This window comes from Pleurodeles waltl, chromosome 7 (genome assembly GCF_031143425.1).
Source record: "Pleurodeles waltl isolate 20211129_DDA chromosome 7, aPleWal1.hap1.20221129, whole genome shotgun sequence".
Classification (NCBI taxonomy): Eukaryota; Metazoa; Chordata; class Amphibia; order Caudata; family Salamandridae; genus Pleurodeles; species Pleurodeles waltl.
In genome coordinates this window covers 315550047-315622135 of record NC_090446.1, presented here as the reverse complement: position 1 = coordinate 315622135, position 72089 = coordinate 315550047, and positions in this window count along the sequence as shown.

Sequence of the window (72089 nt, the reverse complement as noted above, 5' to 3'; positions counted from 1 at the left end):
AGGTTTACTTCGTGCCCCTTTAAGACTAGCAAGAATTTCTTTGTGCATGCAAACCTTTGTGTGTGTGTGATATAATTTATACGCCAGGGAAGAACAATGTTGGTGCTGATATTTTGTCAAGAATGCCTGTTATGCTAGAAGAATGTGCAGATGAGAAGTGGAATAAATTTCAAGTGGCAATGATACATGATCAGGGCTATTCTGCAATCAACAAGGATGAATGGCACAATCAATATATGAAAGACCAGACTTTCCAAGAAGTTCTTTTATATGTTGTGAGTGGTTGACCAAGGAAAAAATCCTTAAATCCATTGGCTAAACCATATTGGGAGATAAGGTCCGAGTTGATAGTTAATGAAGGAACCTTGTCAAGAAGAGAAAGGCTTATCCCCCTGAAAGTCTACGCGAAAGTGCCATGGAGTTATGCCATGAGGGGGATTCTGGTATTGTTAGAACCAAGTAGATACTCATCTGTTCTGGTGGCCTAGGATGGATATACATATTGAGAGGAAATTAAGAGAGTGTTGTGCATGTTCTACAGCTGATAAATCATTACATAAGCTACGCCCACCTATTTTTCCCTAAGGAACCATGAGAGGCTGTTACTGTAGACATTATGAGACCAGTGGGTGAAGAGCAAAAATATTTGTCAGCATTAATGTTTTTATTTTCTATATGGCCAGTGGTTAGAGTAGTTGAAAAGGCAGAAACCGATTCAGTGTTGGAATTTCTGGATAACACATTCACATACAAAGGAATTCCAGCTTCTACAGTAAGTGATAATGGAGTTTAATTTTTTTCTAGGAAACCAAAAGCATATTTTGACAAACTAGGAATAAAGCATAGAACCACCTCTTTATGTAATCCCAGTGGGAATGGTATAGTGAAAAGATGTAACCGTGTGTTAAGTGGTACCATTCAGTTGGCTATGAGAATATTTAAGCATTTAATATTTATTGCATTTGGCAATATATTTAAGGATTTAGGACCTGATTATGAATTTGGTGGTCTGACCGCCAGACTGCCAATATGGCGGTGGGGAGGACACCCCCAAGTCAGCAGCCTCCCCACCAGCATAGTAGGATGTTCCAGTGTGGCCAGACAGTGGAGACAGTGCAGTGGCATTGGCTTCGGCTCTAAGGGAGAGCTGAGGCCAATACGGTTGCACTGTCTGCACACCAGGCCGGGTCCGAATGGGCACTGTTATCATTGCAGACATCACGCATTGATACTTTGCTGACAGGGGGATTCTGCACTGCCCATGACACGGGCAGTGCAAGGAGCCCCCTTGTGGCCTCGTCCCTGCCATTCAGCCAGACTTTTCATGGTGATCAGCCTGGCAGTGCCGACACTGGTACTGCCGTGCTTGACCATGATCCTGATGGTGGTGGAAGTCTTGTGGTGGTCCGACAGCCAGCATCCTAATCTGGTGGTAGAACCGCAAGGACCGCAAGGATGCGGCGCTCAGACAGCCGCCACTGGTGCTGCAGTTCTAGAACTGCCGTTCTCATAATTGGGCACTTATTTTTTATTTAATTTAATTGTATTAATTTATTTGTAGGTTGTTTCGTTTGAATGGGATAGGGTGGGAGGTATTTTTAATATTCATTATATCTTTTTTTCTATAAATTCAATTTGTAAAGCTCAGTTGTTCAGCAAGGAAGAAATAAACCTTGGTAAAAAAAAATCTAACTTTATAAATAGTAAATATTAATAGTCTATGCACACCAACAAATAAAATATAAGAATTAATGGTTGATATTATATAAATATTATTACATAAAACAATATTAAACACTTAAAAAAAAAATTCAGGCAATATTATATACCCTAATATTCTTGTCATCTCAATATTTTTTAGACAATATTTACGCTCATCAATATTTTTGAAACAATATTAAGGCTGTTGAGCTGGCCAGCAGCAGCTCTTTTCTGCAAACTGCAACAGGGGAAGCACAGTCTCAGCTTGGATACTTTTCTCTTAGGCACCAGCCCAAATGTGATTTTTCACATGAATTGGAAGTCCTATTATTTAGTCTAACCAATGGGATAGTGAAACAATTTCGTCCAATTGGACTATGAACACAGCTGTGCATATTACAGAATGAGTTTTGGCAGCTGAGGTGGACAAAGAAAACGGTAAATTAGAGGCTAAGGAGTAGGCAGATTCTGCCAATAAGAGTCAGCAAACTCCACAGTCTGTTGAAGGAGATAGGATGACACATCTCCATGTGTTATCAAAGGGGATCCAGAATTTCATACGGCAGCACTTTTTTAGTGTTTTGCCTGAAGACTAGAGAAATTTTGATCAGTAGAGATTTATGCAATCTGCAACTCCTTTAAAGCAGATAGGGTTCAAAGACAGCACATAAGAAGAGCCACTCAGTACTTCTAAGTAAGAGGGAAGGGTTGGTGGAAGATGTGCAGAAAACTAACAATGGTGATTCAGTTCTTAAGCAGCTGGGCTACTGTGATTGCTCGGGGACAACACATGAATGGTATTTCTTCTGTGCACCCTATTTTAGCACATACGGTACATCTCTTAGGAAAATTAAATGTTTTGCAAAGCTCTGATATGGACTTACAGGGGTGAAATTACCATTGAGGACTCTGGCAAATTCTATGTGCTGCTTTGAAGATACTTGTCAGGTCACTTGACGGTTTAGAGCTGCTCCCCAGCTGATTTGGGCCTGCTTCACTACTAGTATTAACAATCCTTATCAGTATTGATAAAAAATGTAATTGTTTATAAAGGTGCATTGCTCAGGACTCATTTTATGTTTCAATTCCTGCCACCCGCTTAGAAATGTTGTTGGTCTCCCAGAGTATATGCACTCACTTTATTCCCAGATTTCAGGGTTGGAAGAGGGATGTTCCATCGGCTGGTTGAGGCATCATGTCGGGCAAATCTGGGCCCTAAAGTCTGTCTGTTTCCTCTCTGGTCTAGAGATCTTGTTGCATGGTTGCACCTTTCACAGCATCCCTCTTACCAGAACATGTTTCCTCGTCAAAACTTAGGGCTTTTTTGGGGTGGAAGAGGGACATCCCCAAAAAGTGTCTAGGTTTCAGATACATTGTAATAACCGATATTTAATTAGGAAATTAATCTCAACCCAATTTAATTTCGAATCAATGATTATGTGAATGTTTTTAACGATAAACTTGCTACTCACACTCTTCAATATTGCTGTTCCATCTTAATGTCTCCTAAACCTCAGAAGGCTTCATATTTTAGGAATTAGGGAGAAGAAATATTCACATGCAAGTTCTTTATTTATTCTGAAAGTGTATTATACATACATTTGTGCCACCAAGGATGCATGGGAAATGTTGAGCAGTGCACCATTAGCCAACTCATTAAAAGCTTTCTGGTATGGATCCCACAAACTCTTCATTTTTTAAGTAGATGTAGTGATAAATGACAGCTCTCTCTCTGGATGATCTTGATAGTAGTTTTTTGTAACAGAGACAACCCACGGTCATGAAAGACACAGCTAGCAACTGAACTGCATAATTCAAATCATTCAGCCCCAAAGTGTAATATGGAATGTACATATGTCAAAGAACAATGTACAGCTTTAACCACACTGAAGCTGATTAAGTAAATTATAACACATCTCCCTTTGCTGTGGATAAACACTTCGTTTTTAGGTTAAGAAATGGTAAAAGTGACAACACCATTACACCACAACTGAACAACCAATGAGACATAGGGTGCTTAAATACAGAATACAATGTTCGTCCATGAAAACAGATGAAAATTTCTTAACTGCAAACATAGGTGGTCATTATGATTTTGGCAGTGTGGGCCGCCATGCCGGCGGTGGTGGGAAAACCCGCCAGCCGGCATGGCGGCCCACACCGCCACATAATGAACCCTTGGAGGGCGGCCATAGGCGGCCCTCACTTACCGCCAGGCTGCCTCTGTCAGGCAGCCTGGCGGCGGTCGGCATCATCCTCCAACAGGGAAGCGGTGCTGCCCCTCGGATAATGATCCTGCAGTCCCCAGCCTTTCCCTGGCGGGTTTCCCCGCCAGGAAAAGGCTGGCAGAAGGGGTGCACCGGGGCACCCCTAGGGGCCCCTGAACTGCCCATGCACTTGGCATCTGCAATGCAGGGGTCCCTGTGGAGTGCCCCCTTGCGCAGGTCACTGCCTCATTTACGGGCAGTGATCTGCGCGATTGGTGCAGCTGCACCAGCCGCACAGAGGCATTGGTGGCGGCTCCATGTGGAGCCGGGTCAATGTCCCCGCCAGACATTCCTCTGGGCTGGCGAGCGAAAACAATGCCGGCCCAGAGAAATGTTCTTAATACGGCTGGCGGGGTTCTGGGGGCGCTGGCTGTCACTTGTAAGACCGTGTTCATTATGAGGGCCATAGTCTCCCAAATTTCCTGGGAGTCTCTTAGACGTCACCTCCCAACTTGTTGTTTTCTTGCTGAACCATCGCCTCTCTCCATGTTACCCATATTACCTTGCAACATGTTTGCGGCCTGATGATCAGTAAATTCATTGTGCTTAATTAATGACCACGGAGAGCATAAACCCTCAAAATTTCTCAATTTTCCTTACACACTCCCTTGCCTTTGGTACAATGCAGCCCTCCTGAGATGACATGTTTGCCCATTACCCAGCTTGGCCCATTTGACAACAACGACTTTAACCGTGTAAGGTCCCTGAAATTTGGTCAAACTTCTCCCAATTCCACCCGGCTTGACCTTCACCCAATCTTCTACAAACAATGTATCATTTCTGTACACTTCTCTTTGTAGTTCTCCTTTGTTCAGAGATATGCCCTCACACATCCATGATGGCACCAGTTTTCTTCCTGGCTCTCTACCATGAATAATCTCAAATGGTGTCTTCCCCATACTGGCATTGAGAGTAGTGTGGTAAACCCACAGCATATCCTTGACCATATTCTCCTCAGACAGCCTAGCACTACATGCCAGTTGCATGGTATCCTTCACCATTTTGTTGACACTCTCCACTAGTCCATTCTCCTAGGGATTTTACAAAGATGCACATGTGTGCTTTACTCTAAAACTGTTCAAAAGACAGTTAATCTCTAGAGAAGTGAGTTGAGTGCCCATATCCGTGAGTAAAATTGAGGGTATACCTTCCCTTCCAAACACTTTACCCAACAAATCAGTGGTTGAACAGGTAGGTATACATTTCAGAAACATCACCTCTATCCATTTTGATTTAGCATCAACCAAAACTTGCACATACAACTCTTGATCTGATAAACATATAAATGAAATCTAAGCATACTGTTTCCATCACCTCCCAAGCTTCCAAAACATGTTGTTGTTCTTGAACATTTCCTAAACCCACTCTCAAACACTTCTCTGAATCTTTACACGTTTCACATCTCTCAACCCACTCCTTCACTTGATTGTCCAGGAGTATCCACCAACATTATTCCTTAACTCTTTTGATGGTCAATGTCTGACCCAGGTGTCTGTCATGTGCCAAACTCATTAGTCTCGATCTGATTGCACTAGGTGGCACAAACCTTTCAGCTCCCATCACCAGCCATTCATGATGAATTGACAACTCATGCACTATCTCGAGAAAGGGTTTTATCCTGTCAACACAGTACTGTTTCTCCACTTCACTTCTCTCACCAACTTTACTACACACTTTAAGATGCCATCCTTCTCCTTTGCTTTGATCCAGTTCTCTTTTGAAACTGAATTGCCTAACCCTTCTGTGGCATCCTCAAGATGAGCTACAACTTCCTCAATTGGGAACTCAAACATTTCAGGAGCTTTCACAGGCATCCTAGATAAACAGTCCACAACCCCTTTTTTCAAATGTGGTACATACTCCACTCTGCACTCATAATCTTGCAATTTGACTGCCAATCTTGTCAATCCTTCTACACAATTCTTTGTTCCTCCAGGAGCCCAAAACTTTGAAGAAAGGTTTATGATCCATCCTCAATTGAAACACATTTCCCCATAGAATAACTCCGAAATAGCTAGTTGCCCACACGGGAGCCAACACTTCATGTTCGTTGAATTAATAGTTTTGTTCAACATCCGTCAATCAATGTGAAGCAAAAGCTAAGTTTTTTTTCTCCATTTTACCCAGTAATTGCGCTACTGCACTGACATCCACTGTGAGAACAGTTTTAAACTAGATTGATAGGGGACCAACACACTTGATTATGCCATATTATCTTTGACCATGGTAAAAGCTGCTTAAACCTCTTACCCCCTTATCCTCACCCCATAACAACACTCTCAGTGGCTCTGTTTTATGAACAAAATCTTGCACAAGCTTAGAGTAAAACTCCACTAGACGCATAAAAGACCTAACTGTATCCCTATCTTCTGATGTCTTGCAATAGGGGGGTTAGGGAACAGCCGACCAACAGGGAGGTCTTTACCCTGGGGGCATTTGGGTATATAGGGCACAGTATAGATGACTGTGTTACTTTGGGCTACATCTGGTAAATTATGTAGCCCAGTACATATATACGCCCATTATGGGGCTGACACGCGCAATTTTGTGCTGAGTTAACCCGGTAAAAGCCCCCAAAAAACAGCTTAGGTTATTTTTCCCTTCCCTCCCATCTTCAAAAACTAGTTTTTTTTTAAATTTTAGGATTGTTAAAAGGTGGATACTTTGGGGTCCACTAAGGTCTGTGGTTGCAACAGGTGTGCAGGGTTTTGGAAGTTGTAAGAATTGTTTGTTGCTGGAAACAAGAGTCTCTTAGTAGAGGGGTTCAAAAGTTTGTAGAGCTTTACAGGCGGATTTAAGGTTTGACATTGGAGAAACAGGCTGGAAGACAGGGGTTGAACAATAGCACACCAGAAACAGAGCAGAGCAGGAAGTGACCTCACAGGAGGTTTACAAGTAGACATGTTTACAGGTGAGAGAGCGTAGCTTATATACTTAGAAATTAACTTGAAATGTTTATGAACTAATGTATAATAATGCAGCATAGAAAATGTATTAATATGTTTTTGCTAAACACATGTTTGAAATGTGCCCACGGGAAGTGGCCGCCAATATATACGGGGACTAATGAAACTGACTAATAATGATGAAATGTTATGTTAAGGTAGTTTTACATTAATACTAAAGGTTGTATGCTAAAGTTCTGCTAATGAATCATTAGGCCTTAGTTAGCATGAGTCGAGGCCTAAGCTGCCCGGTTTCATATTGAATGTGTTTTTCTAACGTGCAGTGTGCTGACTTGCTGAAGGACATGAACTCATGTTTTTTCCAAAGCTAGAAGATGAATGTAACTGTAGTAGATCCATTCTCATGAAATTCAACTTGCTTAGTGAAACATTCTTGCTGAATGCAACAGTGTAGACTACTCGCAGGTACAAGGTCACCTGAACCGGTACAGACAATGGAACCACTGACTAAAGATGCAAAGAGGACCAGGAGAGTATGAAATCATACCGGACATTCTACCCACTGGAGACGTCAAACATAAGGACCAATAAACTACGTGAGAACTGTTGTGGGGTGACAATTTTAATGAAGTAATTGAAACCCTATTGGAAGGAAATAGAGGGGTGCAAACCCCAGACCAATGGAACATTAGGAGACTGTACAACGGAAAAGGGATAAAAATCCTTGACACAAGGAACTAAACGAGAACGGAGAGCCATTTGATGAGAGGAGGGGGAGATGCCGTTGCAAACTTTTGCTATGACCCAGACACTTTGTCACTCTGCATAGAGACTTTGCTGTTTGGTTCTTAAAACCAATCCTTGCCTTATATTGCCCGTTTACACTTTACCTCCTTATGAGGGAAGTGACCCTTTACCCGACTTGTAGAATTCCTGGCTGATGGGGAATCAACTGATGTCCTGAGGTGGAAGACTAAACCTGTATGCTGACTCAATACGGAGGGTACTTATTTGACAATGAAATTGTGATTGTCTGTTTGCTTTTCCTTTCTAGGTACCAACTGCTTCTTTTGACAGAGACCATAGCTAGATGCTTTCTAAATTGATGTTACTAAATTGTGTTGCATGAAGCCCAACATGCCAATGATAATTCGAGGTTAGTTAAGGGTTTCACTAAACAAACGCAAATAGACAAATGACTGAATATATGCTTTGTTGAATAATGCGCTAATGATACTCTGCTAAGGATAACCTATGTTGATGTCGTGCTATGTTCTAATATTCGTGATTCTTGCTTTTATGAAATCTTATCAGAGTTGCCATATAGTGACTATGCTAATGTGTTTCTTGGTTTTGAGATTAATAAATTTACTAGTAGAATTGTAATCAATAGGGAATAAATATCACAAACTCGTACTAAACTGGTGTGGTTATTCATGACTGCAAGGTCATGGTGGTTTCTGAGTCTTATTAATGTCTTTGACTAATTTGAATTGTCTTATTTTAGTAAATATTGATGACGTTATTGATCTATTGATTGACATGTTGATCAGCTATCTTGTCCTAAGTTGTCTTCAATCAGGGTCAAAAGATTAATTGGCCTTAAACGAGTCCCAGAGTGAATAAATTAGTCATAAAGGAACGAGTTATCAGTTCTGGTAGCAGAGCGACAGTTTAGGCCCTTTGGGGCCCTAGGACGAGGACCATTGTTTAAAAGCGTTTTTCGAGATAATGCAAATTGGAGGTATGATGTGTTTCTAAATTCCCCGTGACTTTCCCGGAATCTCGGAGCCTGCCTAAGTGAGTTGGGGATGTTCTCGGCGTTTTAGTATGTGTGGTGTAGAATTTGCGCTTGCTCAGCTTATGTATATTGCAGGTGATTTGTGAAGTTTGTGTGTGTTTAGGCCAGGTAATGTTGTTTTAGTAGGAGTGGGCGTACTCCACAGTATAAGAGTAGGGAAGTCGGTGAACTTCATGTGAGCATGGCACTTTGTGCTTAAAGATTTTCCACGTGGTTGGTGATGTACGGACCCGTCGTGGTCTAAGACTCCGGAGTATATTGTCAAGTGTAGGAGACACTTGGGTTTATTTTGTAATTTGTGCGGTTTAATAGGTCAATCGAGTGTGGTTGACAAGTCGAGTTTAAGTCAATTGTGTGAATTAAACCTTCGCAGGAGATTTGGCAAGTTCTAAAGTGCACTAGGACGAACCATTGACAAGTCGAGAGTAGGATTTGCGGATCGAATTCTGCTTGCGAGTGCGGGAGCTGAGGAGAGAGTAGCGGCCGAGGCTTCAAGTGAAATCTCTGTAAAGTTCTGAAGCGATTGTGTACCGTTCCTGTAGTTAACCGGCAAATTTGGGTTTTGTTGTTAAAGGTGCTCGCAATATATTGCATTAATTTTGGTGTGAAGAGGACAAGCCGCAAGACTTTGTCTGCTGCAGTATGTGTGAGTGTGACGTCAGTTGAGCCGCACTGGGATAGGTCAGTTGCCGAGAGGGGTCGCGTACGGATTGGCAGCCGTCCGTGAGAGGCAATTTGTTGAGAAAGGTGGGTGAAGAGTGTTCTGGGAATTAAAGTCACTTCCGATTAGATTCTAAACAAAATAAAAGAAGTAAAAAATGAATTTTCAAGGCCCTAAAGAGTGCTTTGAGGGGAGATACATACATTACAGCGAGTGTGGGGGAGCCTACTCCGCCTGAGGGTACTCGAGCCTATATCGTAATGGAGGAAAAGGGATAAAGCAGTGGTGCAAACTGACAGAGAAGGAGGGAAGTTTAGCATTCCGGAATACGGAACATTTAATGTGAGAATTTTGGAGAATTTGCAAATGATGTTAAGTGTGCAAAAACCGCCTCCGAGACCAGCTCAGTATGAGGCATTATCAATCTGGGAATCAGAGACAGCAAAAATTTGAAAGGAGAATGAAAAGAGCAGAAAAGACTTTAGCTGAGGCTAGATGGGATAATGAGACCAGGATGTGGAGAAGGGGAATAGTTGACAGACTTAAAATCTTTCCGGCAATAACACAAGAAGATGAGACACAGGGAAAGAAAGCTACTTGTAAGACAGACAAGGGCTCTAGTAAGCCAAAGGAGACTCAGAGGTCTTGGGCAGATGCAGATGATTCAGACGATGAAGAGTTTCTTAATCAGTTGTTACATGACCGCCTGCCACCATATGCTATAAATGATAACGTACAAAGCACTAGTGTGAGTTCCGAAGACCCGACACAGAGTAAGGGAATCTCAAAAACAGTGCGGACAAGTGACACAGTTTTGATACAGAATGGTGTCAGTGTACCCACTGCGCCAGACACACAGATACAGTTGCAGCCACCACAGATTCAGAGGCTTTATCCTGATGTTCCAGTATTAGAGACGACTACGAGTCTGATTGTCCCGCCTGATCTGGTATACACGAGATCAAAGCTAGTGCAGATTGAGTCAACTCCACAATTGCTGCCCGAGCCGCAGCAACAGGTGGTCCTGAGTTATACTTCAGTTGCAGGACCGCAGTCAGTAGCTACAGCACCCATGATGAATCAAGCTATGGGAGTTAATACTCCACAGTGTTTGGGGCTTGGACAGTCACCGGCTGCTATATCATTGGCAATTACTGTTGGTCCACTAGTACCGCTGTATGCGCAACGTAAGCCTGGCGTGTGTGATCAAGGAGTGATGACCCAAGAGGCAATAAGAGGAGGGTTCACCGGAACTACCCAAAGAATGACACCAAGAGAACAGACAGCAGAAGGATCTAGATCCTTGGTAGATTTTAGTCCGATTGGGGTTCCTTTGGAAACGATGAGACAAGCAGGGTTGGGAACGCTAACCCCACAGGTAATGAGTAAAAATACGACACAGACACCATTGGTGCAGTCTGGAAATATCTCATTGCAAGGCTTAACAGCGCAACATTTGAACGAGTGGTTAGACAAGCTTAATGCTCCACAGGCTACTACAGTAGCCACAGAGAGGTCAGAAAGAGAGGCATATCTGAATTTCGTGAGACTGGATGTAGAAGCAGCCGTATTAGTCGAAGGGACAATGGGGGTGAACATATTAGAATCATACACAGAAGCAGAATTGAGGTATCTGTGCCCCAAAATAACCAAAGAAGTGAGCAAGGTGCATAAGAGGTTAGCAAACCTGGCGGATAAATACGACATAGACATTGAAAATGCTAAGCATCTGAAAAGAAGTTATAGGTTTGACTTTGAGCCTAAAGACTTTGAACACATGAGATCTACTGGAATGAAGGCACATCTCAAAGAGATACTGCAGAGTGCTCAAATTTGGGGAGCACTAGAGAAGTGGGAAGGCAGATGGGAAAAGAAGAGAGATAAAGAGAAAGGTGATGGTCCGGAACCAAAGCAGGCTAAAGCCTCACTGGACACGGGGACAATACATTTTTTACCAATGAGAGAAATGGCCAGAGGGGTTCTAGTCCATGTACCATGGTCTAGGGGTGACATCCTGTCATTCACAAATGATTATCCCAGGATGAGGGAGAAGCCAATAAAATAGTACCAACAGATGGACAGGTTTGTGAAGCTTGTGAAATGTCTCTGGGAGGAATTGAATGCCCTGTTTGAGATTATAGTTCCACCTGACTTATGGCTTGAGTGCAAGAGAGGTGTAGATTGGCCGACAGAGGAGCCGGCAAGGGATAAGGTTACTGGAGCACCGTCTGCAGAAGTGATGAGGTATTATCACAAAGTGATTGAGTTTTTGAAGCAAAAAGTGTTGCCGAAAGTGACAGATTGGCAGAAAATTGATCGAACATCACAGGAAGCCAAAGAGTCGATACATGCTTACTATGAGAGGTTGTTAAAAGCATTCAAACACTACAGTGGCACGGAGGTCATTGAGCCGAAAGACATGAATCATCTTGTATTCAGGTTTGTTGAAGGGCTGAGACCAGAGATTAGCCAGATGATTAAGAATCATTTGATCTGTTGGCAAGCGAAGCCGATTGATGGGGTGTTGCAGTATAGTGACGAGATTGAATTGAAACAGAGAAAGTTGAAAGAGAAGGTGATGGTGATGCAGATTAAGGCAGCGCAAGCAGGGATGCAGGGAAATGGTATACAACAGATGGTACAGCAGCAACCACAGGGAAATGGCATGTTTCAGGCGCAACCGAGAGGTCGAGGACGAGGAGGTTTTGTGAACCAGACTTGAATACTGTTGTGGTTCAAAATGATGTGCAGGGGATGAAAAAGATGCCACGTGCATGGGGGGTGGGGCATTGGAAGCGGGACTGCCCAATGGTGGTGCAGGATGGTGTTGTTCAACAAAGCACTGATGTCGGTATATTTCAAAATGTGAAGGGTCCAAAGATGAGAGGTCAAAATCCGAATTTCCAGAATAACATGGTAGAGATGCAGGGTCTCCAACCCGTGCAGCAAATGCAAATGCCGCGTGTCCAACCAACACAGATGCACCAGGTGCAGCAGCAGATTCCCATGGTACCTAGACAGCAAATGAAGATACCATTAGCCCCATTGGGACAGCAACAGGTGATGCTTCCTCAACACTGGCCAAACGATGAGTTAAAATAACACAGTACAACAGTTCCCATTGCGTGGTGAGGATGGAATAAACGATGAATGGTCGGATGATTGTTCAGACAGTGAGGAGTGCAGACTTGCAGCGTCCCTAGAAGTAGATCAGAGGGGACCCTATGTAGAGAGAAAGGTGATGGGTCACAAAGTTTCATTCCTAGTTGATACAGGAGCTACATGCTCTACAGTCAAAAGTGCAGAGGTTCCGAAATTGCCACTTTCGGGGGGAACCATAAGGGTGGTAGGAGTAGCAAATCAGTTTCTGCAAATCCGATTACAGGTCCGGTCCAAGTTGAGATTGGTAACTTCCAGGGGTTACATAAATTTGTAGTCTGTGACTCGAGTCCCGTATCCCTACTGGGAAGAGACTTACTGTGTAAAATAAGGTGTTCAATTACCTGTTCCAATGAAGGAATTGAGGTACAGACAAACAGTGATGATGAAGGGGACGATTGTCAGTTCTCAGAATTAGAGACGGAGACCGCAAATGAGGAATATCCTTTGATAACCTTATTCCCGATGCTTACAGTGACTGACTTACCACCTGAATTACAGGGAACAATGACAGAGAAAGTGTGGGACCTGACAGGAAAAGAAGTGGGACTAATAAAAGGAGTAGAACCGGGCAAAGTAGAGTTAAAGCCAAATGCGGTGTTTCCCCAGGTACACGCAGTACCACATGGCACAAGATGTCCTCATACAGGTAGCGCAGATAATTGCGGACTTTGTGAAGCAAGGGGTTCTGAAAGTAGTGCTAAGTAGCCCGTTTAATTCACCAATAATGGGTTTGAAAAAGCCTAGTGGGAAGGTTCGAATTGTGCAAGATTTGAGGAAAATAAACGAGATTGTGGTAAAATGTTGCCCCATAGTGCCAAATCCAGCAGCGATTATGTTCCAGGTTCCGTGTGATGCAGAGTGGTTCACAGTTGTGGACCTGTCTCAAGCATTCTTTTCGGTGCCTCTTCATCAGGACAGCCAATTTCTTTTCCGTTTCGAATTCCTGGACAAGGTTTACAGTTGGTGCAGAATTCCTCCAGGGTTTTCTGAGTCACCTTCTATCTTCAATCAGATATTGAAGAAAGACTAGGAGTCATTAGAGTTGCCTTTCAGTTCGACTCTAGTACAGTACATTGATGATTTGTTAATTGCGTCCATAACAAAAGATGACTGCAGGTATGACACAATTGCCTTGCTGAACCATTTGTGAAAGAATGGACATAAAGTGTCCCCAAAGAAGCTGCAATACTGTCAGAAAGAGGTGAAGCACTTAGGTGAGAAAGGTTGAAAAAGGGTCGAGAAAAATATCCAAAGAAAGGGTGACAGCCATGCTGCAAATGAATCCCCCGACCTTATTCCCGATGCTTACAGTGAGTGTTAGGATGTTTTTGGAATGGTGGGCTACTGTCGCCAGTGGATTCCCAACTTTTTGATTATCTCTAAACCTTTGGTAAGATTGACGGTTAAAGAGGTCCAGGATGGCTTGGGTGCCATAACCATGTCTCAGAAAGAGATGAAGGCATTCATGGAACTGAGGGAGAGCATGTGCAGGGAACCAGGTTTAGGTATGCCTGATTACACAAAGCCTTTTGTACTTTTTTGTCATGAACGTGATGTTTGTTCTTTGTCTGTCCTGACACAGGTCCATGGAGGTGCAAACCGCCCAGTAGCATATTTTTCAGCTACTTTGGACCCAGTCAAAACAGCCTTGCCGGGTTGTTTGGGTGCAGTTGCAGCAGTTCGTCCAAGCCTCACTCAGTGTGAAGGTATAGTGATGGGACATCCCTTAACAGTAATGGTCCCACATTCAGTTGAAATCCTGTTAACCCGAACTAGGACACAGCACATGACAAATGCGAGGTTGACAAAATACGAAACAATTATACTGGGGTCACCTAATGTATCCCTTAAAAGATGTACTGTATTGAACCCGGCAACTTTACTTCCCATTGAAAATGCAGACATTGATGATGCTGAGGAAGTAGAACATGATTGTCTTGAGGTAACAGATCTGTGCACCAAACCGAGACCTGGCATTAAAGATACCCAGTTAGAAGAAAATGATTACATTATGTTTGTTGATGGTTCATGCCTGAGAAATGCAGTAGGATTACTAAGAGCTGGATATGCCGTGTGTACAATCACTGGTATTTTGGAAGCTTCCTGGCTCGAAAGAGTGTATTCTGCTCAAGGGGCTGAATTAATTGCTCTTACTAGGGCATGCCACCCAGCTGAAAACCTGAAAGTCACTATCTATACTGACAGCAGATACGGATTTGGAATTGCACATGATTTTGGCCAACTATGGTCACAGAGGGGTTTCATGACCTCTTCTGGTTCACCAGTGAAAAATGGCAAGAAAATTAAGGATTTGTTGCACGCGATTCAGTTACCTCTTGAAATTGCCGTGGTGAAATGCAATGCTCATGTTAAATCGCAGGGCTTTGTGTCAATGGGAAATGGATATGCAGATCAAGTCGCAAGGTTTTGTGCATTGAACTGTATATCGTTTCGAGATTAGTGGGAATTGTTACCTGAAACTGAGAATTAAACATGCACAGGGTATGCATTAAGGGTGGTTGACACATTAGATGAGTTAAAATCCTTGCAGGGACGTGCCAGCAAAGAGGAGAAACGCTCCTAGCAGAGAATGCAATGCGTACCGAGATCTGATGACTTGTGGGTCTCAGAGGAGGGGAAAATGGTTTTGCCAAACAGTCTTTTGTCACAGTTTGCCAGGTTTTACCATGGTCAAGCACATGTTGGGAGAGACACGATGATCAGGTTGTTCAAAATCGATTGGTTCAATCCGAAATTCAGACAAGCTGCAGAGGTTATTTGTCACAGGTGCATCAGCTGTCAGCAGATGAATGCAGGAAAAGGGACTGTGGTGAATTTGAGCCACATTGGGAGAGCAGGCGGTCCATTTAGCAGGATGCAGATGGATTTTATTGAGATGCCCGTGTGTGGAGGACTGAGGTATCTGTTAGTGATTGTGTGTGTTTTCAGTCACTGGATTGAAGCTTACCCTACACGTAGGAATGACAGTCTCACAGTAGCAAAGCTGTTTCTTAGGGAACTGATACCACGTTTCGGGTTTCCAATCTCTTTAGAATCAGATAGGGGCAGGCACTTCGACAATAAGGTGATTAAGCTCTTGTGTGCTGCATTAAACATCGAGCAAAAGTTGCATTGTAGTTATCGCCCTGAAGCATCAGGACTAGTGGAGCAGATGAATGGTACCTTGAAGTCAAGAATGGCAAAGATGTGTGCAGCTACCAATCTGAAGTGGCCAGATGCATTGCCCTTAGTGCTGATGTCAATGAGAAACACACCTGACAAGAAAACAGGACTGTCTCCTCATGAAATTCTAATGGGCCGAGCTATGAGATAGCACGCAGTGCCTGCAAATGCTCTTGTGAATATCATGGATGATATGGTGTTTGACTACTGCAAGGGTCTGGCGGACGTGGTCCGCTCTTTCTCTCACCAGGTGGAGGCTACTACATTGCCACCGATAAGTGATCCAGGTCACAACTTGAAAGCCGGTGACTGGGTTGTTGTCAAGAAACACGTGAGGAAGTTGTGTTTGGAGCCACATTGGAAAGGGCCATATCAAGTAATACTGACGACTACTACTGCTGTGAAATGTGCAGGTCTTCCAAACTGGATACATGCCAGTCACACCAAGAAGGTGACGTGTCCAACTGATGAGGAACTTGAAGTGTCCAAAACAACAGCTGCAGGGAAGGAAGTGTCAGGGTCGGAGAGTATTCAAAGGGGAACTGAGACTGAAGGAGAGCCTTCTGAGGACCGCTTAGTCACTCAAACAGCAAACGAGTTCCAGAGAAGTGACAGTGAGCCTATTTCAGCTGAGGTAACAGGGGAACCGACACAAAGAGAGGTTCTCCCAGAAGCAGAGAGATACGGGTTTGAAACTGAGCCCATAACAGACCCTGAAGGCGAAGAAGGTGAGGTGGCAGAGGGTCAAAGTGTTTTGACTCCTCCTAAACCGCTTGCAGAGTCATCAAGAGAAAACACCATAGCACAAGAGGAGGGCGCTGTTCAACGTCCTGAGAGGCCAAGCAGAGAGAAAACACTTAAAGGAGATAACTGGCCGGAGCCACAAGCTGCAGGGGAGAAAGTGATCCCTAATGACACAATAGAGGAAGAAGTTGATACAACCAGGAAAGAAGATCTCAGTGAAGGAGAGTTGCAGGGTGATCGCAAATTGAAAAGAAAGAGAGTTGCAAACAGAAGGTACGCAGGTCCTGAATGGGCCAATGCAACATCAGCTGAATGGCAACAACAATTCTTGGCGTTCTGTTTTGATCGAGGGGTTGCAGGTCAATACTACGGCACTTGAATTCAACTTTAGAAAGAGACTGTGTTAAATTGAAATTGAAATTGAAAGCTGAAAAGCTAAGAAAAGAGACTGATAAATTACTGGATGTGACACTGATAACCTGAATTGACTCTGACAAACCAATTATGACAAGCTGCTAACCTGATTTGACAAAGGGGTCCTGGAGTGAGTGAAACGCTGTAAATACTCGCAGAGAGAAAGAGACTTTGCATAGAGAAAAAAAAAGAAGCGCTTTTTTCATCCTCAAGTTGATTGTTTGCTTTGTATTAATCTGCTCTCTGATTCTTTACAGATCATGAGTTACACTAGAAATAATAATAGAGGTAGGATGTGTGGTTGGTTGAGTGCTATTTTGGGTATTGTGTGTGCAATAATAATTATAGGTGTGATTGTGGGAATGCCATTAGGGGATAAGAAATTGACTAACAATGCTTCAAATCCTGAGACTGCTACACTAACACCATGGTAGAAATTTGAGCAGGATACAAAATACTTGCATGAGGGAACTAATTCAAAAGGGGAACTATCTACTAATGACTTCTATCGCTTGCTGAATGAGTATGTTGACACAATGGATGCAAAGAACTGCTATGTGTGCACAAAGATTCCTTCATCAGTACAAGACGGGGTTACTTATCATAGTCTGCCACTTACCTACGGGATAAGCTGTAGTTTGCTGTTAACAAGTTTCTATAATCAAGGACATGTTCAATATTTCTATTCTAACTTAGATGTAGTGTTTTCCTTTGGGCCTGTGATTGAGTTTCTAAATAAATTAGCTAAAGAACACAGCATAAAATTAGTTAGGGGTTTCTTTGAGCCGACACTGACATTTGGAACAGCTTATGTGCACTGCAATAATCTAACCTGCTTAATAACACCTGTAGAAAAGAGCTTCTTAAATCACACTGATGATAGACGAAAAGCATTAAAAGAAAGGCTAGAAAAGGGATTAAAAAAACGCACGTTTGCAAATGATTATGCTTACACTGCAATGAAGATACAGGGCAAATTATCTATAGATGCATTACACGTGGGAAGGCTTTGTATATATAGGCCAAAATCTGAGCATGACACTTTATTTGTGGGAACGAGTGAGTGCAGGCATGTGTTTTTGTTTCAGAGTAAGTGGACGTTCATGTTAAATGGACAGGATCCAGCGATCCCTGGGATCTATTATATATGTGGACTTGATGCTTATTACCACCTTCCTAAGGGATGGTATGGGACACGTTATTTGGGAATAGTTTTCCCAAACATTTATCAAATTGGTGACTTAAAGCAAATTCCTAAAATGTCTGAATTACATCATGCTAGACAAAAGAGAGAGACAGCGGCTGCTGTCGTAGGTGACATATTTGGAGCCATAATTCTTTCAGTCGGGGTTATCTTAAACTCCATGAAGATTCGAAAGTTGTCTACTATTGTGGATAACATGCTGACAAACTTCACAGGGGTTATACTCCTGATGGATACTGAACTTGTTGCGGAGAGGGCTATGACTCTTCAAAAACGGCTTGCTTTAGACATTCTTTTAGCAAAGAGTGGCAGAGTCTATAAGATGCTTAATGAGCGCCATTGTTATGCATTCATTCCTGATAATAGTAAAAAGATTAGAGGTATGCTTACTAACCTAACAAGAGATAGTGCAGATTTGAAAGAGCTAAAGGAACCTGGAGTGTGGGAAAAGTTTGGGAAAGGAATTACTAAAGTAGGGAATTGGTTTAGTAGTATTTGGAATGGGGTTCTTGCAAAAATAATAGGGGGTATATTAATTGTTCTGACTTGTTTATTCGGACTATGGTTATCATGCAAAATTAATAAAAGAATTAAAAGAAATTTGGCAAAACGAAATGAAAGAAAAGAAGAAAAAGAAAAAGAGAAAATGTTCAAAGAAATTTGGGAAAGATCACATAGGGAGGAAGAAATTGAAATGTATAGCCTGAAGAAAATGAAAGGTTGTGAAAGGAAAGGTTTTGTGTGATGACAAGTGTCATCAGAGGAGGGCCTGAGAGAGCGTAGCTTATATACTTAGAAATTAACATGAAATGTTTATGAACTAATGTATAATAATGCCACAAAGAATATTTATTAATATGTTTTTGCTAAACGCGTGTTTGAAATGTACCCACGGGGAGTGTCCGTCAATATATATGGGTACTAATGAAACTGACTAATAATGATGAAATGTTATGTGAAGGTATAGATTTGCACTAATATTAAAGGTTGTATGCTAAAGTTCTGCTCATGAATCATTAGGCCTTAGTTAGCATGAGTCGAGGCCTAAGCTGCCCGGTTTCATATTAAATGTGTTTTTCTAACGTGCAGTGTGCTGACTTGCTGAAGGACATGAACTCGTGTTTTTTACAAAGCTAGAAGATGAATGTAACTGTAGTAGATCCGTTCTCATGAAATTCGACTTGCTTAGTGAAACATTCTTGCTGAATGCAACAGTGTAGACTACTCGCAGGTACAAGGTCACCTGAACCGGTACAGACAATGGAACCACTGACTAAAGATGCAAAGAGGACCACGAGAGTATGAAATCATACCGGACATTCTACCCACTGGAGACGTCAATCATAAGGACCAAAAAACGACGTGAGAACTGTTATGGGGTGACAATTTTAATGAAGTCATTGAAACCCTATTGGAAGGAGATAGTGGGGTGCAAACCTCAGACCAATGGAAAATTAGGGGACTGTACAACGGAAAAGGGATAAAAACCCTTGACACAAGGAACTAAATGAGAACGGAGAGCCATTTGATGAGAGGTGGGGGAGATGCCGTTGCAAACTTTTGCTATGACCCAGACACTTTGTCACTCTGCATAGAGACTTTGCTGTTTGGTTCTCAAAACCAATCCTTGCCTCATATTGCCTGTTTACACTTTACCTCCTTATGAGGAAAGTGCCCCTTTACCCGACTTGTCGAATTCATCAACTGATGTCCTGAGGACGAAGACTAAACTTGTATGCTGATTCAATACGGAGGGTAACTATATGACAATTAAATTGTGATTGTCTGTTTGCTTTTCCTTTCTAGGTATCAACTGCTTCTTTTGACAGAGACCATAGCTAGATGCTTTCTAAATTGATGTTACTAAATTGTTTTGCATGAAGCCCAACATGCCAATGCTAATTCGAGGTTAGTTAAGGGGTTCACTAAACAAACGCAAATAGACAAATGACTGAATCTATGCTTTGTTGAATAATGCGCTAATGATACTCTGCTAAGGATAACCTATGTTGACGTTGTGCTATGTTCTAATATTCGTGATTCTTGCTTTGATGAAATCTTATCAGAGTTGCCATATAGTGACTATGCTAATGTGTTTCTTGGTTTTGAGATTAATAAACTTACTAGTAGAATTGTAATCAATAGGGAATAAATATCACAAACTCGTACTAAACTGGTGTGGTTATTCATGACTGCAAGGTCATGGTGGTTTCTGAGTCTTATTAATGTCTTTGACTAATTTGAATTGTCTTATTTTGGTAAATATTGATGAAGTTATTGATCTATTGATTGACATGTTGATCAGCCATCTCGTCCTAAGGTGTTTTCAATCAGGGTCAAAAGATTCATTGGCCTCAAATGAGTCCCAGAGTGAATAAATTAGTCATAAAGGGACGCGTTATCACAGGTTTAGGGTTAAAGGGGGGGACGGTCACGTTTTCCATGTTTGGAGGTCAGGGGTCAGGATATATGCAATGGGTGGAAAGTTTAATGGGAGGGTGGGTTATTTAGAAGTGGAGGGGGTAGGTATTAGGAGATTTATTAATAATTAGAGACGTTTATTAGTTTTGCCAGGCCTCATGGCTATGTGGCTGTTGGACCAGGCCCTTTTTGCAGGGTCATCCCCAAACTTTTTGCCTCCTTCCTCCTATTTTTCCTGACCTCTTTTTGTTGGCTTTTGAACTCTGAGCACTTTACCACAGCTAACCAGTGCTAAAGTGCATTTGCTCTCTGTGTAAATTGTACTGTTAATTGGTTTATCCATGAATGGCATATTTGATGTACTAGTAAATCCCTAATAAAATGCACTAGATGTGCCCAGAGCCTCAGAAACCAAATGCTACTAGTGGGCCTGCAGCACTGATTGTGCCACCCACATAAGTAGCCCTGTAATCATGTCTCAGACCTGCCACTGCGGTGTCTGTGTGTTCAGTTTTAAACTGTAAATTCGACTTGGCAAGTGTTCTCACTTGCCAGGCCTAACCCTTCCCTTTTCCATCATATAAGACACCTCTAAGGTAGGCCCTAGGTAGCCCGTGGGCAGGGTGCTGTATATGGGTAAGGTAGGACATATACTAATGTGTTTTATATGTCCTGACAGTGAAATACTGCCAAATTCAGTTCTCACTGTTGCAAGATCTATCTCTCTCAAAGGTTAACCTGGCGGCTGCCTTTAAACATGACTAAATTGTAGCTTCCCTTTGGGAGCAGATAGTCATGTGGAGTTTGGGACCGCTGAACTCACAATTTAAAAATACATCTTTTAGTAAAGTTGATTTGAAGATTGTGTGTTTGAAAATTACACTTTTAGAAAGTGGCCATTTTCTTGCTTGAACCATTTTTGTGACTCTGCCTGTTTGTGGATTCCCTGTCTGGGTTAGTTTGACAGTTGGGCTGTTTGCACCTCTCTCCAGACAGTGACACAAAGGGAGCTGGGGTGTAGCCTGCATATTCTGATGAGCCATCTGTGCTAGGAGGGAGGGGGGAGTGGTCACTCCCAGCTGAATGGGCTGTGCCTGCCCTCACACAATGTAGACTCCAACCCCCTGCTGTGTGGCTGAGGCCATGCCTGGGCAAGGCAGGCTTTCACAAACAAGTGAGATTTCCTTTGAAGTAAGCCTACTTCAAAGGCCAAAATGGGTATAAGAAGAGGACCCAAAACCACAGACTTTAGACACTTCTTCGGGTAGACACTCTACCTTACAGACACTTCCTGGAGAAGAAACTTGTAACCAGAACCTGCATCCTGCCAAGAAGAACTGCCTGGCTGCCCAAAGGACTCACCTGACTGCTTTCTGTGAGGGACTGCTGCCTTGCTGTTGCCCTGCTGCCTTGCTTCTCTCTGGCTGTGCTGAGAAGTGCTCTCCAAGGGCTTGGATAGAGCTTGCATCCTGTTCCCTGAAGTCTCAGGACCAAAAAGACTTCACTCCTCCAACTGGACTCCTTGTGCGGTAAAAATTGGATGCACAGCCTGCTAAAAACGATGCACAGCCTGCCCCTCGGTGAGAAGTTCACCGCACGCCAAACCGGGATGACGCTGCCTGACTTCGTAAGGAGAAGATTGACACGGCCCCCGCATTGTGACCGGAACTTCGACCCACAGCCAAACCGAATCGATGAACAGCTGACCCAGGACGACGCAGCCCGACTTCCAGAGAGGAATCAACACAGTGCCTGCCATGCGGGAGAAATTTCCACGCAACGCCCAATGGATCAACGCAGTGTTTGTGACTTCGCCCCGCAAGACCAGGATTCCACACACAGTCCCCGGGGCGCCAGAAACCCCCACAACCCGAAGAGGAACCAAGTCTGCGCACCGGAAATCGATGCAAAGCCTTCCCGTGCGTGGAAAATAACGATGCAAGTCAGTGTGCGAAGGGGCGAAACCGACGCACACCTCCCTGTTTTCTACGCATCGCCTCCTCTGCGGGCCCTTGCAGAGATTTTGAACGCGAACCAGGTAATTTGTGCTTGCGAGAGACCTTTATTGTTTTTAGAGAGACATTTATGACTTAAGACACTTTATACCACTTTTACAGTGATAGCTCAACATCTACTTATTGCATTTTAATCGTTTTGACCTGCATCTTATCAGATAAATATTATATATTTTTCTAAACACTGTGTGGTGCATTTTTGTGGTGCTATATGGTGTTGTTGTATGATTTATTGCACAAATACTTTGCACATTGCCTTCTAAGTTAAGCCTGACTGCTCAGTGGCAAGCTACCAGAGGGTGGGCAGAGGATAATTTGGATTGTGTGTGACTTACCCTGACTGGAGTGAGGGTTCTTGCTTGGAAAGGGGGTAACCTGACTGCCAACCAAGGACCCCATTTCTAATAGTGGCTGTTTGCGATGCACATATATTTCAATAAAGCAGCCTTTTTCACACACAATTGGGATTCAGTGGTCAATCTGTGCCATAAACCATGCCCAAAAATGTGTGTCTGGATGTCTTAAAAGGAGTCCATGTGTTTTCTTCCTTTTCTTGCTAACCCAACTCCATTACCACTATTTTTTTGAAATTCTACAAACTTTAATACAGTAGTGCCTAGTTTGAGCATGGAGCACAGCTATATCTCCTTCACAAATTAATAATTATTAATTGGAAGGTATGTGAGTGCGTGTTTACATGCATCGTGTCTCGTGGAAATACCCATTAATTACCAACAATAGTATGTGTGGGTGCATGTCTTTAATTGAAATACCGATTAATTACCAACAATAGTATGTGTGGGTGCATGTCTTTAATTGCAGAGAGCTGTTTAAACAGAGCCTGTGCAGTGCACATGCTCAGGATCGAATGGCAGTATGCACAAATGCAGTGCAGCACCCACTTGTGTGGGTCAGTGGGGTGGGAGGTCGGCAGCAAAGACAGGGAGAAAGGAAAGTGTTCTGAGGCAAGATGTAACACGGCCTTAAGAAATGTTCAGTGTCATAAAAAAATAGAAGTTCTGGCTCTTAAATGGGTGGCGGGTGTGGCGAGGTTATGGGCTGCGGTGGGATGGTGGTGGTATAATAAGTGGAGAGGGGGTTTAGCTGAGTTTATGTTAAAGGCACAAAAAAGTAACCCACGGTAATGCATGGAACCTGGAGATTAAAAAATGTGTGATCAGTCACGGCGTGTCAGAGGTTAATTTATCTCCTGGAACTCCAGTTGACCTATTATACGTGGATTATACTGGGTTCAATGTAGGATTTTGGACACTGGAAAGAGAAACACACTAACTTAAATCATAGGCCCCGTTAGACAGCAAAAAAAGATTTATTGAAGCAACTGTAAATAACATAGTTCAATTCATAACTGGTGTCAACAAAAAAAGTATTCCACATCAGGTCATTAAATGACCAAAAACTAATGTGTACGCAACTTAATCCAGTACTAGTGGGTTCGCACCAGGCTGTACGGTGGATTTTAAGCAGGCTCTCCAGTAGATTTGCACTAGGCTGCCAGTGAATTTGTAGCAGGTTCTCCTGTGGGTTTGCAGCACAGGCATTTCCAGTGGGTGGAGCCAGGCTACTCAGTCAGTCTGCACCCGAGTGTCCCAAGGATTTGTAACAGGTTGCCCAGTGGGTTTGCACCAAGCTGCCCTGTGGATTTGCATCAGGCTGCCTAGTGGAATTGCACCAGGGTTCCCTGTGGATTTGTAACAGGCTGTTTTGTGGGTTTGCACCAGACTACTTAGTGGGCTTAAACCAGGCTGCCTAATGGACTTGCACCAGACTTTACTGGATTAGCAACAGGCTACCCCATGGGTTTGCGCCAGGCTGCTCTGTGAATTCGCGCCAGGCTGTCCTGTGGACTTACAGCACCAGACTGCCCTGTGGGTTTACAGCACCATGATGCCCTGTTGGTTTGCACTAGGCTATCCCATTGATTTGCAGCACCAGGCTGCCCTGTGGGTTTGTAGCAAGCTGTCCTGTGGATTTGCACTAGACTGTTTGGTGGGTTTGCACCAGGCTGCCCCATGGATTAGCACCCGGCTGTCCTCGATTAGTGCCAGGCTACCCCGTGGGTTAGTGCCAGGCTGTCCTAATGTCTCATGCAGGCTGCCTAGTGGGTTTGCACCAGGCTGGCCTGTGGATTTGTAGCAGGCTGTCCTGTGGATTTGCACTAGACTGCTTGGTGGTTTGCACCGGGCTGTCTCATGGATTAGCACCAGGCTGTCCTGGATTACTGCCAGGCTGCCCATGGGTTTGTGCCAGGCTGCTATGTGTATTTTCACCAGCCTGACCCATACAGCTACTCACGCACCCATTCACTGAGTCACTCACAGACCCCCCCGCACATCCATACAGCCACTCACACACCCACTCACAGACCCACACAGCCACTCACACACCCACTCACAGACCCATACAGCAACTGACACAACTTCTCACACACCCATACAGCCAATTACTCACCCACTGGCAGAGCCACATAACCACTCACACACCCATTCACAGACCAATACTATCACTCACACACCAACATAATCACCTGCACACCCACTTACAGACCCACACAGGCACACACACACCCACTCACAGACTCAGAGAACCAGTCAAACACCCACACAGCCACCCACACACCCACTCATACACCCACCTATCACATCATTCAAAGTTGAACCAATGTTATATTTCAATGTGTTTTATTAATAATGTACAAATTCAGACAAAAGAAAAATGTTACGGACATAAACAAGCATTAGGAAATATGATGAAAAAACATACAAATTCTCTAAAGTAACAAATGTTACATGGGTGTAAAAGTTACAAATACCACTACAAAACCTTAGAAATTCACTGAAAAAACCCAAAGAATACAGGAACTTTACAGTTTGGAGTTTCTTTTTTTTTTTTTTATGTAACAATTCACTGAAAAAACAAAGGCTACAGGAACATTATACTTACAATCTCACTGAAAAAGCCAAATGTTAAAGGGACATTTTAGTTAAGATATAAAATTAAAAAACCCTGGAAATTCCCAGAAAAAAAGGTTACAGGGATGTTATAGTTGGGCTCAGATTTTACACACACAAAACCATAGATATTCAGCAGTTATAGTTACCTGACCTAACTATAACTCATGCCCCCACAATCATTGATGACATCACTGATAACAACTCAAAAGACATCACTGATGACATTACTCATGGCATCATCCAGTGAGTGTGATTCATAAACGTTTCTTACACTTAAAGATATATAGCAAGCTACTAGAAAAGTTAAATTAGTAATCTTTCTGTACTACTAATTAATGATGCTATTTCTAACATATGTCAGAATGTTCAGAATCCCGATTTGAAAGCGGGTGTAATAGTTATCAGTAAACTAGTCTCTATATTGACCACTGATAATGTATGTGTAGGGTAGTGCTTTGCAACAGTCTAAGCTGTTCATTAAGAAAAAACAGAATGGGAGCTCCCTGTCTCACACTCAGGCATGCAGTCAGCCCCAATGCATGTTTTCTTGTTTAAGAATTAGGGCTGACTGCAAACCGGAGTGTGAGGCAGGGTGCTCCCTTTCTGTTTTTCCTTTTTAAGCTGTTCATTAAGACTTCACTCCACAGTGATGTCTGAGTATAGTTCTCTTTTACAACATACTGACCAGTTTTCTTAGACCTCTCTCCTTTGAGATCAATGACTGTAGTAGAATATTGCAATACAATAATCTGTTCACTAAAACCTTTCTCTAGGGTGATGGCTCAGTGTAGTAGACATTTACAACAGACTCACCTAAATGTCCACACCTTTGTCCAGGAAGAAGAAAAATTTGACTAGTAGGTTGTGGCACAGTGGCCTGTCTGCTAAGACTTCTCTACTGGTTGTATGTTGTAGTGGTGTGTGTAAATCTGACATTTGCAGAAACATTTCTTTCCAAGTTCATGAATTGTGTTGTTGTGGTTTGCAATAAATTAGCCCATACAGTTAGACATGTTTCTTTGGTCATTGTTGTTTAGAGTAGAGGTTCAGAAGAGACAAGACTATCCACTGAGAATTGTCTCTTAGGTGATAAGTGAATGTAGTTGTTGTTAAGGTTGCACAGAGCTCTGTGCTCTACAGCTCTCACCTGAGTCTTCTTACTTTAAAAAAATGGATATAGTTTTTTGTGAAGTATATATAAAAACATACTGTACTGGCAGTTGCCAGTAGGTAGGTATAGTTAGGACCATGTTTCCATAGGAAAAGCAATTTTTGAATTGCCTATTTCTTTGCCGTCGTTTGACAAATCTTCACTAAATTTTCCCAAAAAAGTGTACATGGGATTCTTGTTGCGTATGGAAAGTTTCGGGGTGATCTGTCAAGTGGGAGTCCAGAAAAAGGGGAGTCAAAAAAAGTGTGTTTCCAATGTTAATTCCCATAGGAGGTTTGAACATGACTACACTCTGAACTGCTTGATGGAATTACACCAAATGTGGCAGAAAGCTAGCTTTTGGTCCGCAGATTGTGATTTTTCTTATTTGGTGTAAATCCATTCAGTAGTTTTTGAGCTATTAAAGGAAAACCTAATTTGTATATCTGGGCGGAGCCTATGCACAATCCTCATGGTGAGATCTGATTGGCAGTTAGCCCTTCAACCAGAAAGTGAAGGCAGCTATCTTGGGACCAATATACATGATAGCACCCCTTTTAAATACATTTTAGTGAATGGCAGGTTTTTAGGGTTATAAAAAGGTGAACGTATAAAGGGCGATAACACATTTTAATTACGATATAAATCATTTGTTGTTGGTACCATTCTAATATTAGGAATTGTGGTGCGTTCTAAGGTGGTTTGACCCTGCTGGGATTTCATGAATCCTGTATGAGAGAAAACTGTTTTCTCATGCTTTTCCTGTAGAGTTGATGGATGGTGCTCCAGAAGCTAAAATGAGAGCATATTTTCTGCTAATAGTCTTACTTATGACAAAGGTGTGGCACACCTGAAACCATCTTGATTGAGTCAAACAGATTAAACTTACAACAGTTAATTTAGAAAGGAACAAAATTAAGGTGTTCATTTTGTCATTAAAATTATGCTTATTGTTATATGGAAAACTGTCTAAAACAAAGGCTGAACCCCTCATGCGGTTACCACATATGCTTAACCATATATGTGTTGGAGCAACAATTTTAGTAATGCTTACTGGCACAGAAGTCAGCACTAGGCAACGTTTATGTTCACGCTTAAAAGCCTAACAGAGCAAGGCTGCACTGACACGTATTTTAAAAGTGTACACGTTTAAATGGTGGTGACATTGTGCCTACCATGGCAGATGTTTTGTTTACCAGAACTGACAATGTGCTAGCATGATTTAAACAATGTTGAACTACACTTTAATCATTAGAGTGAATTATTAATAGTAGAAATGAAAATTATTTTATAATGATTTATGAATTATTAGTTTAAGTTCCATTTGCGCAGAAAAATGAATGCACGTCTTCGTCATATTTGATGTATTGTTTTAACAAAGTCTGCAATTATTCATGCAATGCTTTGAAATATTTTGATAAGCTATTGTTAATGTTGAATTTATAAGTTTGTATATAATGTGTGTTTTACTAATTCACTTTTGCAGCAGCATAAAATTCTGTTATGTCTTTCTTTCTAACAAGAATCCTTCCATTAGGTTGTCTCACATGATTAGTAAAGAGTCCTATTATATTATTAAGTATCAATCTCAGTGACCTTGGATGTTCCAACATTAGAACATGAAGACTGAAAAGTAAAGCAACACTATTGTTGACTTCATTCTCATGAGAACTATTGGAACTTTCATGAACCATGGGAAGATGTTGGAATGTATCAAGTAGTGTACAGAGCTGTTAGTCATTGCTGGTGTCACAAGGAAGGAGAGATAACATCACACCAAACCTAGGAACTTTCGTCAATGTTGCAATTTGATTTTTGTCTTAAATTTGATAGGATATTGGCACTTTTGCATATTGTGAACTAACTGAATTGACCAATCACGCTGCTTTGATTATTGTAAAATAGGGATGGAGATTTGAAGTTTTAACAGGTCCTCACTTGATTCTTGAGTTGCTAAGAGTACCTACTTAATTTTCGAACTGCTAAGAGTCCCCACTTCATCTTTGTTCTGTCAAGAAGTCCTCTCATGATTCATGACCAGTGTCATTCCCCACTTAACTCTTGAACTGTTAACTTGTCCCTTCAAACTTTCTTGATTTCAATGTGCAGCCTGTGTTTTGCATCAAATGATTTGAAATCTATTTCTGTTGCACAACTTTGTTAGTATGTGTAATTCTTTTGATGTGCATAATGTTATTGCTGTTTTGTAGATTAAACTTGTTTCATAGATTTGGTCAGGCTTTGTAGCTCATTTATAATTTGATGTTGCACACAATTTATGTTACTTTGGCTCTGTGGTTATAATAAAGCTTTGAAACTTTATTCAGATTGGAGGTTTTCTTCCGTGGCCACATTGGTCATAGTGTCTAAATTGTTGATTCACATATTGATATACATTTTTGTTTATGGTTCACCACACTCTTTAATGGATCAAAAGGTTCATCGACCTCAGTGAGGCATTCTAGTCCTGCAAAGGATGAAAACACGCTCACACATGCAACATTACCACACATTCCATTATCACACATGCCTTTACAACAAATATGCCTTTACCACGCATGCCATTCCAACAAATTTCCTTGTAAAAGGAAGGGATGGTAAAGGCATATTCGTTGCTAATGTTTTATAGGTAAGTATACATATATATATATATATATATATGTTTTGGGTGGCAAGGGTAATTTTAGGGTACAGGGTACGTATGGATTTTTGGGAAGCAAGGGAATTTTTAGGGTTTGGGGTGGGTATGGGATTTTGGGTGGCAAGCGTCATTTTAGGGTTTAGGGTGGCTATGGGGTATTGGGTGGCCAGGGGATTTTTAGGGTTTAGGATGGGTTTGGATTTTTGGGAAGCAAAGGCCATTTGGGGGTTTAGGGTGTGTATGTGTTTTTGAGTGGCAAGTGAATTTTTAGCGTTTAGGGTGGGTATTGGTTTTTGGGTTTCAAGGTGTTCTTAGGGTTTAGGGTGGGTATGGGTTTTTGGGTGGTAATGTGTTTTTATGGTTTATGCTGGGTATGAGATGTGGTTGGATTAGTGTACAGTAATTACATTTACTTAACCTTAAAAAAAATAGAAATCCACTGAAAAAAACAAAAGGTTACAGGGGCATTATAGTTAGGAAATAGAATTAAAAAAAATAGAAATTTACTTAAAAAAACAAAGGTTACAGGGACGTTATAGGTAGGCTCACATTCTAAAAGTACAAAACCATAGAAATTTACCTTTTATAGTTAGAGTTATTTCAAGTAACTATAACTCATGCCCTAAGGTAACTATAACTTGCGCCCTCGCCATGCACTGCTGATTACCCTATGTATCACAGCACCCACAACATCTATTAGAACACCAGTGATAATGTTACATTTGCAGCAAAATTACTGAGGAGGTAATTGTGCATGGCAGGGGCGCAAGTTATAGTTACCTTAGGGTACGAGCTGCAGTTATTTGGAATACCTATAACTATAATAGCTGAATTTCTATGGTTTTGTATGTTTAAAGTGTGAGCCTAACTATAACTTCGCTGTGACCTCCTTTAGTTTTTTAAGTGAATATATATAAATTGCTGCCATTGTTATGCGATTTAAGATGAAGGGAAGGGGAAAGGCATGGGTAAATCTTGTCATCTATGAGGATCAGTTTTTCCAACAACAATCATTTGTGCGGTGCTGAGGGATATTCATCAAATGAAGGAGACCCTTCAAGCCATCATATATCACCAGGAAGAGGTACTTGGGTTAAGGGAGAGATGGAGATATGTCTTGGAAGAGATTAAAACATATTTCCAGGAATGGTAAAAAAGCACCAACATCTTTATTTGTTATGGGGCGAGGACGCAAAGCAATGTGCCTTGGCCATGCAAACAAAATTGGCTATTTCACACATGTGCCTGTGTCAGTCTTCAGGGCCACCTGCACCACCAACAAACCCAGCAGCCCCTAATCATATCTGTATTGCATACCTGGACAAATGAACGCTCACCTAGTCCCTGGACATGGACAACAACTGCTAGCAGCAAGGGCTATTAATCTACTGCTCAATCACCCATTCTCACAAAACACAGCCAAATTGTTAAAATAATCCATTCCATATTTTTTGTTGTATATGGATACACTTTTATTTTTCCAATCTTTCAATACATATCACTGATACTTACTTTTACCTGTGTGTCTTACCTTTTGTACCTTTCCATGATTATGGGTGCATTTGAATGATGTGATGCAATGTGCTACAGACTGTGGAACATTTCTCAATAACTCCTACAACAACACAATCACATCCATGTTTATGCTTCTCAACACTCACATGAGAAAGTAAGAAACAAGTACTTTACGTTTGAAAGATATTTTTATCTCTTATGAAAAAAAACATATGTTAATAAGTTTGAACAGAAATCAATCCAATCATTTGTTTAATTCTCAAGTGAACTGTCCTTGGGTAGGAAATAAACATAAAAAGTAAAGCATTAGTCCAACAAGGTAGGTCAAATCCCAAGTAGGTAGCAACTTAAAAACATGCCAGAAATTGCAAGGGACCTTGATTTGATGTCATTGCACTTCAAACATTCTTTACAGCAAACATTTCTGCATGTTCCAAAATATAAGGTCCCACAGTTCAAATGTCCTAAATGTATGTTCAATTTCAAACAAAAAGTCCAAAACAAATGTAAAATTAACCCTCAAACGTGATGGAGCGTCAGAAAAGCTTACCTTTTTGTGAGGGACAACATTCCTGGTCAAATGTCTCTTCTTCAGAGACTAAGATCACCTGGACCTCCTGCATAGGTGAAGCCACTTGTGCTTGCAGGATGCACTGGGTACTGCCTGAGGATCTTCACACAATTAGTTAGGTTCATGGACTGAGGGGAAGAAAAACTTAGGGACACAACAAAACTGACAGGTGAGGACTGGGCCACAGAATGCATGGATATGGCTGCAGTCCGGTTACACAGGAAGCAGCAGAGCTCTCTTTGCTGGTCAACATGCAGTTCTTGGTATGCCTTCATCTGCATCTCGTAAAGAGCCTGTTGGCCACCAATCACCGGCTTCATGACCACCTAGAAAGTATTTATGTTCACATACTCAAGTAGAAGAGATGGAACACCATGTGAGGTGTCTGATACAAATCTCATCATCACTAGCTGATATTCTGGGTTGTCATATGCGCTTTGAGAAGGGGTAGCTGGGTGTACAGCTGGAAGCCGATAGTTGTGGGGGGGTCTCTTCAGGGTGCAGGGCAATGGTCAGGGCAAATGACTGAAAGGCTGCTGCCTGGAAGACCATAGATATTAAATACCCCCCTTTGCTAATCCAGATTCTAAAATCAAGCCTTCACCTTCAATTTCCCTAGTCTTATATGGCCCTTCTTTCTACATCACTGAGGCATAATGCCCTTTTCCTTGAGCACGGCCTAAATGGTTCGCACTTCCTCCCCTTTTTGGTGTAAAGCTTTTGTTTTCAGCACTTAGCGGTGGCTTCCTGGTGTCTTTCAGTAACTTTCTTTTGTAAGCTCACGAATCTGTGGGTCAGGCATTACAATACTTTTTAATAATTTTTAAATTTGGATGCATTTTTGGTGTACTAGTCTGTTCCATGAGTACCAAAAGATTTACTGGTTCTCTTGTTTGTTTCTACAGGAGCACACATTTTGCATGTAACCATGGAACTTACTGTATATATCCCTGCTGAAATCCACATTGATTATTCAATGTTGTAATTCTTATACATTTCGCCTACTTCGCAACCTTGACAAAACATGTGGTGGCCGTTTTCTGTGAATATTTCTACACTGTATTACATACAAAAGATGTGATTTCATATATCAATAAGTCTTTAACCCTGCAATTTTCCATAGATATGCTGTGGATGTCAAGTCATAACAGACTTTACTTTGTGTGCTGTGGCATCTGTTTATGCATATGTAATTGTTGCCGTAATATTATGTCAGTTGGTAGTCAGGCATTTATGACCATTCTGTATCATCTCTCCAACACCAATTTTGTGAACTTGTTCTTGGCTGTTACTTTTCAACACTTAGGAGGATGTGCGCTCTCGGATACCACTACTACCTTTTCTATGTGATATTGTAAATATAGAAACACATAGGGGCATATTTATACTCCGTTTGCGCCAAATTTGCGTTGTTTTTTTCGACGCAAATTCGGCGTAAAACTAACGCCGTATTTATACTTTGGCGTTAGACGCGTCTAGCGCCAAACTATGAGTAAAGAGCGTCATTTTTTGGCGTGAACGCCTTCCTTGCGTTAATGAGATGCAAGGTAGGCGTTCCCGTCCAAAAAACTGACTGCGACGCAAATGTGTCGTATTTATACTCCCGGGCAAAAATCACGCCCGGGAGTGGGCGGGCCAAAAAACCCCGCATTTGCGCCTCTTTTTAACGCCTGGGTCAGGGCAGGCGTTAAGGGACCTGTGGGCTCAAAATGAGCCCACAGCTGCCCTCCCATGCCCCCAGGGACCCCCCCTGCCACCCTTGCCCACCCCAGGAGGACACCCAAGGATGGAGGGACCCATCCCAGGGACATTCAGGTAAGTATATATATATTTTTTTTTATATTTTTTTTTTGGCATAGGGGGGCCTGATTTGTGCCCCCCTACATGCCTCAATGCCCAATGACCATGCCCAGGGGACCTAAGTCCCCTGGGCATGGCCATTGGGCAAGGGGGCATGACTCCTGTCTTTACTAAGACAGGAGTCATGTAAATGGCGTCTGGGCGTCGTTAAAAATGGCGCAAATCGGTGGAGGCGATTTTTTTGCGTCAACCTGACTTGCACCATTTTTAAGACGCCCTAACGCCATTTTTCCCTACGCCGGCGCTGCCTGGTGTACGTGGTTTTTTTCCACGCACACCAGGCAGCGCCGGTCTGCTTGCGCCGGCTAACGCCATTCAATAAATACGGCGCCCGCATGGCGCTTCAGAATGGCGTTAGCCGGCGCAAAGATTTTTGACGCTAAACTGCGTTAGCGCAGTTTAGCGTCAAAAAGTATAAATACGGACCATAGGGCTTCATTACATCATACAGACCGCCGTATTATGAGTCACACAGCCAGGACCACCAAAAGGCAGCCACAAAAAACAACCCTGCCAGGACTCGTGAGGGTGGGAAATAGGTGGTCCGACCACCAGCACCACCAGCCCATCAACCAACCACCAAACCTATTACAAGTCAAAAGTTGCAATGGCAGTTCAGCCATGGTGGTCTTCCAATGAACCCTGGGGGTTAGTGGTCACCACAGTAATACACAATACCACATTGAATGGATTTGAAAAGAACACATATGACAGACATTCCCTCACCCCGCACACCTATAAAACACACCCTTTCACACACCACAATCCTTTGCATTTTCACAGCAAGTCTCTGCAAGATAGCGTGAAATTCCCAAAATGTATAATCCACTGGAATAGGCACCCTTCCAATTTACACCAACCACACATCCCACAGCCTCAACACACCCCCATCACATCCATCGGCACCTTCCTACTCCATTTTCTCCTCATCACCAGTACATTTTCCCAGCACCCACCCATCTATTGTTCACACCACCATGTCACAAAAGGAAAGTCCCCGTTTCACTGCAGATGAGTTAAGACTCATGGTGGATGAAATCATTAGAGTACAGCCACATTTATTTAGAGCCCAATTCCAGCAAACTACTATCGCACGGAAAATGAAAATGTGGCAAAGGATTGTCGACAGAGTGAATCATGTAGGCCCCACCCCGCGCACAAGGGACGACATCAGGAAGAGTTGGAACAACCTCACGGGCAGGTCCATTCCATGGCACCCAGGCACCAGCTGCAGCTCCATAAGACTGGTGGTGGGGCCCCACCTCTTCCCTTACAACTCACATCATGGGAGGAGAATGTCTTGGCCAACCTGCATCCTGAGGGCTTGACAGGAATACCTAGGGGAGTGGAGTCGAGTAAGTCACAGCACTAAAATATTGCACTGTGAAAGGGACTACATATACCAGACTGTTTTGTGGCCCCAGGAGGCGGCCGTCTTACCAGCACCAGCATCCACTTTACCAGACCAATGAGCGCTTATAACGCGTGGGGGCACTTCGCCTGTTGTAGCCCAAAGGAGGCTGGGCTGGGCCACCCCCTAACATTTATTCTAAGCAGGCACCGTTGACTCTTGCCACTATTGTATCTTCTTGTAGGTGTATCATTGAAATAACTCTCTATAGAACAATTGTCCACCAATTATAGCTTAAATGGGTAAACGGAAAACAATAGAGGGTGGGGCAGGGGCGGTATCAAAAACTAAGCGGAAAAGACAGAAGCATACAGCTAATAACTGTGTCATGGACAGAATTGACAACCTTCTTGATGAATGCGAAGGAATTTTAACTTCATCCCCAGACAGTGGCCCCAACGGAACTCAGAGCGAGTGCTCCCCAGTCAGGAAGGGGGCTGGTCACAAGAAAATTGCTGACATATCTGTAAAACGTGCCCAACAGGTTATAGCCTCCACAGGGCAGTGGGAGGGTAGGAATGTCATCACCCATGCTCCCCCATTATCATCAGATAAGCCTCCAACTGATCTCAGCGATCCTAGTCAGTGTATCAACCGCTTTACCCCTTTAATAAATATCTCAGACCCACATGACGACCCTGTCCCAGGCATCAGGGTGGGTGGGCCAGAGGATGTAAAGGAGCACTCAGCCCAGTCAAATGCACAGCACATGTTATGAATACAAGATTTAAGGAGGGAGGTGTCAGAACTCAAGTTTATGATTAATTCCTTAATTGCAATAGTCAAGCAGCTAATTTGTCCAGATATCATGACCTCCATAAATCATAACCGCAGCCCAACGTCAAATAAATCAGGTACCATGATGAACTTGCCCACAGCACTAGCAAACAGTTGCGCTGACCAACCTCTAGCTGATGCTAAGATTAAGAAATCCGCCCCCCCCCCACACAATAGCTTATTCGATGCCTGCTATCAATTCACAAAATCCACAAGCAACACTGTTCCTAAATGCACTGCACATCCCGTCATTGACCGACTTCAATCTAAAAGCACTGTGCTAATGGTCAATGTTCCTAAGCTACACCCACTGGTACAAAGAGAAGGGGGTGATTCTATTAGAAATAAGGCAATTCATTGGATTCACCACGTAAGAGGCTGTTACTCTGTAATACGTGAGGATATAATTGATGCAGTCAGAAGGCCCAACCTAGGCACACATTTTGACATTCTACAGTTGACATTTACGGATAGGAGCATGGTGAACAACCTGGTGGCCCTAGACGCAAGGACAAGCGCTCCAGCGCAATCCTGTATCCAGTTCAAATACCCTAGTCCACCCGTATACTATAGGGCCCGCCCCATCAGCTGCCCAACAGGTAATCCATCTGCTCTTAGCGAGAATGATTGACTTGAGGTACCATCTGAAATACATGTTGAACTTCCCCCTGAGTCACATGAAACCACTGTCCCTGGTCTGGCTGTAGTCTCCCATATTGCCATCATAAGCACTCACGTTTCTTCTCCTTATAGATTCCACCAGACCGCTCATGACCCATTGCATAGCTGTGATAACATTGTACATTCTCTCCCCCGCGAACCTTACTCATTTATCCAGGAACAAATAGCAAAGCACGAGAATACCTCACCTAGGACCAGGTTAGGTCCCCCAGATGGTTATCGTCACTTGATACAGGATTCGTTGGACAATAGTTATAACGACCCCTCTCAAGCAACCCCACCTGTTAAACCAACCTCTGGTAACTGAACTCTCAAATATGCCAGTGGACAGGGAGGTCCATCCAACCACCGGGGTATGACTAGTCTCATCGAATGTGGCAGGTCTGAGATCTATCCTCCCCCTCCCGTTTTTTACCTCCTTCATTAAGGAACACAACATATGTCTTCTTCCAGAGACATGGTCGACTGACCCACTCTTTTCTAACTGGCTATTCTAACTTTGATATCCCTGCTCTGCCCAGTACCAGGGGCAGGCCCTCCCGGGGTCTAACCATTTGGACTAGAACATCACTAAACTGCCGTATATCACAGCTATCCATTGATTCCCCCGACCTGCTAGGTCTCCGCCTATCATTTGGGGCTGATGCAGTTGTGATTATTTTGAACATCTATACCAGAGGGGTTGGGGGGTGTCGGGTTTCCAAAACCCTCTGCATTCTGGAGGCATTTTTGCAAAACTGTCCCCGGCATCACAAAATCATTGTGGCAGGCGACTTCAACGTCACATTTGAACTTCTTGACTGGGATGATCTTGGGTCCACCCACGAGGAGGATCGGTTATGGTCTATCCCCACCCTGGATATCCCGCCCATAATAGGTGGTCACAGGTTGCTGTCTAAGTAAAATAATTGACTATGGAATTCAGACTTAGGGCACTTAATGGCAGGACCAACTCAGACGCAAAGGGTTGTCACACGTATAACACAGTCAAACATACCAGTAGAATTGATTATTGTCTAGTCGACATAGGATTATGGCCTTTAGTCATTGACATGATGGTTATTGAGAGATCTGAAAGTGACCATAATCCTCTCTCAGTCCATATGTCAGCTTTGTGTAACCACCTGTCCATGATCAACACCTCAGTTAAAGCACCAAAGGGAATCAGTCTGGTTAATGACAAACGCCACCTAAAGTAGAACAAGGTTCTGGCTCGACCTACACTCATTGACGCTGCTAACAACACCTTGAGGACCACATTGATGGGCTTAGAGGTTGGCTCCGCTACCCCCAACAAGGAAATAAGCTTAACTCACACCTCATGTTTTAAGAGTATTGTGGCACTCTTCTCGGCTGACATAGTCTCTGATAATAAGAGGCTCAACTGTAGGCATCACTGGTTTAACAAAGAGCAATGCTCCTCAAGCAAGCATTTAATCCAAGCTATCAAATCTAAGGATGTAAATGCAATTAGCTCAGCCAGAAAGTCTGACAGATCAGCTATTGACAAAGCTAAGCTTCAACAATATGACAAGTGGTGGGCAGCACTTAGTGACGCTGCACAAGAGAGGAATTGCAGCACATTTTGGTCCCTGGCAGAGCGTGGCCCAGCAAACAGGGAATTGAACATTACAACTAATATTGCACCAAAGGACTGGGTAGACCACTTTAGTGGGTTGTACTATTACGACAATGATAGTTCAACCTCTCGACATAAGGACATTTGCTCAAATATTACCCTAACACCTACCCCTCCAGTGCTGCAACTATTTTCCCAAGCGGACATAGCATATTCTTTAGGTACTCTAAAGCGCGACAGGGCACCTGGTTCGGATGGTGTCCCAGCAGACCTATTTCTAACCGATATAGCAATCTGGTCAAGATATATCACCATCATAGCAAATGCAATAGCATCCGGGGTGCCAATCCCTGAGTCCTGGAAGGGAGCAATTGTTGTCCCAATTTTCAAAAAGGGCGACAGAAGCCTCCCCAGTAACTATAGGCCAATTAGCTTAATAGATTTTGTTCAGAAAGTGTTCTGTCACTGCCTTCTGGGCAAGATTCAGGACTGGATGATGGAATGCGACATCCTTAGTACCCTCCAGGCAGGTTTTCACAAAAAAATATCTACCATTGAGCAAACCCTCGGGTTTCTGCTTTTATACTGGAAAACCGTTTCTATTGGCAAAGGGAACCTGTATGTTGCTTTTGTGGACTTGAAATCCGCATTCGACCTAGTACACCTTAACAAGCTGTGGGAAGTTCTTTCCCTAATGGGAATCCCCAAGCACATTCTTGTATTACTAACTTGGCTCCATGAGGGTAACTATGCACGTGTCAGGTGGGACAATAGTGGGCAGCTAACTGACAGAATTCAGGTGTCAAGGGGTGTGCGGCAAGGGTGTGTTCTTGCCCCCACCCTGTTCTCCCTGTACATTAATGATATTGTCCCCTCTTTGCTCAGACTGGAGGCTGATGCACCATTGCTAGGCACACAGAAATTTCCGGTCCTGCTCTTTGCAGATGACACACTCCTGATATTCAAGACCCCAAGTGGATTACGTAAACTCCTCGTGTGTTTTGAGGAATTTTGCTCCACACGGGGACTTGAAATCAATGCTTCTAAAATTAAACTGATGACGCTTAATCCACACAGATCGTTCAGAGGAAAGTTTACTCTTGATGGAACCCCACTTGAAAAGGTTGGCACTTTTAGTTACCTGGGCATAACGTTAACTGAAAAAATGTCTTGGAAATCACATATGTCAAAGCAAGCGCTAAAGTTAAAGCAAATTATGGGGGTCTTAATAAAGGACTTTAACCTCTCACACACTAAACGAATACACCCTGCAATCCGGATATATTAAACCAAGGCAGTGAGCTCAGCCCTCTACGGGGCTGAACTTTGGGCCTATGCCAGAGCCCAAAAAAGAAAGATTTCTGAAAATAACTTCTTAAGAAATCTAGTGCCCCTCCTGCCAAGTACTCCACTGTTCCTCCTTTTTAAAGACCTTGGCATGAAACGCATTGACAGCAAAGCCTGCCTATGTCCCCTCTTGTATTGGCGGCGTCTCTGGCCCACCCCGGAGCTTGCCTCCTTTAATATAGCCCTGCAGGTCATCTTAGAAACTGACCACTCTGATAGTATTCCCCTGGTTCAGACACATCAAGGGGCTACTTTACTAGCTTGGGCTTAGAGAACTCTGGGATTCTCCAACCACTACTTCCTTCCCTTCAAAAAATTGTACTGGCATATGGTAGACACTGAAGACATGAGGTTTGCTCTACACTCTACACTATCATGTGACTTCGCCAACCTAAAAGAGACGTGCAAATGTGAGGCTTTCTGGGACATAATCACGGTGCCAAAAGAAAGGAAATTGTACTTCCAGTTCCGTATTGGCACCTTGCCATTAAAACTATTTGCTAGTTGCTGGTCACTTGACGGAACAACCATCTGCCCAGCTTCTAAATCACCCATTGAAAACCTCCCTCAGGTCCTATTTGTCTCCCTGCATACACTGTCTCACGCAGGAAATGGCTGCCCCGGCTTCTAGACTGCTGGGAGTTCGCATGTCTGAATTCTCAGATCAGACACTCGCCCGATGCTAGTGATTGCTGTTGCCAAATTCCTTGGGGCAAGTTGGATTGTCAGAGGGAAACTTTTATCTGTATAATGGTTTTAGAATGTATTAAGACTTACTCTGGGAGTGTATTTAATTTAATTTAATTTTATTATTTTATCTAACCACATGTACTGTACATATTTTATTTAATCCTGTGTAATTATTTCTTGTGGCCTTGTAGCCGAAATAAAGTTATTTTTGACTGACTGACTGACTAAAATATTGCACCTATATGTCTTGGCATGCATGCTCACTGCTCACCTTTTCTCACCTTCACTGGATTTTTCCAATTACCAGCCCAGTCATCACCTATCCAAAGAAGACTGTCCCCCATCTCACATGTGAAATAGACTTTCCTGTGGAAACCTTATCTGTGTATACTGGGTGTAGGAAATGGGATGACAGCACTACAATTCCCAGCAGGCACTGTCATACAATTTGCAAACAAAATTACTGTGGATTGCAAAGCCTTAAACTAGTGTACTCACCGTGAAAGGAGCTCAACTGTACAGTGTGTCTGTGTGTGTAGCACAGACACTGACAGGAATGCAAAGGGCAGAATGCACTAGTAGTGTTACCCCACTCAGCCAACACAGTGCTCTCTATCAAATGAGCCTTCCACCTCTACAGCCACAGCCTGATGTGTGCCGTTTTTGAACGCCTGGGTCAGGGCAGGCATTAAGGGACCTGTGGGCTCACTTCCATGGTCTATGAGTCCAGAGGTGCCCTTCCCTGCCCCCAGGGAAACCCCCTGCCACCCTCGCCCACCCCTGGAGGACACCCGTGGATGGGAGGACCCATCCCAGGTAAGTACAGGTAAGTAGAGGTAAGTATTTAAAAAAAAAAAAAAAAGTGGCAATAGGGGGCCCTAATTTGCCCCCCCCCCCTACATGCCACTGTGCCCAATGACCATGCCCATCTTTGCTAAGACAGGAGTCATTTCAATGGGGGTTGTGCGTCAAAAAATTGCGCTAGTCCGGTTTGAGGCATGATTTTAGGCTCAAACCTGACTTGCACCATTTTTTGACGCACAACCCCCATTTTCCCCTATGCTAGCGCTGGCTGGTTTCAGTCATTTTTTTTTACTCTGACCAGTCCCCAGCGCCGGCTACCGTCATACCTTAAATAAAGCACCCGCATGGCGCGTAGGAATGTCGTTAGCCGGCGCTAAAAAAAATTACGCAAACCAGCGCTGCCGCTGGTTTGCGTCAAAAAGTATAAATATGGGCCATAGTGTGCACAGAGTCCAGGAGTTCCCCAGAGGCTTAATAAAGGCTATAGTCGATAATTCTAATGCTCTCTTTTGTGGTTGTCGAGCAGTTAGGCTTATGAGAGGGTAGAGCAAAGCATTTGTTGTACACACACAGACAACAGAAGAAGCACAGATTCAATGACTTAACTCCAGACCAATGGTTTTTATATAGCAAAAATATCTTTCCTAATTTATTTTTAGAACCACACGATTCAACTTGTAGGTAAGTACTTCAATAGATTCATATTTCACATATGAATCAACAGTACTTTATTTGAAATCATTACATTATACAGTTTTTGAAATATTGGCAATACTCTGTTTTAAAAATGCAATTTTCGGAAACAGTTCCTGGGGGGAAGAAAAGTTAGATTATTTTACAGGTAAGTACAACACTTACAGTTCTCCAGGGGTTAGGAAGTCCATTGGTTGGAGTTTAAGTTAACCACTAGCAACACGGGGCCAGCCGTCAAAGTGTAGGAAAAATTAACATGGGCTCCTCTAGAGACTGGGGGCACTTGGTTTCAGATCTGCAGGCAGGTAAGTACCTGCGTCTTTGGAGGACAGATCAGGGGGGATTAGAGGAGCACTAGAGGGGCCAAACGTAGGCACCAAAACACACTCCTCGACAGCACAGATGCGGCTAGGTGCAGGGTGCAAACAAGACTTTGAGTTTCTAGTGCTACTCTATGAGGGAACCCCGGGGGTCACTCAGAGGCTGCAGGCGACGTCATTGGGGGCGTCTCGGGCACACCAATGATTGGACAGGGAGGAGGGCTGCCTGCTGAAAGTGGGTGCACTGAGTGTCGGGTTATTCAAGGCCTGGGGGCTGCGGGTGCAGTGGGTCCTTTGGCGTTGGATATCTTCGTCTGGAGCTTTCGTGGTCAGGGGGTCCTGGGGATTCCCTCTGCAGGCGTCGTCGTGGAGTGGTCAACCCAGGGTGGGCACTTGCTCTGAATCGCCTGGTGATCCTCTCTAGCTGGTTGCACCACCTGGACACGGGTCGTGGGCATCGATGCAGAGTGGTTAGGACGCATTTAGAATGAGATGGGAGTCCTTAGTTGTTGGTTTCTTCTTGGACAGGCCCGCTGTCCACAGAAGTTCTTAGTACTTTTGGGTGCAGGGCAGTCCTCTGGAGCTTGGCAGAGGTCACTGGTCTTGGAAGCAGGAAACAGGCCAGTAGGGGTCGGGCCAAATCAGTTGCCGCCTTCTTCTTCTTGTTAGGTCACCATGAATCTGGTGAGCTGGGTTCAGGGAGGCCCCTAAATCCTAGATGTAGGGGTGTTTTAGGGGTCAGAGGGCAGTAGCCAATGGCTGCTGTCCCTGAGGGTGGCTACCAGGGGTGGCTCCTCCATAGGGGCAGAGGAGAGTCGACCCCCCTGCCAACAGCAGCAGCAGCAAACCTTTTCCCAAAAAACAATCATAAACTGTGCTTATGATTGTTTTTTGTGAAAAGGGGCGGGCCACATGGGTGACGTGCACTGAGGGGGAGTACTCAGCACTCCCCTCAGAGCACATGTGTGTTTGGCCAGCCCTCTAAGGACGGCCAAACACACATGCGCACAGGGCTTTCTCCAGCCCGGCAACACAGTTGCTGGGCTGGAGTGAGCCTGCACAGGCTCCCTGACTGTCTGGGAGCGCCCTGGCTGGGCACTCCCAACCAATCCTGATGCTGCTCTAAGCAGCGTCAGGACTGGTGCAGGGCAGGCTGGGAGCTTGTGCCTGCAGCAGAAGACAGAGGAGGCAGAGGAGGGTGCGGCGCAGGAGCACATGTAAGTGTTATTTTTTATTTAATTCTCCCCCTGCGCGCTGCCCTGCCCATTTAAATTGGCCGAGCCGTGGCTGGTGGCTACACCCTTCTTGTACCCACTCCTTTTGGGGAGGGGGGCACAAACCTAATCCTATTGGTCCCTGTCCTCCAAACCAAGATGGAGGATTTTGCAGGGAGGGGGGTCACCTCAGCTCTGGACACCTTAGGGTTGGTCATGGCTGGGGTGGTCACTCCTCCCTGTTTTGCCTAATTTTCCCGCCAGACTTGCCACCAAAAGTGAGGCTTTGTCTGAGAGGCGGGCAGCTCCACTAGATGGAGTGTCCTGGGGCACTGTAATCCGAGAATTTGAGGCTCACCACCAGGAGTTACAGTTCCTGTAAAGATGAGGTGCGAGGCACCTCCACCCAGGACAGGCTTTGTTTCTGACCACAGAGTGCACAAAGGCTCTCACCTCATGTGGTCAGAAACTTGTCTGAAGGTGGCAGACTGGCACAGACCAGTCAGTCCTAAACTAGCAGTTTGGCTAACATGGAGGGGGCATCTCTAAGATGCCCTCTTAGTGCATTTTTCAATAAATCCCACACTGGCATCAGTGTGGGTTTATTGTGCTGATAGGTTTGATGCCAAACTTACCAGTATTTAGTGAAGCCATTATGGAGCTGTGGAGTTCGTAATGACAAACTCCCAGACCATATACTCAATATGGCTACACTGCACTTCCAATGTCTACGAATGGAGTTAGACACTGTAAGGGCAAATTTCTCATGGAGCTATGTCCTCACCTGTGGTAGATTTCACCCTGCCCTAGGGCTGTAAGGCCTGCTAGAGGGTGCCTTACCTATGCCACAGGCAATGGTTTGTGGGCTTGTCACCCTGATAGTGGTGTCATGTCGACAGTACACACAGGCTGCATAGGCAGTGTACATGTGCTTGGTGAGGGGTCCCCTTGGGTCGTATAATACAGGCTGCAGCCCTTGGGGACTTTTCTTGGCCACAGGGACATTGATACCATGAGTACCTTGTAAAAGGGACTTAACTGTGTGTCAGGGTTTTGCCAATTGTGGAAACAAAGGTACAGTTTTTGGGAAAGAGCTCTGGTGGTGGGGCCTGGTTAGCAGGATCACAGCATACTTTCAGTCATAGCTGGCATCAACACTAGGCAAAACGTGGAGGGGAAACCATGCCAACTGTGGCACTTTCGTACACAACCCCCTCCCCCAAATGAAACAGGATGAGACTAACCTTTCCCAAGAGAGTTTTCATTATCTAAGTGGAAAAACCTGGAAAGGCCATCTGCATCTGCATGGGCAGCCCCGGGTCTGTGCTCCACTACAAAGTCCATTCCCTATAGGGATATGGACCACCTCAAAAGTTTAGAGTTCTCACCTTTCATTTGCATTAGCCATCTGAGAGGCCTGTGGCCAGTTTGATCAACAAAGTGGGTACCAAACAGGCATGGTCTCAACTTTTTCAGGGACCAAAGCACAGCACAGGCCTCCCTCTCAATGGCACTCCAACGCTGCTTCCTGGGGAGTAACATCCTGCTAATAAAAGCAAAAGGCTGATCAAGGCCATTATCATTGGTTTGGGACAGGACTGCTCCAATCACATGTTCAGAGGCATCTGTCTGCACTATGAACTGCCTAAAATAATCTGGAGCTTCAAGAACTGGTGCTGAGCACATTGCTTCTTTCAGGGTGTCAAATGCCTTTTGACAGTCAAGAGTCCAGTTTACCTTCTTTGGCATCTTCTTTGAGATCAGTTCGGCGAGGGGACTCACAATGGGCCCAAATACCTTCACAAACCTCCTATAGTACTGTGACCGGGCCGCCCCGGGCAACAGCGGGGAACCGGCAGAAACGGAACCGCTACGGCCGCGTTCCCAGGTTCCCCTGGAAACGCGTCCGCAACGAGGCCAGCGTCCTGACGTTGCCTCGGCAACCTCCGGTGACGAGGAGGCTCCGGATTGGCCACCAGGCGGCCAAAAGACGGAAGCTCCGGTCGAGAAGGGGAGAGCCGGGAAGGGAGAGAGAAAGGAGAACGGCGGCGGCGGCGGCGAACCGAAGGAGGAAGAGAGAGACGGCGACAAGGACATCGGAGGAGGACCCCAGTGGCCTGGAAGCGGCGGAACCCGAACCCAGAGGAACAGCGCCCGACCGGAAGCAGGGGAGACCAGCCCAGACCGACGAGAGGACCTCCACAGAGCCAGCCACGACCCTGGAGGGTCGTGGCTCTACAAGGTACGGTCCTTCTGGACAAACCGAGGGGCACAATAAAAGGGGAGAAACGCTGGGGAAGGGAGGAAGGCAGGGTGAGGGGAGGGAGGAGAGAAGGGCACTTTAGAGAGCACCGGGAGAGCACAAAAGGGTAAAGTACGGAATATACACAAGCCCTGAAGTCCTCACTGGCACCTATATCACACATAAAACCCCCCCCCCTCCTTAAACCTTTTCCCAGCAAAACATATAAGTAGAAGACGTGGTATAAGGCGTCCGTTCCACTCACCAGCGGTATGTGTTCCCTTTTTCTTATATGTCACATCCGGGACCTGACGAGGACGATCCGGTACGCCACCTAGAGAAAAGGAAGAAAAGGGACACAGATTAGAAGGAAGATATTCACCACTCCAGAGAAGAAACTGGCGCTAAACGTCGTACTGACTTTTCATCAGTTCTTATTTCAAATTACTAATAAATACTTACCTCAAAAACCCAAATTTACCTCTCCTGAGTGTCTATACTGTGGGGACTGTCTACAGTGGTGTCAGAAGTGGGATCTTGTTTCTAATCCCTCTCCATAAAACAGTCCAGACAGTATACACAATGAGTGAGAGTCCATCGTTAGAGACCGTGATTAAGCAACTAGCGGAAGGGCAAAGACACTTACAACTAGTATGGGAGGCCCAACAGAGAGAGGCCAAAGAAGACCGAGAAACCTTACAATCTGCGCTGAAGAGCCAGGCGACCATACTGGCGAACAACCAGTTAGTCCATGAAAGTGCGATGAAAAAACTAACGGAGACTATCGCCGCTAGTAAGGTACATCCGAATGTACCTAGTTCCGTATTACAGAAGTATCAGGAGGGAGAGGATCCGGAATCCTTTTTCACCAACTTTGAACGGGTAGCCTCCTCCGCCCTATGGCCAGAAGATAAATGGGGACAATATGTGGCCCCCCTGCTCACCGGTCTCTTACAATCAGCATATCAAGCCGCTAACCCAGGTGGTGTCAACCCCTATCAAGACATAAAAACAAGTATACTAGAAAGGGTGGGTCACGACACAGAATATTACAGGATGAGATTTCGTAAAGCCAAATGGGGCACCAACGAAGACCCTAGAACCTTTTATTTTCGTGTGAAGGATCTAGCATTAAAATGGTTAGGCCATATTGGAGATAGTCGGGAGGAAGTCATCAAAACCATTATACTGGAACAATATCTCGATGGTCTACATCCATCCACAAAACACTGGATAAGACAACACCCAAAAGTGGATACTGAGACGGCCATCGATCTGGCCTGTGCTTTTCATCGATCCACCGATGTCAGAAACTGTCCCACGCGAAGTATCATTAAACCAGTTCTACCGTCCCCAAAGACATTTGTAAAAAGTCCACCCAACTATCTAGTACCACGTAGGATTCCTGAAGGCCCGCCTACCATGGGACCCCAATGTTATAGTTGTGGTGAATGGGGACACATCGCACGTATGTGTCCCCAGAAACAAGAAATGGGAGAACCCATGGAGATAGGGATGACAAGGCGAAGGGTGTTATGTACTGGGAAGGGCGCCCTAAAATTTAAAATGATGATACAAGTGGACGGGAAAAGTGTATATGCCCTGGTTGACTCCGGCTGCAGCCAGTCAGTAATTAGGAAAGACTTGATAAATAATGATATAGAAGAGAAACAATGGGTATCTATATGTTGCATACACGGGGACAAGGCCCAGTATCCTATACAGGTACTCCAGATCAGGTGGGGACCCTATCAGGACTTCCTCCCAGTGGGGATAATGCCCCGGTTAATCGAGGAATGCATCATTGGGACAGACTACATCCACTTCCAAGAACTATTAGACTACGTCAGAGATAGCAAACAAACTAAGGATTGGTGGGGAGAGGCACCTTTTTCAGAGAGTGATATTGAGTGTCCGCTATATCGTAGAAAGTTGTCACGAAGAGAGAAACGACAGGGAAAAGGGGACTATCGGAAGACGAAAGGTGACAACACCTATGGAGAGATAGTGGCAGAAATTCATGAAGTTCCTAGTACTTTTTCCCAACAACAGAGAGAGGACCCCTCCCTTAACAATGCCTGGAGGTCGGCAGTAACAGAGGAGACAGAAGAGGTGGGTCCCTACTTTATAGTGCAAAAAAACTTATTATATCGGGTTACTACCACCCGACGGGGAGAACGTAAACGCCAACTTCTGGTACCTACCCACTATCGGGAACATGTTCTTACACTAGCTCATAATCACCCAGGGGGAGGACACTTTGGGAGAGAAAACACCGAGGAATATTTACTCAGAAGGTTTTATTGGCCTGGAGTGTACGCCCACATACGTAGGTATTGCGCCCAATGTCCCCGTTGTCAGTTAACCGAACCTAGTCGGCCTAGGAAGGCGCCTCTCCTACCCCTTCCCATCATCGATATCCCGTTCAAAAGAATAGGGATGGATCTAGTGGGACCTTTGATTCCTTCGTCAAAAGGACACACCTACATCTTAGTCATTGTAGATTATGCTACACGATACCCGGAGGCCATTCCCCTGACTAGTATGACAACCAAGACAGTGGCCCAAGCTATGATTAACGTATTTTCTCGTCTTGGGTTTCCACATGAAATCCTCACGGACCAGGGGACCCCTTTTATGTCCACCTTAATGAAACAAGTGTGTAAAACATTGGGGATAGCTCAGATCAGAACCTCCGTTTACCATCCTCAAACGGACGGATTAGTCGAAAGATATAATCGAACCATTAAAACCCTGCTGAGAAAGACTATCAATGAGACAGGGAAGGATTGGGATCAAAAGTTACCCCTAGTGTTGTACGCCATACGGACACATGAGCAAGCATCCACGGGGCATAGCCCCTTTGAGTTGGTCTTCGGACGCCAACCTCGGTCCCTTTTAGACATGGCGGTAGAATCCTGGGAGGCCGAGGCTGAGGAAGCAGGGACTCCTTTGTTAGAATATGCGGAAAAATTGAGGAACCACCTACACAGCTTATGGACCGACGTACACGCAAACCTGGAACAGGCCCAACAAACACAAAAGTCCTATTATGACAAAGGAAGTAAACTACGGGTTTTACAACCCGAGGACCAGGTCCTAATAATGAGACCCACCTCCGACCATAAACTCCTGGCCAAATGGCAGGGCCCATATCGAGTAATCAAAGCAGTTTCCCCTGTCACCTACCTTATCGAAATATCCTCCCGTCCAATAAAAACACAAATATATCATGTAAACCTGCTAAAAAAATGGGAGACCCCCGCACAACCTGAACGTTCCGTAGAAATGGGTCAGTTTGTGTGTCCCGACAAGACCCTAGATATCGAGTTCTACCCTACCAACCCCGATACTGAAAGTACCCTACCCATAGTAGACGATATTTTACCTGAAGGGCAAAAGCAACAAGCCCTTAAGGTTTTAAAGCAATGGCAACCACTCTTTTCAGAGAAACCAGGAAAGACGTTTTTAATTCACCATAATATACGCACAAGCTCAGGGCAGATCACCAGAGAACGCCCGTATCGTATTCCAGAAGCTAGAAAACACATAATCGAAGAAGAAATCAAAACAATGTTATCCCTAGGGGTCATCGAACCGTCCACTAGTCCCTGGTGTTCACCGGTTGTCCTAGTACCGAAGCCTGATGGTAGCGTCAGGTTTTGCATAGATTTCCGCAAACTGAACTCAAACTCCCTATTCGACACCTATCCCATCCCTAGGGTGGACGATGTTCTCGAAAAACTAGGGAAAGCAAAATACATGTCTACTATCGACCTAACTAAAGGGTATTGGCAGATTCCCTTAGCTCCTCCAGATAGAGAAAAAACAGCTTTTTCTACCCAGTCCGGGTTATATCAATTTACAGTACTGCCTTTTGGGCTTCATGGAGCCCCTGCAACCTTTCAGAGGTTGATGGATAGGATTCTAAAACCCTATCCTGCATTCTCCGCTGCGTATCTAGATGATGTAGTCGTATTTAGTGAAACATGGGAGGACCACTTAATACACCTACAGAGAATATTCCAAGCCCTTCAAACTGCTGGTTTGACGGCCAATCCCAAGAAATGTGTGATAGGTAAAACCGACATCTCCTATTTGGGATATCGGATTAATCAGGGTACACTACAACCTCAAAATGGGAAGGTGGATGCCATTTTACATGCCCCTCTTCCACACACGAAAAAGGAATTACGCTCCTTTTTAGGATTAGTGGGCTATTATCGGCGCTTCATTCCACATTACTCCACCTTAGCAGCACCTCTTACGGACCTACTCACTAAACGATATCCCAATCGACTTTTGCCTTTTTCGGAGACGCAAAACGCGAGTTTTGAACAGTTGAGAGTTTCCTTAACCTCCGATCCCATCCTGCACTGCCCAGATTTTACGAAGCCGTTTCACCTCTACACTGACGCATCGGATGTTGGGCTTGGAGGGGTTCTGACTCAGCCAGATAGCGAGGGGCTTGACCATCCGGTGGTCTACATCAGTAGAAAACTGGTTTCCCGGGAACGTAACTATCCAATTATAGAGAGAGAGTGCTTGGCTATCAAGTGGGCCATTGACTGTTTGCAGTACTATCTCCTAGGGCGGCCGTTTATACTATTCACGGATCACGCTCCTCTTACATGGCTGGCTGCGCATAAAGATTCTAACTCCAGGATACTGCGATGGTTCCTTGAACTGCAACCATTCTCCTTTCAGGTTCGACACGTCCCTGGATCTCACCAGGCCCCCGCTGATTATCTGTCCCGATTTCCTCTGTCTTCGCCTGTCCTGGAACAGGACAGTTCTTGGGGAAGGGTGTGTGACCGGGCCGCCCCGGGCAACAGCGGGGAACCGGCAGAAACGGAACCGCTACGGCCGCGTTCCCAGGTTCCCCTGGAAACGCGTCCGCAACGAGGCCAGCGTCCTGACGTTGCCTCGGCAACCTCCGGTGACGAGGAGGCTCCGGATTGGCCACCAGGCGGCCAAAAGACGGAAGCTCCGGTCGAGAAGGGGAGAGCCGGGAAGGGAGAGAGAAAGGAGAACGGCGGCGGCGGCGGCGAACCGAAGGAGGAAGAGAGAGACGGCGACAAGGACATCGGAGGAGGACCCCAGTGGCCTGGAAGCGGCGGAACCCGAACCCAGAGGAACAGCGCCCGACCGGAAGCAGGGGAGACCAGCCCAGACCGACGAGAGGACCTCCACAGAGCCAGCCACGACCCTGGAGGGTCGTGGCTCTACAAGGTACGGTCCTTCTGGACAAACCGAGGGGCACAATAAAAGGGGAGAAACGCTGGGGAAGGGAGGAAGGCAGGGTGAGGGGAGGGAGGAGAGAAGGGCACTTTAGAGAGCACCGGGAGAGCACAAAAGGGTAAAGTACGGAATATACACAAGCCCTGAAGTCCTCACTGGCACCTATATCACACATAAAACCCCCCCCCCTCCTTAAACCTTTTCCCAGCAAAACATATAAGTAGAAGACGTGGTATAAGGCGTCCGTTCCACTCACCAGCGGTATGTGTTCCCTTTTTCTTATATGTCACATCCGGGACCTGACGAGGACGATCCGGTACGCCACCTAGAGAAAAGGAAGAAAAGGGACACAGATTAGAAGGAAGATATTCACCACTCCAGAGAAGAAACTGGCGCTAAACGTCGTACTGACTTTTCATCAGTTCTTATTTCAAATTACTAATAAATACTTACCTCAAAAACCCAAATTTACCTCTCCTGAGTGTCTATACTGTGGGGACTGTCTACAAGTACCTAGTCAAGCCAAGGAATGCCCTGACTTGAGTCTGGGATTTTAGAGCTTCCCCATCCAGAACTGTCTGGATCTTGGGTTGTAAAGGTTGTACTTGGCCTCCACCTACAAGGTGGCCCAAGTATACAACTGTGCCCTGCCCTATTTGGCACTTAGATGCTTTAATAGAGAGGCCTGCTGATTGCATGGCCGTCAAATCATGCCCCAGGTGGACCAGGTGATCCTGCCAGCAGCAATATCATCTAGATATGCTGCGCTAAAGGACTCCAAGCCAACAAGGACTTGAATCACCAACCTTTGGAAGTTGTCAGGGGCATTCTTTAAGCCAACTGGCATAACAGTAAACTGATAATGCCCATCAGGTGTACAGAATGCTGTATTTTATATTGCTCCATGTGCCATCCTAATTTGCCAGTATCCTTCAGTTAAGTCAAAGGTACTTAGAAAGTTGGCTGCACCCAACTTGTCAGTTAATTCATCTGTTCTGGGTATAGGGTGTGTACCTGTCCTGGGGACAGAGTTGAGCCCTCTATAGTCCATGCAGGACCTCATTACTCTCTTGCCATCTTTGGTGTGAGGTTTGGTACTAAGACCACTGGGCTAGCCCAGGGACTGTCAGAGTGCTCTATTACCCCTAACTCCAGCATTGTGTGGACTTCCATTTTGATGCTCTCTTTGACTTGGTCAGATTGTCTATAAATTTTGTTTTTGACAGGTAAACCTTCTCCTGGGTCTACATCATTGGTACCTAGTGTCTGACTAGGGCTCAAAGAGAGGAGCTCAGAATACTGCTCTAAGACTTGCCTGCAGTCAGCTTGCTGTTGAGCTGTTGAGCAGAGAGGGTGTCTGAATAGACAACCCATCTACTGACCCATCCTTAGGGTCAGTTGAGAGGCGATCAGGGAGAGGTTAACTCTCTGCTTCCTGATCCTCATGAGTAACCATCAGCATGGTTATGTCTGTTCTATCATTGTAGAGTTTCAGGCGGAACATGGATCACTCTCTTGGGTGTCCTGCTAGTGCCCAGGTCCACCAAGTAGGTGACCTGACTCTTCTTTTCTAGGATTGGTAAGGGCCACTCCATCTGTCTTGGAGTGCCCTGGGAGCCACAGGCTCCAGAACCCAGACGTTCTTCCCTGGTTGGAATTCTACCTGTGCGCGCCTTTTGGTCATACCCCAACTTCTGGAGTTGTTGGCTGGCCTCAAGGTTTTTGGATGCCTTTTCCATGTACTGAGCCATTCTAGAGAGGAGGCCAAGCACACAGTCCACCACATCTTGTTAAGACTCATGGAGAGGTCTCTCCCAGCCTTCCTTAACAAGTGCCAGTGGTCCCCTTACAGGATGGCCAAACAGAAGCTCGAAGGGGGAAAACCCTGCTTCCTTCTGTGGCACCGCTCTGTAGGTGAAAAGCAGGCATGGCAGGAGGACATCCCATCTCCTTTTGAGATTTTCAGGGAGCCCCGTGATCATGCCCTTCAATGTCTTGTTGAATCTCTCAACAAGTCCATTGGTTTGTGGATGGTATGGTGTGGTGAATTTGTAAGTCACCCTACACTCATTCAACATGTGTTCCAGGTAAGCTGACATGAAGTTTGTACCTCTGTTAGAAACCACCTCCTTAGGAAAACCCACTCTGGTAACAAATTACCAATCAGGGCCTTGGGTACTGCAGGAGCTGTAGTAGACCTAAGGGGGATTTGCTTCAGGATATCTGGTAGCATGATCGACTACTACCAGTATGTACTGGTTCCCTTAGGCTGTGGGTGATTCAAGTGGAGATATATTGTCCACACCAACCCTTTCAAGGGGAACCCCCACCACTGGAAGAAAAATGAGGGGGGCTTTGGATTGCCACCTGTCTTGCCACTGGCTTGACAAGTGACACAGGAGCTAGAAAACTCCTTCACTTTCTGGAACATATTGGGCCAATAAAAATGGTTTACAAGTCTGCTCCACATTTTGGTTTGTCCCAGATGCCCAGCTAGGGAGATGTCATTGGCCAAAGTGAGGAAAGCTCTCTAAGCTCCTGAGGCACTACCACTCTCTTAGTGGCACCAGGTATGGGGTCTCTGGCCTTAGTGTAAAGGAGTCCATCCCCCAACAGACCCTGTGGGAGCCATGGACATCTCCCTTCTGTTCAGAAGCTTGCTGCCTCAGGTCTTCAAGTTTAGGACAAGTCTTTTGTCCCTGGCACAGCTGTTCCATTGAGGGTCTCCCTGTGCCCAAGAGCTCTACCTGGTAAGGCTCCAGCTCCATGGACTCAGTTCCCTCAGGGGATAAGACATCTTCCTCGGAAGAGAGGTCTTGTTTATTTTGCTGTTCAGAGGCTAATACCCCAGTCCTGTTACCTTTTCTCTTGGAAAGTAGGGCCATTATTCCAGGCTCCAGAACTTATTTTTCACCCTGTGCCTCGCTCTGTGCTCTGGCTTTCACACACACACCAGTTCAGGGATTCCTAGCATAGCTGCATGGCTTGTGAGAACTGCCTCAGCCCCAGCTGAGGACTCCAGATCATTCCCTAGCAAGCATTCCACTAGAATTTCAGAAGAGACCCATACCTGTTTCAGGCCAGTAACCCCTCCCCATTCTAAAGTCACCATAGCCATGGGATGGACTTAAGCCACATTGTCAGCATTGGTAACTGGATATGTTTGTCCAGCCAAATACTGTTCTGGGGAAACCAGTTTCTCTGTCACCATCGTGACACTGTCACCTGTAACCCCCAGGGCTTCTACCTTTGTCCCATTGATTAAGAGCTGCTGCCTGTATTTTTGTGTATTAGGCGACCAGGCAGCCAGTGTGACTATATCCACCCCACCCTCAGAGACTAAAGTAGCTTCTGTGTGAACCTTGATTTATTCTGGGCACACTGTTGATCCTAACTGGAGACTGGCTATTCCAATACTAACTGGAGTAGTGCTAGTGGGATTTTTCTTGGAACAGGTCATGTATCCAGGTTGGTGTCCATGCTGTTTACAGTTGTGACACCAGGCCTTCTTGGGATCAAAGTCTTTACCTTTGTAGCCATTTGTAGACTGTGAAGAGGCTCGGGCCCACCCTCCTGAGCAGGTTTTTGGGGTCCTTGAGAAGACTCTTTGTTTTTGTCCTCAGATGTCTCACCACCCTTCCCCTGGGGAGGCTTTGTGACCCCTTTCTTTTGGTGACCCCTGTGGAAGTCTTGGTCACCCTACTCTTGCCCCAATGGTCTGCCTTCTTTCCCAATTCTTGGGGAGAAATTGGACCTAGGTCTACCGGATGTTGATGCAACTTGTCATTGAAGCAGTTACTTAACAGGTGTTCCTTCATAAACAAATTACAAAGCCCACCATAGTCATGCACTCCACTGCCAGTTATCCAACCATCTAGTGTTTTCACTGAGTAGTCAACAAAATCAACCCAGGACTGGCTCAAGGTTTTGTGAGCCACCCTCCGAACCTAATTCTGTACTTCTCAGTGGAGAATCCAAAGTCCTCAATCGGGGTAGCCTTCATGCCGCCAAAAGTGGGCCTTTGTCCAGGGGCGGCCAGCTCCTCTAGCTGGAGTACCCTGAGGCACTGTGATTCGAGGCCTGAGCCTTCGGGGCTCACTTCCAGGTGTTAAAATTCCTGTAGAGGAGAGGTATGAAGCACCTCCACCCAGGACAGGCTTTGTTTCTGACCACAGAGTGCACAAAGGCTCTCACCCCATGTGGTCAGAAACCAGTCTGAAAGTGGCTGGCTGGCACAGACTGGTCAGTCCTACACTAGCAGTTTGGCTAGCATACAGGGGGCATCTCTAAGATGCTCCCTTGTGTGCATTTTTCAATAAATCCCACCCTGGCATCACTGTGGGTTTATTGTGCTGAGAAGTTTGATGCCAAACTTCCCAGTAGTCACTGAAGCCATTATGGAGCTGCGGAGTTCGTAATGACAAACTCCCAGACCATATACTCAATATGACTACAGTGCACTTACAATGTCTACGAATGGACTTAGACACTGTAAGGGCATATTGCTCATGCAGCTATGCCCCCACCTCTGGTATAGTGCACCCTGTCTTAGGGCTGTAAGGCCTGGTAGACTGGTGTCTTACCTATGCCTCAGGCAGAGGTTTGTGGGCATGGTACCCTGGGAGGGGTGTCATGTCGATCTTGCCTTTTTCTCCCCACCACCACACACAGGCGGCATAGGCAGAGTACATGTGCTTGGTGAGAGGTCCTCTAGGGTGGCATAATATATTCTGCAGTCCTTAGGGACCTTCCTTGGCCACTGGGCCCTTGGTACCATTGGTACCTTTTACAAGGGACTTAACTGTGTGCCAAGGGTGTGCCGATTGTAGAAACAAAGGTACATTTGTTTGGGAAAGAACACTGGTGTTGGGGCCTGGTTAGGAGGATCCCAGCACACTTTCAATCAAAGCTGGCATCAACACTAGGCAAAAAGTGTGGGGGAGGTAACCATGCCCACAGTGGCACTTTCCTACAATCCCTAACTGCCACTCCAAGTACCAGTCTAGTGAACACCTGCACTCACTTGGGGCGATGACACCTAACAAGTGGATGAAGAACGGGGAGTCACAAGATTTCCACGACAGGAGGCTTGGCCTACCCAATTCAAAACCAGCCCACTCTGCGTATGCTTAAATATCATTGTAGGATAACTTTTAATGGAAGTGTATTCACTTCAGAGGACGACCCATGTATACTGTGTTTAGTACTTGGAGAAACATCATTGTAAATCCAAGGAGGGCATTTCCATGTAACTCCTATAACCAGGTTAGTGGCCATGTGACATTGTGCATCTGTTTGTGAACTCACTAATGATGTCTACCCTCCTGGGAGGGACCAAGACACAGTTCATGGTACACCCTGTGAAGTGGCTATACACCCAGAACCATCTTGAGCAGCTATGCCAAGATGAAATGTTGTGTACAGGAAGGACAGCTCAAAAAGTGGGCTATAAAGTGTGACAGATCAAAGGCCTCCAGATACATCATGTAAGTGGTATTGGCAGCAGACATATCTACGATGCACTCACCACATGGTGACAACTATCAAATGTACTGCAAGGTTTTGGGTCTGCCTCCATAACAGCCAACTAGTTTTTAAGATGAGCTAAACTGCATCCCGCCCAGCCACTGTTGTGCCTGCACTGCTAGCAATATAAAAGTCTATGACAATCCCTCCAAGTGCTAAGGTACTCAGACATTCTGAAGCCAGTTGACTGAAATGGAATAGATATGTTACTCAAATCAAAGGTCATTACAAAGGATAGCATTTGAACCTGTCACATAAGGGAAAGTTGATAACCACAATGTGGACATGGCCCTAGCCAAATGTCACTGTCATCTATTGGAGGTAGATGTCACAATACAACCCAAAACACTGTATCTCTCATATCAACAGGTCGAGCAGCCACTGTGACTACTGACACTACTGAAGAGACTGCTACAGAACCCATGACTGAAGACTTCAGTGAGGACACCACTCCTGGATGTGTGGATGTTGAGGACAGTTCTGGCCCATCCGGGCAACCTGATCAGACAACACCAGTGAACCTCATTCTGACCACATTGACACCTCCCAGCCCCATGGCCTCAGCATCTCGGGCAGCCAGTCACCCCCAAACCTGTGTCTCGAGGATGGTCACTAACATTTTATGCCCCTAGTCCATGTTCCTGAGTCACAGCAATCCAACTCTGACAATAAAGGACCTGAAACCAGTGGAACTCCATTGTGTGGCACAGATTCACTCTGTTGACTGGTCTTTTACCACTTTCCATTTGCCATGGTAGTAGGACACTGTACTTTGGATTCAAATGTTGTGGCATCCACTCTTTTGATTACACCCACCATGACTAATCACTTAACCTTACTTTTTTGGAGTGTCATAATTATTCCATGTAAATAAACACACCTATCACAAAAACACTGCCTACTAGGTCTTTTTTTAAAATTCTTAAATGTTGAATGTTAAACCCATGTAATGCAAAAGAGGAAGACATAAGATGGTAATAGAAAGATGAAGAGGTCTCAAGTAGTGTCATGCTGAGGATGACTAACAACACAATGTCACAAGGCTCTGGTCACATCAAACATGTTATTGCACTGTACTGCAGACAGGGTTTTAAAATGTCCTGACTGCCACAGCCAAGAACATCTGAACCACACTGAGTCAGACCAGATATCCCAAAGGGACCATCCCCCAGACCACAGTAGAATATGCATTGTTAGACCTTGTCCCACAGAATAGGCCAACAGAGTAGTGGATGTTGTCACCAGCTTGAGACTTGTCACATACCAAACCAGGTCTGTCAACTCTACATACACCAGGACACAGCCAGAGGGCAGTACAACATTTCCTGATCCTAGGACCATCTTATTACAATGACCAAGCATCTGGTGGTATGATGCTAACCTGTGTTAGTGTTGTGGCACATGCACTCTGGACTGCTATGTGAAAACACATTGACAGCCACAAAAATGTCATACATGATCACTGTACATGTAATGGGAAGGGAGAATGCATGGATTGCACGGGATGCCATGTAGCAAGGCCACATGGTCACACACATGAAACAATTGGACCATCACACCTCAACTCACAAGTGTATTGTGCACTTCAGATCACCGCCCACCCACTGAGCAGGCTGTTTTGACACAGGACCCATACACCCCAAATCTGTGACCAACATTACCTGGATCAATCCATGTCCACTCCACATGTCAGTACAGCTACAGCTACCTGCCAAAGTCACAACTCTGAAATGCCCACAGGAAGATGGCATGATGAAGAGACCTGGGTTGAAAAATTTGAATACTGGGTGTTAAAGTATGAAAAAGCATACATATGACCCACACCACATAGTACTGTAGATCAACTCATGTTGCAATGAGACAGACACAAACAAGGCAGATCGTAAAGGTAGTTACATGTCCTAGTCTGACTTAGGCAGTAAAGCTTGGCTGTATAATGCATAGCATGAGATGCCCTGTCTTTAGTGGGAAATTACCCCACTCAACACATCCTGACCCCTACAGTTCCCCAGACAGTCACAGAAATCACATCACATGATATACTTATATTCAAGTGAATTAGTGATTGATGAGATCTGCTTGCAATTCTTCACCCTCCTCTTCATCACTGTCATCCTCACTTGGCATTTCAGGGGGCTCACCGGTGGCACTGCCAGCTCCCCCTCATCTGGTATATATGCGATATTCCTCCACAGGGCAATGTTGTGGAGCACGCAACAGACCACAATGATTTTACAAACATTTTCCGGGGAGTAGAGTAGGGCTCCACCAGTCCGGTCAGGACACCAAAATCTGGCTTTCAGGAGCCCAAAAGTGCACTCCACAACACGCCATGTTCTTCCATGGGCATCGTTGAAGATGACTTACCCTGGCATATTTGGGTTCCTCGCCAGTAAACATCACCACTGTCAATCACACTGTCAATCACACATAAGTAGCATGTTTCCCCCTTGAATTCCCGCATCATCTACCTGGACAGCAGCTATTTGTGCATGAGACTTGTCACTCGGACTGTGAGTTGATCTCACATTGCATTATTCATGCGCTGGGCTGTGTCCCACAGCAAGTAGCCATATGTGCATAGCTTATGCCCAAAAGGGTGTAAAAGTGGATGATCTACCTGCCAGGACAAGACCAGTACTTACCACTAGCACTAACAACATTTTCTTTTACTTGTGACGCATTTTGTTGGGCCATAAACTGCATGTTATGCCCTAAAATGGCAGCTGCATGACCTACTCCACTGGACATTGTGAACCGTCCTTGACTACCGGCAGTAGACGTAATGTGGGTAGGCAGATGCTACAGTGGCGGACACTGCCATAGGCTAACGTTATTGCCAGTGGCGGTCTTGGGAAAATGGTTGTATCTGCCGGCAGTGACAGCCATGTATGCTGTGGACGTAACTGCCATGGTCTGCAACATCCCTCACTTGACTCCTGACACTGCTGCCAGCAAGACTTCCATGACCTGAGCTGCTGCGTACTGCCTCTGGGAGCAATCATGCCACGTCCAGCAGGTGACAAGATACCAGTCTTCTCCCCGGAGGAGCTTGAGAAGCTAGTGGAAGAGGTCCTACCCCTGTATGAACAGCTTTATGATGCAGCAAAGGAGTAGATAAGTGCCTCATGTACACTCTTTTACCCTGTACTTCACCATATTTACTCCTCACAGGCTAGATTGATGCCATGGTGAGCAGTATGTAAAGTCAGGGCCATGGGTGTGCAGTTGGTGTGGCATCAATGTGAGACTTCTTGTGCATGTAACTTGGATCGGTGCCAGATGTTGATGCATCTTTTTTGGTGAGTGTCTTTTTTTTTTTTTTGTCCTCATTTCATCACCCTTGCTTTGGTTAATGGGGAAAAGCACAGGCCCGGCAGACCATGGCATACCTCCGGGTATATAATCCATACCACAGTTAAGCCGCCCCACCTGTTCTACTAATTGTGTTTTTCCCAAACGTATGTCATCGATCAAGTATTATTATCTTCTAGAACCTGATCATAACCAAAGCAGCACCCAAAAGGGAATGGGGGAGTTCTAATCATTGGACTTAAGAATTCAAAAAATTCAAGAGGAAGAGACCAAACAGAAACCTATACAGCACAAAGAAAACAAAAAAAAAAAAAGGAAGAAAAAAATACAATACACTATTGATAAACATTCTCCCAATTCATCCACAAATTGTCTTTTCTAGAGAGGGGGCATCGTTGTTCCAATGTGCATATTCGATTTACAGATGTTTGCCAGTCCAACGCACGGAGAGGAAGAGGATCAATCCATTTACGACATATTTCTCGTCTAGCTAGGAGGATTAATATAAACAACAGATGCTCCTGATGTACTGACAGTCTCCGGTACTTTGTACCCTGATCCCAGACCCCAAACACCACTGTTGATAAATTTAAGACTAAATTAACGTTAAAGATTACCTTTAAGGTATTCCCTATATCCCCCCAATAGTTCCACAACTTAGAACATTGCCAAAACATATGAATATCGTCTGCCTTGTCTTCCCCACATCTTGGACAGTTTTTCTGGATTTTCCCAATGGCTGTTAGTCTAGCCGGTGTCCAATAAACCCTATGGAGTGTAAACAGGTGATTTTTCTTCAACCCTGCTGGCCTAGTAGTAAGCCACAGTTCTGAGCAAGACTTTTGCCACAGTGCTATGACGTCTGATGTTGGAAAGATCGCCCCCCACTTGGACAAGGGAAGGGATGCACTATCCTCTGCTGTTTCCAACAAAGCATGGTACCACAGTGCAACCTCTTTATTAATCCTTTTCTGGTTTAATTTCCCTTCCCATACGCTCCTCCCTATTTCTCCTACTGGTCGAGAGTTTACCCAACTAGATATCTGAAAGTACTTGAATCTGGAAACTGTCCCCCCAGTAGCTTCCCGGAATGCAGACCAACTTAACAGTTCAGATCCATCTATTATCTGGCCCCATCTTACCATCCCACCCGCTCTTAAGGGAATTGATAATTTATCGATGAGGCATTCAGGGGGACCAGGTGAGTCCCAAATGGGGGCAGAACTGCAGAAGTAAGGTATCTCTAACACCCTCCGAAAATACATCCAAACATTGCATGCATGTCTGGGCAGTTTCAAACGAACCTTCTTAAAGTACCTAGGGTGTCCGAATTTATGTAAGAAATGATCCGCTCCTTCCTCAAGATGTGCTGTTAACGCTCTCCAGACTGAATCATACTCTGACTTTTTATTCAGTAAGATTCTAATGTTTTTCAATTGAAAAGCCAAATAGTACCTAAACAGGTCCGGAGACGCAATACCCCCCCACTCTTTTTTCCTACTCATCCTTTTCCATGAAATCCTTACTCCCTTGGAAGCCCATACAAATGAGGATAAATCCCCCTGTAGTTTTTTAAACCAGCTTTTCTTAAACTCTAATGGAATAGAATTGAACAAAAAAGTAAATTTTGGAAGAATGCACATCTTCAAAATATTAGATCTTCCGATTATCATAAGAGGAAGAGCGGCCCACGCCTTTAGCAGTTTTTTAGTTTCCCTATGTACTATATCAAAATTCAATTTAGCTACCTCGCTAAGATCAGCTGTTAATCGAATCCCCAAGTATCTAATCTCCTGTTTAACTAAGGGGGAGACATGCGTCAAGTTCCAACACATTATTTCCGTCTTTTCTGTGTTTATGCTATACCCTGAAAATTTACCAAATTGTTCCATCAAGGTGTTGACCTTAGGTAAAGTAGACCTAACATCGCTCGTATATATCATTAGATCGTCTGCATATAACGCTAGTTTTTTTTCCCACCCCCGAATTCGAAATGGAATAATCTCCTTACAAGACCGAAGTAAAATAGCCAAGGGTTCAATGTATAAATTAAAAAGCAGGGGAGATAGGGGACAACCCTGTCGCGTACCCCGCCAGATCCTAAATTCCTGTGATAAATGGCCATTAACCAAGACTCTCGCTAAGGGGCATCTATACAATTCCCCTATCGCCCTAACAAAAGGAACTTCCAAGCCCGCTTTTTCCAACACAGCCCTTAAAAACAACCAATTAACCCGGTCAAAGGCCTTAGCCGCATCAAAGGTCAAAATTGCCAGTGGGGCCTTCTCTTGTTCCGCTAGATCTATTGCAGCAAATAACTCGTGAGTTACTTCATGAAGTTGCCTCCCCTTCATAAAACCCTTTTGATCCAAATGTATCAAATTGCCAATGGCTCCCCCCAATCTCTTAGCTAAGATCCCTGTATAAAGTTTGTAGTCCGCATTCAACAAGGAGATGGGCCTATATGATGAACAAGACGTTGAGTCCTTACCTGGCTTTAACAGTAAACAAATTATCGCCTCTCTCCAGGAATTCCGTATTTGGGCCCCTTCTATCAACATAGAATTAAATAACTCTAATAAAAACGGAGCGAGTTCATCCCCCAAAGCCTTATATAATTCATTGGGTAGACAATCTGGACCAGCTGCCTTTCCTTTTTTCAACGCCTTTATGCCTTCAACAAGCTCCGCCTTAATTAACTTATCATTCAATAAGAGCATTTTAGACTCCTCTAACGCTGAGAGAGATGCTTTATCTAAAAACTCTCTCACCGACTCTTCTGAGTTGACCGAGCTTTCTGAATATATCTCCTGAAAAAACGATACGAATGCCCCCTCAATCTCTTCTTGCTCCGTACAGGTCTGATTCGTAAGGTCGGATTTAACTGATAAGATATGCCTTTTGGAAAGGTCCGACTTAACCTTCCACGCTAACAGCTTACTACAACCTTCTCCATATTCAAAGTGTGCATATTGACTACTTTCCCACTTTAGCCTGCTGCGATTTTCCAAAAACGCATCTAAGGTAGTCCGAACCTTTTCCTCTTGACGAGACAGCTCCTCTAATAGGTCGTTTTTCCCTTCTAACCGTGCATTATACATTGAGACTCGAAGCGTTTCTAATGACAGTTCCATATTGCCCAGCTTTTCCCTCTCTTCTTGATACTTGTAGGTAGCTAGGCTCACTAACCTCCCTCTTATATAGGCCTTGAATGCATCCCAAACACACCATAAACTTGCAGTGCCTTGATTCATATGGAAAAATTCTCTTGTATCTTTTTTTAACTCTTCTACTATTACGTCATCTAAGAATAGAGCCCGATTAATTGAACTCCTAATACCCTTATTTGTGACCCTGATAACCAAATGTAGTGTTACCGCTGAATGATCTGAAAGATGTGGTATATTGTGGGCTACCCTTCTCACCTCTGGGCATAAACTTTTATGTATTAAAAAAAAATCTATTCTAGATCTGTGCCCATATTTTTTATTGTGAAATGTGTATCTGTCTCCTTCACCCCCTCTCCAATGCCAAACATCTACCATGACTAAATCCTGCATCGCTTGTTTCACCAACGCCCTTGTTTTAGGTGAATTAACTGTACCCCGGGGAGTTGACTTGTCCTGAGCAGGGTCTAACAATATGTTAAAATCCCCACCTAATACCACTGGGTACCTAGCTGAAAGTAAAATATTAAATAAATCTTGAAATGGCGTTGGATCGTCGATGTTCGGCCCGTAATAACCTGCCACTGTGATCCAATAACCGCATACACATAGTTCTACCACTACCCATCTTCCTCTGGAATCAACCTGTACCACTCCTACCTTAAACCTCATAGATTTCTTAACCAGAACTGCCACACCTTTTATTGTGCTAGTTTAAGAAGAGCAAACGCTAAATGAAACCCAGTTCAACCGTTTAAGGCAGCTCTCTCACTCACTTTGTTGAAGGTGGGTTTCCTGCAGTATGATGATCTCCTCCTCCACCAATCGCAAGTATTCAAAAATCTTCCTCCTCCTACCACGCACCCTTAAACCATTCACATTCCAAGAAAGAAATCTCAGCTTTAAATTGCCATACTTAGACATCGTAAAGAGAAGAAAGAGAAAGAAAAAACACAGAACGCAGAACCCCCAATCTATTAGACAAATTATGAGGACTTTCTTGTTTTTATCCTTTTCAAACCCCTTTACCCAGACCAAACCCCTACACCCAGTGCCTCCCACCCCCACACCCAACACCAACACGCCCCCAAAGCCACCCCCTCCCCCCAGAGGAACCCTCCCTATTTCTACTAGGATAACCATCCTGTTATCCTTGTTTTGAACTCCTCGTCGGGCGGGACTTTCCACTAGATCTTATTGAGACGCCTTAATCTGATCTATGAATGCGCTAACCTCCCCGGGGTCTCTCATGTTATACATTTTATTCTACCACATAATACGGAGAGCGGCCGGGAACCTTAGTTGAACTGTAGCCCCAAGGGCACGAAGCTCCCGCATAAAGTTTCCCAGTTCCCACTGCCTGTCTAACGTTGCTTTAGACACATCTGATCTTATCCTAAGAGACCAATCCCCCTTGGAGAAGGCTCCAACTTTAAGGGCTTCAGACAAGATTCTTTCCTTAATAGAATATGTGTTGAAATTTATCAAAATCCTCCTAGGGTTCTTTCTTCCGGGATTTTTCTTGAAGGGATCACAATGAACTCTCTGGATGTCCTCATCCAGATTAATCCCTACTGTATTAGGGAGGATCTCCTTGATCAAAGCGATCACATAGCCCTTAATGTCCTCCCCTTCCAAACCCTCTGGGACTCCTAAAAGCCTGATATTATTTCTCCTCATGTTGTTTTCCAATGTTTCTAATTTGTCCTGCAACATCTTCTCTCCACGTTTTAATTGTAGGATATCCTTAGATTGGGCTAACACGCGCTCCTCATGAGCCTCCACCACTGCCTCCAACTTCCCCAACCGGTCTGTTAGCAAATTGATTTTACTTTCCAAAACTTCACAGGCTTCCCGAATCCTAGTTTGATTAGTTTCTGAAATCTCAAATTTTCCCCTGATCTCATTAGTAAGAGAGATTAACAAGGCCTGAACATCCATGTCGCGTAATACTGATCCACTAGAGGAATTACCCTCAACTTCCAACAAGGGTACAGTCTTAGAGGGACCCTCTCTCTGCTTAACTGGTTCCTCTTCTATTGGTTTTTGGGCTGAATCTACAGCTAACCAGCCTTCCACTAGATCTAAGGCCCCAGAGTCGGCTAAGGCCGGTTGAGCACCTGCCATAGATTGTGGTGGAGGATTTGCGGTCTGAAAGTACCTTGTAATCAAAGATTCGCTCCTCCCTTGAGGCTCAGTTTGACTTTCCTCCAGGAGTGATAGAGAGTGCCCCCCAAATGATGTTGTATAGTCAATCCCCTCACCGTGCGATTTAAGGTCTAAGTCTGCTATACCTGTCTCTACTGTCCCAGATAACTGAGTCCGAAGCTTAACAGTCCCACCCCGGGTGCCGGGCTTACTTTTCCTTGCAATAATCGAGTCATTGGCTTCTGCCCGAGCACCCCTGGGACGACGTTTAATTGGTGACATGCAACGCGAGGCTCCAGCACTCTCGCAATCCCTTCTTACTCCACTCCCATTTAAATTACATCTGGTGAAGACCCCCGGAGTTTCCGGTATACTCCCACGAAGATGGCAGCGAGAGGTAAAAGATCGCCCACGTCGCACACCCCTCACTGCTTCAGACCAAATACTGGAGTTCGATGCCTGCTTCCAGGACACCACCCCACCACCCTTCGCCGAGGGCAATAACCCCCCCTTCTTGTTCGCCGTTTTTTCTTCTTAATTTTTTTTTCCAACCTAGAGAAAAAAAAAAACCACTCCGAGGGGGAAATTTAGGAACTAACGTGGCCTAATAGAAAGAGATTATTCATCCCCCTTTTGTTTTAGGTTACCAGCCCACCACGCGGGTTTTAAAGACCCATCCAACCACTATCAGGGAAAAACCAGATTAGCACGCCTATTGTCCAATGTCCTTATGTCTGTGCCGTATTCACAGGGAAGAGAAATTGGTAATGCTGGAAGACACAGTACAAGTTGAGGCACGGAAACGCTAGGTAGACGGTGTCTGTTTCAACCCCCAATACAAATCAGCGCTTTAAACCCCTTTTGAGCAATCAAATTGTACCTATTATACAATGTCAAAGAAAATGTCGAAGTCTGAATGGGCCAAAACTTAATAACTCCTGGCGGAATGTAGAGCGCAATGCCAAAAGCAGGGTACTCAATTTATCCACAAACACTTGCACCTACTTAAGTTGCAGCATACAAGGTTTTCCAACAGGATTGGAGTAAATACCCGCTTCTCCTGGGGAGGCAGCCCTGATGATACACTCTGCCCAAAGAGAAAAAAAATACAGGCACCCACCAGAATGTGGATACCCTGATTCGCCCAAAGCGCAAATCGATGTTACCGCCGTCACTCCACTGAAGATCCTTCTGGAACGCATCTAAGGACTTCCCCAAACGCTGGAAAGGGAGCTCCGGCTCTCGGGTCAAGCGTGCGGCGGCGCGCGAGAAGAATTCCTCCCCGGAGTCGCTCCGTCGCTCCACACTTCACCCCCTCGCCGGGGGGCTCCGATGCCGAAGTCGCAAGCGGTACCGCCGCAGCTCTCCTGTGCGCTGACGGCGAGATCCGCCTCGTGTCTGAGGTCACGCGATACTGGGCGTCTCTCGCCCGACGAGAGTTCACGGGCAGCGCGTTAGCTGTCCGTCATGTTCCTCCTCCGTCCCACTGTGTACTTTGGTGAGTGTCTTTTGAGTGTACCATGTTGTTCCTAATGTGGGATGCACTAAACTAGGTGATGGGACTCCCCATCGTGCCTATACAACACTTGACACATAGATGTCGACAATGTGAGAGCACATGTACATCAATGACAGCATGGGCAGCATGGGCATATTGTATGTGTGAGGTGTGTGTAAACTGAGCCATGTGTATGTTGTCACTAAGCTTCCAACCACATCTGGCTGGGCTAATCTGTTCTTTTGGAGGCATATGCGGTCTCATGCTGCCCTTCCAGTTGCCACATGCACATCACATGGGAAATTGCTGTTGACTACATGATGTTCTGTCATGCATGAAATTAATGGGAATCGATTTTCAGGCAGGTTCTGTCTGCTCAGCCTGCAGAGAACAGTGTCTGCAGAGACCAGTATCTGACTCTAAGTCTAGGCTAGAGTTGAGTCAATTTGACTATGTAACTGTGAGACTGTGGACCTCATTACAACCCTGGCGGCCGGTGATAAAGCGGAGGTAATACAGTCAACAGGCCGGCGGTAAAAAACAAATTGAATTATGAGCATGGCGGAAACCGCCAACACAGACAGCCACTTTAACACTCCGACCGCCATAGCGGTAGCAACAAGCACCACGGCGGTAACTGCCAACAGTCAGGTGGAAGACAATGTATTACAACAGGCCAAACCGCCCGCTTTCACGGGGCGGTACCAACGCCATCAAAAGCACGGCTGAAACAGTACACTGAAGGGAAATGACTCACCTCTTGACACTCAAGGAAGAACCACAAAGCCATGGAGCCCGAGCTACACATTTTTCCAATGCTGGTGTACCTCCTCATACACCAGGTGCACGAACACTGGCGAAGACCATCACGGTGAGTAGTGCACCTAGCACACAAGGGAGGGGGGGAGGAAAAAGAGAGTGACACACACATGCAACACCCCCGCCCCAACACCATACACACAAACAGATGCAACAACATTACATATACACCCCGTAACCCTCAGGAACAACGTAAGGACAAAAGGAATGGAGTAAAATGAGTGTAATAGTACAATTTAAGATAAATATGTCCTTAAATCAATAAACAGTATGTACAACATATACAAAAGGAGGGACAATGCCCACTCCAAAATGTCTGTGGCCCACGGGGCCATAACACATAGGCCAAGGCCACACTTGACTCCTGCCTCAATACGAACAGAACACTGCTGGAGCATCAGGTCAAAAACACATAGATACCTCAGGGGGAAAGGGAATGGGGGGGCACCTCAGCCGGAAGATGGTACAACGCCATTGCTCCTGGAGGGGGCTACATGCCCTCTGCCATGTCCTGGGATATTCAAGGCCACAGACTCTCTAGGGAGTGGTTTGCCCAATGCTTGGTCCTGGGGAGTGCAAAGCCACAGTGTTTCTAGTGGCTGGTTTGCCCACTGCTTGGTCCTGGGGAGTGGAAAGCCACAGTCTCTCTAGTAGGTGGTTTTCCCACTGCTTGGTCCTGGGGAGTGCAAAGCCACAGTCTCTGGAGAGGATGGGCTCTCCACTGGTTCTGGAGGGGGCTTTGTGCCCAGTGTGCTTCATCCTGTCAAGGAGGGGGGTGAGTGGATGGTTCTTCCACTGGTTCTGGAGGGGGTTTTGTGCCCAGTGTGCTTCATCCTGGATGGTGCAAGGTCACAGTCTCTCACCTGGGTGTCACACCTACAGGTGTTGCAGGGGCCAGGTCGCACTGCAGCCCATGTAGTCACGACTACACACAACACCCCTGCAGTGATGGCTGCTCAGTGAATGTCAGTTGCAGTGCAGGTGTTGGTGCTGTCATTGGTGCTGGGAGGCCCAAGCCCTTCCCCTGCAGCCTCGGACGGCTGCCCACTGGGGCTGCTGCAGCTGGCAGTGGTGCTGCTAGCGGTGCAGTTGGCAGTGCTGGCAGCGGGGCAGGTGGAGGTGCTATCGGCGGGGCAGGTGGCAGTGCTGTCAGTGGTGGGGGAGGCTCCAGCCCTTTCCCTGCAGTGCCATGGATGGTGTTGTGTGCCCCTTCCTGCCCTTGTTAGATGGTGGTGCCTCCTTGCTTCTGCCAGCTGGTGTTCCCTTTCTGCCCTTGCTGGCTGGTGGTGCCTCCTTCCCCTTGCTGGCTGGTGGTGCCTCCTTCCCCTTGCTGGCTGGTGGTACCTCCTTCCCCTTGCTGGCTGGTGTCTCCTTCTTGCCCTTGATAGGTGGCGGCCCCTTCTTGCCCTTGACAGGTGATGCAGGCACACTGGCTGTTCTGATGGGTGCCTCCTTCGTGCCTCTCACACCTGCAGTAGCTGAAGAAACTACAGTGGCCGTTGAGGTGCTGGGCTGGGTTCTGGCCACCCTGGCCCGAAGTGAAGGATGGGGGAGGGGCAGGGAATAGGTCAATGGTGGTGAGGAAAAGCTTCTTAAGGACACTGGGGTGGAAGAGAGTGAAGGTTTGGGAGTGGAGGAAGAGGGAGTGGTTGTAGGAGGTGTCTGTCTGCTGTGTTTGGGTGCAGGTGCATGGGCTGGATGCTGTTGTGAGGTGGATGTCTGTTGGGTGTCTGAGTGCTTGCGTTTGTGTACTTTGGGAGGAGGGGGCACAGACTCAGTGGGAGAGGACACAGGGGACCTGTGCATGGATGTGATAGGTGTGCTGGTGACGGAGGTAGTGGATGAGGATGTAGTGCATGCAGGTGTGAGTGGAGATGCTACTGGGAGAGGGTGGACGAGGAGGAGGGGGTGGTGGAGGAGGGGGACACAGTGGAGGCAGTGGATGTTGGTGTGTCTACATCTGGATGATGCTTGTGTGAGTGCCTGTGGGATGAAGTGTGGTGCTTGTGTTTGCCTGAGCCACTTCTGTGTGTTGATTTGGGTGCATGCATGTCAAAAGGTGTGCTTGGGATAGGCTGGGGTTGAGGGGATTGGGACTGGGTAGAGGACGTTGGAGGAGGTAGGCTGGAGACAGGGACAATGGCTGCCATCAGTGAGTTGGCCAGAGCCTGGAATGCTCTCTTTTGGGCTGCCACACTAGAGTGAATGCCCTCCAGGTATGCAATTATTTGCTGCAAATGCCCTGCTAGACCCTGGATGGCACCAACAGAGAGGGATCTCAGGAAGTCAATAGCCTCCTCACAGAGGGCAGCAGTGCTGACTGGGGCAGGGCCTGAGGTGCCTGGTGCGAAGGAGATGCCCACCATACTGGGTGAGCGGGTACGGGAAACATGCTGAGGGGCTGCTGGGAGGGCGGTGCTGGTATGTGGGTGGTGGCTGTACCTGTAGCTGGGGTGGGAACAGATGTGTCCGCTACCACCAGGGAGTTTCCATGGGAGGAGGAGTCGCTGTCAGTACTGCCCCTCCTGTCTCCGTCGTGGTGCTCCCCTCGCCCTCCATGCAACTGGTGCCCTCACCGTTGGTGGATTCGGCCTCCAGGCCCATGTGGGATGCAGCTCCCTCCGTCGCCTGTGCCTCTGCTCCTCTGCCAGATGATGCTGATTCACACAAGGACAGGGTGACAAAACAAAAAAGGGGGGGGAAGAGACAGAGGATACACTTGGTCAATGCCAGCAACAACACTACTGTTGGCGTGCACAACTCACAGGGAACAGCCCTATGCAATAGGCCATGCACTACCAGTTACAATGCTAGTCACCAGCCCATGGGGTACAATGCCTAACGCCATTAGCTGCACACCTGAAACCCCCAGGACCCTGCCCAGTGGTAGATGCCCACTAACATTATTGGGGTTGGAGTGCATCTGAGCTTGCCCATCATGGAACCTACCCTGCCATGTTCGCCCTGGCCTAGAGGCACCCACATTCCCCACCCAGGTAACACCTTAATCAATCAAACATTTGTAAAGCATGCTACTCACCCGCTAGGGTCTCAAGGCACTGATGGCGGGCAGAAAGAGATTGCTACTGCTCGAACAACCAGGTCTTGAGGCGGTTCCTGAAGGTCAGGAGGTCCTGGGTCTGTTGTAGGTGGACGGGGAGGGAGTTCCAGGTCTTGACGGCGAGATGGAAAAAGGATCTGCCGCTGGCTGTAGCTCGGTGGATGCAAGGGACGGTGGCGAGGGCAAGGTTGGCGGAGCGGAGTTGGCGGTTGGGAGTGTGGAAGGTGAGTTTTTCGTTGAGGTAGGAAGGGCCAGCGTTGTGGAGAGCTTTGTGGTCATGGATGAGGAGTTTGAAGGTGCTCCTTTTGTTGACGGGGAGCCAGTGTAGGTCTCTGAGGTGGGCTGCGATGTGGTTGCGTCATGGGATGACGCAGATAAAGGGTGCAGAGGCGTTCTGTATATGTTGCAGTTTTTTCTGGAGCTTGGCCGTGGTTCCAGCATAGAGAGTGTTGCCATAGTCCAGTCTGCTGCTGACGAGGGCGTGGGTGACCATCCTTCTGGTTTCGGTGGGGATCCATCTGAATATCTTGTAGAACATATGGAAGCTGTTGAAGCAGGAAGATGAGATGGCGTTGACTTGCTGGGTCATGGTGAGCAATGAGTTGAGGATAAAACCTAGATTGCGTGTGTGTTTGGTTGGCATTGGTGCGGTTCCTAGGGTGGCCAGCCACCAGGAGTCGTCCCATGTGGAGCAGTTGGAGCCGAGGATGAGGATCTCTGTCTTGTCTGAGTTGAGTTTAAGGCGGCTCTTCTCCATCCAGTTGGCAATGGCATGTAGTCCGTCGTTGAGGGTGGTTTTGGCAGTGGCAGGGTCCTTGGTGAGTGAGAGGATCAGCTGGATGTCGTCGGCGTAGGCGACAATGTTTAGGTTGTGGGATAAGATGATGTTGGCGAGCGGTGCCATGTAGATGGTAAAAAGGGTTGGGCTGAGGGAGGATCCTTGGGAAATGCCGCAGATGGTCTGGGTGGCTTCAGAGAGGAAGGGAGAAGGCGGACTCTCTGGGTGCTGCCAGAGAGGAAGGATGTGATCCAGTCCAGGGCCTTGTGGCAGATCCCTGCATCGTAGAGGCGAGTGCGGATGGTTTGGTGACAGACGGTGTCGAAGGCAGCCGAGAGGTCCAGGTGTATGAGGGCAGCGGCTTTGCCTTTGTCAAGCATGGTCCTGATGTTGTCGGTTGCGGCGATGAGGGCAGTCTCGGTGCTGTGGTTCCTACGGAATCTGGATTGGAAGATGTCCAGCGTGTTGTTTTCCTCCAGGAAGTGGTTCAGTTGGCCGTTGACGATCTTCTCGATGACCTTCGCCAGGAAGGGAAGGAGGGAGATGGGCCGGTAGTTCTTGAGATCTCCGGGTCTGCTTTGGGTTTCTTTAGCAGGGTGTTGACTTCGGCATGCTTCCAACTCTCCGGGAAGGTGGCGGTCTCGAAGGAACTGTTGACGATCATACGGAGTTGGGGGGCGATGATGGGGCTTGCTTTGTCGAAGACATGGTGGGGGCAGGGGTCGGAGGGTGATCCGGAGTGGATGGTGCTCATGGTTTTGATGGTGTCCTCATCATTGATGTGGGTCCAGCTGAGCAGGAGGTTGGTGTGCCTGGGTGCATTGGGGTTACGTGGTAGTTGTGGGGGTCGAGGAGTTGAAGCTGTCGTGGATGTCCATGATCTTGCAGTAGAAAAAGGTGGCGAGGGAGTCACAGAGGTCTTGTGAAGGAGGGGGGTCAATGGAGCAGGACCTGGGGTTGGCGAGTTCCTTGACGATGCTGAAGAGCTCTTCGATGTTGTGTGCACTGTTGTCGATGTGATCCTTGTAGAACGATCTCTTGGTGGTCCGGATGAGCTGGTGGTGCTTGTGCATGGCTATCTTGAGGGCGGCCTGGTTGCTCTCTGTTAGTTCGTGGTGCCACCTCTTCTCGAATTTTCAGCACTCCCACTGGAGCATTTCCTGAGGGGAGCAAGTGTGTTGGCACAGTCGTCTATCCAATGCCTGAGGTGGCTGTGTTGGGGTTAGTGATGCTAGGAGATGTGGCACGGACGAGGGTGGAGATCAGCTGGTCTTCAGTGATCTTGTTCCAGCTACAGTGGGGGTTCTGTTGTGGGTGGTGGTGAGTGGCGGGTTTCTGGAAGGTGAAGTGGATGCAGCGGTGGTCGGTCCAGTGGAGTTCGGTGGTATGGCTGAAGGCGACATGGCTGCTGGCTGAGAAAATGGGGTCGAGCTTGTGGCCAGTAGAGTGGGTGGGCGTTGTGACAAGTTGTTTGAGACCGAGGTTGGCAAGGTTGTCGATCAGGGCAGTGGAGTTGTTGTTGTTGGTGTTCTCGAGGTGAAAATTCAAGTGGTTGAGGAGAATGTAGCCTGTAGAGGCAAGGGCCTA